The sequence below is a fragment of the Larimichthys crocea genome, chromosome X (assembly GCF_000972845.2).
Source record: "Larimichthys crocea isolate SSNF chromosome X, L_crocea_2.0, whole genome shotgun sequence".
In the NCBI taxonomy this organism is placed as follows: Eukaryota; Metazoa; Chordata; class Actinopteri; family Sciaenidae; genus Larimichthys; species Larimichthys crocea.
Window position 1 is genome coordinate 23,876,129 of NC_040020.1, and position 65,414 is coordinate 23,941,542.

A 65,414-nucleotide genomic window follows, 5' to 3' on the forward strand; every position below is an offset into this window, starting at 1 on the left:
AAGAGGCAAATAGAAATGATGAAATAAATAGCCAATTGTCATAAATAACTTTAAATCCTTATATCTCAGATGTTTTTCCTCAGTGATAAAAAACAAACAAACAATATCTGTTCACTGCTGAACTATTAAACAAAAACACATCCTAAATAACACAACTCTATAACTGTGGAAAAGCTTTCAAAAAAGAACCCCTTTCAATACACTGAGGGGTGATTTCACAAAAGGATTGCGAGTCTGTAATTGTGTGCTGTGTAATTCGCAAAAATTATTTATTTGCATGTGTTTAAATGGGATAATATGCACACAGTTGGCACAAAACTGGCTTGTTACTTTGAAAAAGACTGTCACTGGAAAAAAAAAAGATTCACAAACACCAGCACTAATAGCCACATGCACTTAAAGTGAACACTGAAGCTCATTGAATGGTTTCAGAGATACAATACCTGATATTCACCAATGAAACTATGCCACCAACATAAAACCTACTGCTGTGAGAAATGGAGACAGTGATTACTCACTGTAACAGAGCAGAGTAGGAGACACTCAATGCAGAGTGAGTCATAATATTTCATTATTATATACATAATTAATTCAAACCTTTTATGAAACGAGTGGAAATTATTGTACTTGAAACTTCTTTTTTTTTACTCAAACATAGCTTAACTATGTAATGTGATATGCTACTTCAATAATACTGGGACCACACTAGAAGATTGCAGATGGATGCAAAAGAAGGCCAACGCCATAGTGAGGCTAGTAATGACCACTGGAGCAGATCAAATGTTTTCTATTTTATTGGTGTAATGGGCCAGAAATCCTTTATACTGTGAAGCTTAATATTGTCACTGGTTGGAGGGTAATGATCAATGTTTTATCACACTTTGATCAAATGTAATAGAAACCACATGAAATAGATCACAGTTCTGAAGCCGCTATAATCATAACTTTAATAATAGTATTAAAAATATTACCACTGTCTAAGTGAAATGTGAAATGTAATGTTTGTAGCGCCAAATCCACAGAGAAGTATCACCTGACTCTGTAGTTCTTCTCAGCTCCGTATCTTCTATTTTGCCATCTTTCAGCTTGTTGTTTTGGTTTTATGGACCCTCAATTTCATTCAGTTCACAGTCACAGCAGGCAGCCTTTTTTCTCCAAACAAACACAGATAAACTTGCAGTACAATAGCTGTTCAGTACCAAACAGCAAAGTTTGCTATTAGGTGATAAACATTTAGCAGCTAAAGAACCAGACATTTGTTGGTAGAGTAAAGTGGACGATTTTTTAGCAAGTGATAAAATGTCAGTGTTTTGTTTACAGCTTGTTTGCGCCTAAGTGGTCAAAAATAATCTGCTTTACCAGGTTTAGAAAATGAGAATAGCACTTTATTGATTTACTACAAAGGAGAACAAAACGGCTTGTAAAAAACAAAACAGCATGTGAAGGACAACTACAAAGACACTTGACTCTTGAGTCATTCAGAGTTAAACACTAATTAACATTATTTATTTTTATTTGTAGATTTACCAGGCATCATAAATCATCATAAAACAAAGTGCAAGGGGGCAAACTCTAAAAAACACAACATGCCAAACACAAGAAAAACTGTGCCAGTCATAAGACCTTCACCAACACTGACTAAAAAAATTCTGAAAACCACAAAACACCGCCTCAAACGCCACCACAAAGTAGAAACAACACTGTGTTGAGTTTTGTGCTACCGTACTGTGTTAGAAAGTGTTAGACTCAAACCCACACTGATGATACAATATTGATTGACGTATTACTAAACACTTTATTTTGTACAATAAACGTATTAAGATCTACAATTAATTAGAATATTATCTCCTATGTTTTTATGTGTATCTTTTTTAGCTTCATGCCTATTCTGTCTTCAGGATTTTATCCAGAAATGTTCATATATGACTTGTTTTGAATGACTCTCCAAAGCTAAAGAGTTTTTAATCTGTTTTCAGTGGAAGCTTTGAATTTGCATTTGGCAGATAGCTTTGATCAGCTAGCTGTTTTTCCGTTTTTAATTTACAAAAATCTACTGAGACTTTGGCTAAGATCAGAGGGTTTATGTCTTTTTTAAGCTGATAATGCGTTAACAGAGAAAAAATGCTTTAGGCAACCATTTGCAACGCCACTTGTGGACATACAATGATTCATTTCCTCTACAATTGATCACCATTTTTCAAATTAAAAACAAATTAATCGAATTGAGCAGATGGTGACGAAAAGTTTTTTTTCCTATGAAGATGTGCAGTTGCCATCTGCACAATATTGACAAGTCAATTGCCCCGATACATCTTTATAAACTCAAAATTTTACTGTCATCCTGTCAACGGGCTTTCCCTATTTCTCCTCATTCAGACTCATAAAGTGCATCAGTGATATATTTTTTTAATATTACACGACATGCCTTTTTAGCCATTAAAATATTTAAACTGTGTTTGTATGGATGTATGTGCGCGAGAGCGAGGGAGGAAGAGATTGAGGGCTAAAGAAGTCTATGTAAATGAAATCTTTGTTCATTCAACTTTCAGCTGACTGGAAACATTAACAGCATTTATTTTATTTTTTTTTTGGATGTTATTCTTCCAGAAGAATCTAATCTGCTTTCACAGCTTTAGATCACAGCAATCATGACATGCTCGACAGAGAATCTGATGTGTAAAATGATAACGACTCCACACCCACATGCATATGTGCACATGCTTGTATGCATACATAAATGGTGGTGATCATGTGAACGTCGTTGCTGTGCACTGTACTGAGTTCAGTGATTATCCTTTAAAGCCTCTGGTTTATGTCAAGCACAGATGAGGCTGTGACAGCTCAAGTTCAGAGGCCACTCTGATATTGAATTGCATTTTTCATAAAGACCACCTGCAATATGACAGAGAGCAAGGCAGAGGAAAAGAGAGGCAATAATGCCCAGCACTGAGAGAGCATTCAGCATTCAACCACAGAACCAGTTTCATCTGAGGATTCTTAGCCAGTCCTCAGATTAATGGATTCTAATTTACATCTCCAGGTCCCAGCAAGTATAAGAGCCAGAGCTACCTGACAGATTCCTGATTCTTATTCAAAGGACATGGTGGTCATGATGGCATAAGTTGTTGCCTCACTAGTCACACCTTTTTCAGAATGATGATTATGGTGCTGCATAAAAAAATGTTTATTTTATTTTGTCTACCCTCTGACCCTTAGAATTGATTAGACTCTCCCCAAACACAAAGAATAATCTGGTTAGACTATGCAGAAACATTAGACACATGTTTCTTGCAGAAGCACAGCAAGTTCCTTGAGCTGTCAGACATGTTTTAAATAAATCCCCATGGTTAACATTAATATCTAAACCACATATTTTGGAGGAGAAAACAAAGGTGAACACAACGGAAATGTGAACTATAATCATGTGTTGGAAATCCTGCGTACTTTCTTAGGAGTAAAGAGTTTATTCATATTTGTTATTTGTAATTTGTTTGCATGTGTGACAAAAAGTTTTAATTTTACAATAGTTTCAATTTGGCAGAAACATTTCTAATGTGAAAATAAAACAGTGGCTTAAATTTGTGTTTTATTGTTTGGCAGCACAAAAACAAAGTTTTTCTGTTTGATTGAGTGATTTCATGTTGAAATGATTATTGGTATCCCTGAGCTTCCACTGTGTTGGCCCAGCATCCTATGATAGTAAGGCATACAGCCAGTTTACAGAGTTAAAAGTCATGGGATTGTAGTCAGGGAATAACAAATTGGGTCTCCGGTATCATATCCCTCATGAGTCTCATTGCTTTATTAGCATGTGGGCTCTTGGACACTTTGCTTGCATGCTTCGGCTGTCTCATCAGCCTACAGGCTCATATTTGACTTGATACTAGAGTAATAAGTAGTAAGTAGAGACATTTTTTTAACTGAAAAAAACCCAATTATGTTTATTTGTAGATCTTTAAAACACTAAGAAAGGCAGATAATAAGGCAAATTTTCTGGAAGAGTGTTGTGAGTGTGCAGGGATAATCGTTTCACTCAATTTTTTGTGAGGTTTCTATTTGAAATTAGCAACAATTTGTTTTTAAAAAATGTCCAACAATATACGCCTTGTATAATTTCGTACAAATCAATATTTACTGTACATTAAATACCAAAATAGAGCTGCTTAATAGACATTTTGACTTGTCAAAGCAGGAAAAGTGTAACTATCAGTAAGTTAATAAGCATTCTTACACCGACATGTAAATGTGGAGATGGAGATATTGTCTGATTGCATTTGAAAGAATAAATGAAACGTTTATTGACCCCAGGGGAATTTGTTTGCACAAAAACACAAAAAAACACAGAGTGTGAAGAAGAAAGAAATGTCAACAATGACAGCACATAATGACATAAAAGAAAGTACGAACCTCATAAAGAAAATAAAGAAAAAAACACAATTTGGGAAATTGATAAAGATATCAAGTACATGTTCATTTCAGCCAAGATCATGATGTAAACTGGTCATTTTATTTTCATTATTTTCATTTTATTAGCAAATTTAAAATCTGAAATTAAAATATCTACTTTGATTTTTTTTCCAAGTTTGCGTAGTAAACGATAAACCAATTTAAAGACAAAATGACACTTTACTTTTTTTTTTTATTAATAGCAACTAAGTTGACTTTGATGATTTTAAACACCACACTTTAAAACATTCAATAATTATTCTTTCATTTCAGTTTCAGTAGTTTCACTAGTCAAGCACAAATTAAAGACAAATGAATTTTATATTTGATTGATTAATGAAATTTGAAATGAAACTAAATTTAATTTGCCATCCTGGACTTCTAAACAGCTTACATGTTGCTGACAGCAGCCCACACCTGCCTCAGAGTAACATTTCACTAACCCTTTGCTATTCCTCCCACCTGCTACTCTTTCATCTCCCCCCCTTGCAGACACTAAAGTGTATAATCAATTTATTTTCTTTATAACGCAAAGTGATATCCAGAATAAAAGCCTGCAGTTTCACCTCCTTTAAAATTCCTTTGGACTGTGACGAGACTGCTTCCATGAGTCAGGAAGGAAAAATATTCAATGACTGATTCATATGCAATTATGAGCACGGGCCGAGCATCGAGTTAGATAAAGCTCACAGCACTTAACAATAATCTTATGGGAAGTTTTAAAAAAGGCTTTTCAAAATAAAGGTACAAAAAAGCACGATGAAAAAAAAAAGATAAACATTACCATTAGAGACAACGGGATGTTTGAGTCATGTTTAGGCCACAACTTCCTTAATTCAACACAAATTTTACATACAAAGCTGCAAATTTTTCTACCTTTGCATCCTCCAAGATTCAACACAGAGCGCCAGCTCAGCCAACTACATGGATGGTGTTGCAGGGTTTTTACATTCCTGTGCTCTGGACTAATCTGTTTAGCAGCTGTTGGCTCCGGTCCTAGTTTGTGCTCAGTCTTTCAGATTGTTCTACATCTTGTTACTGATCTCTTCAGTCTGTATTACATGTGCAATAACAATGATGGTGATAATGGCAAAACTATAAAATGACTCACTATAAAATTTCACTCCATAAGTTGTCACTATTTTAATGTTTCAATTCAATGACTGTCGCTTTTATAAAGCATGTGTACACCCAGGCACATTGTGTTCTACAGATGGCCCTCCTCAATGCGTGCTTTATTGCATTACTTTCAGGATAGGTCTCATTTATATTTCACATATTTTACACTAAAGACATGTTCTTGTGCTGTAGAAGGAGGCATATTTGATTCATTACTGCTTTTACAGCTGCATGTTTACAAGATTTCTTACATGACAACATCACCCTGCTGGATTCAAAGTGTAATTAGTTCTATTTACACCATTTTTTGTTCGCTGTATCTGGTTATCATTATTGCAGCTGCCTGATTCCCCTTACAGAAATACGGAAGGTTTTAATTTTGGTTGGATATGTCTGTCATGACACACACACACACACACACACACACACACACACACACACACACACACACACACACACACGAAACACAGTCACCCTTTTGAGTTGTATTTTGAAAGTTTCCACCGGAAGTCACCCTCTATATATTCTGACTAGTTTGACACAAGTCGGGGAGCGCAGAGCACAAACAGCCTGTTTCAGTCGGGAACACTTCAGTCCACTGCAGCAGGAGCGACATATCATTTAGAAAAGTAATTTATGGAAATCTATAGAAAAGCAAAACAAAATAATAATAAAAAAAACCTAAAGTGAGCCTGGACAGAAACCTAACAGGAGCAGGAAGATTTTAAAAACTTACAAGTCCAGCTTTTCTTTCTTTTTTACCTTTCTTTTCCTTCTTTCTTTCGTCTCTCTCTCTCTCTCTCTCTCTGTTTGATTGTGGTCCAGCCTGGGCTCTCTGGACTGTACCTGTGGTGATGGGCCGGGCCGGGTGATGAGGGTGGTGTGGGGGTGCCAGGGGCGCAAGAGGAGGTCTGGACGCTTAGGTAAGAACTCGTTTTGTTGACGTTTGCTCTACACCTGCCTGTGCACCTCTCTAAGATGCAGAAGAGCAGCGTGTCGGCTGCCACAACTTTCTGATAATGCGGAATGGAGTTGATTCTGTTTCCTTGTTTCTAGTTTTGTTGTGACGACTTTTATTTTGAAGGAAAGCGCAGCCTGAACTTTCTGAGGTGTTTCAGGAGCTTTGGGGTTGATGTCACATTTTGTTACACCATTTCAAATCTCTGTCATTTGTGTGTTAAATATTGTGTGTAGCCTGTTTGTGTGTCAGCCATTTATAGCTGGTCTTCACTCACCTGTCCTCTTCATACCGTGGTGATCATTTCTCGTATTGATATCCATTTTATAGCCTTGCTGTTGTTAGTTGATGTGAGATGATGAGATATTATTATTGCACTAGATGACAGAATATAAGTCCATGCATATTTGTATTGGATCTTATAGTTTGTTTGCTCATGATGAATGAGACGGACTTGAAAGTGAATTATTAAAAGTTTGTGGTGTGATAAATATCTCTAGCTTCTCTGGCTTACAACCACCTTTCCGTCTTTCTGTCCCCATTACATACTGTTCCTTTAAAGCTATGAATGTGCAAATGCATTGGTATTCACTTTTGTGGCTCCAAATGAACCAATAAGATGCAGCTTGAGGGATATGAAGTGTTGCAGCTGATTACTTAATAGGTGTAAATATTGCTAATGGATTGTTTTGTGACATTACAGAGGTTTTCCATCTAAAACTGAAACAAGATTTTACAATTTCAGCAAACTTTTTTTTTTTCCTTGAACACTATGCCTTGTTGTCTTGTGATCACTGTGTAAAGATGCATTAAGACTACACTGGGTTATTAGCTTTTGCTGCTTATACTTAACATCTGCAGATAAGAATTACTGTAGCCTCATGCAGCTGCAGCCACAGTCTCTGTAATATGCCTTTAGGGTCTGAGAGCGGTCCTGCAGTCATCAACAGTAAAAGTAGCCTTGAGTGGCCAGCAATGTTGGGTCCTTAAGGGACTAATTGTAAGCAAGATCTAAATCTAAAAACCACAAGATGCAGTTTGAATTATGGAGAGAAAGCAATCACTGTTGTTATGATTATTTCAGATGATTGCGGTATAATGTAATAAGGAAAAATCTTATTACATCAAGAAGATTAAAAAATGATCATTCTGTGATCACATGTTGCAACGCACAGTCAACAATCAATCAGCAGAAAATGAATTGGCAACTTTGTGATACTCAGTTTGTTCGTTACAGTATTCGATTTCTTTTCATAATATATGATAGTCAACTGAGAATGGTATTTTTCACTGTTTTTTGACATTTTTTCAATGAAATAATAAGTTGGAGAAATTGTCAACAGATGAAAGTAAGTGTTGCAACCTTGTGTGGTCACAATATACAAAACAAACAATTCAAACTGTTACACACATGCCCTATACGGCAATATATATATGTAATTTCAGTTGGCATAGTCAGGGTATTTATAGACTCACAATCCAGGTTTTAAAAACCCGTCGGTCCACAGAAACTGTGGATTTTATCCCAGCTTTCGTCCTAAAGCTGTGTGGAAACGCTTAGAGAGTTAAAGAATCCAAATCCAAAGCACTTGGGGCAGCAACTTGGTAGAAGTTGGGTGTAAGTAAACAATATCGTACCACATAAAATGGCTCGGAAGATCCATTTTTCAAAGCTGTGGAAAGCTCTCAATGTATTGGCGGTTCACTATATCTCCAGTTTGTTTCACTAAAGAGGAGACTGGAGGAAGATCACTGTTTCAGGTAAGGTGTGTCTTTGAACTAAGAGGCGGATGTTTGTTTGTTTGTTTTCGCACCTGTTCGAGCATCTACTTTGCATTTACAAAAAACACAGGTGAGTGGTACGCAAGTCACACAGAGGCTCATTTTATGAGTGATGAATTTTATGGTTCTTTTTTTGCATTTGCTATAATTTCCGTGTACTTGTGATCTTTTCATTTGCTTTAAAGCACTTTGTAGAGTTTGTTTTAATATACCCGCCTTTAGATAAGTCACTGATCATCCTTCCAATGTTTAATAATGATGATTCAGATATTACCACAAATATTGTTTACATGTGATGAATTAGTGGTATGGGTGCTACAGCTACAGCTACAGCTATGCAACAGTCAAGCGTAACGACCATAGACAGCATAAAACATGGACGTCGTATCTGTGACGTCACCCATAGATTGTTGAAGAGCCGCTGTGCAGTTCAGAGTGTGGTGGTTCTGGATCAAAGTGGCCATGCTGTTAATTATGAAAAACTGTAAGTCCTACAGTATAAACGGGTTATAAACGGGAATGGGTGAGTTAAGGACAGGATAGTTGTCATGAATATGGAAATTAGCTATAGAGACCAAAACTGTTTTTGTACCAGGCTGTAAACATGTTTATTTCTGCTGTGAAGGCACTTCCACACTGACTTTATTTCAAAGCCACAGAGGTTGCCACTTGATATTGACAATGTTTGCTTTCAAAGAACCTTGTTGAGGTGACTCAATAAGTTGTTGTTGTTGTATCTCTCTTCTTTGCTGTTCTTTTCATTGAATCCAAGATGCAGTAGTGCAAGTGTCAATATTCAGTTGTGCGAGTGTGAATGAAGTGAGCGTGTTACCATCATCCCAATGCATGAGATTTATGAAATAGAATCGGAAGAATGCATGGATTCATAAATCTGATAAAAAGCATCCATATGCACATTTCTGTGTGAATTGACACATGCACATGGTCACTGGATTTGGGGATAAAGAGGCTAATGCGATTGGTCATTACTGAAACCTATCCCAACTGTCCTGATTTCCAGATCGTGCTCCGATGCACCTGATCCACACTTGTGTCTTTGGTCACAAAGTTTCACCCCAAGCTGGTGGTTGTGTTTTTGTGTCAGTTTCTGGAAAGCAGAGCTCTGTGTCCTTTCGTCCTTTTTTGGTGTTTTTGTCTGCTCTCGAAGAAGTAATATCCTAAGTTGTCCTGCCCCAGGGCTTCGTGGTTTCCCCAGACATCAGACCACTCTTTTGTAGTGGTATGATAGCCAGAGATTTGATTTGCCTGGTCAGGATGGGCCGACACACATACAGGGAACATTTACAAAGGACAGATATTGATTCACAGACGCTGGTCTTCAAACATGAAAGCAGACGAAATAAACTAATGTCTTTTTTCCATTAACTACTCTCTCCTGACACGATCACTATTGTCAAAAGCTTGAGGTTTCAATGTCTGGATGGTCTTTTTTTTTTTTTTTTAAATCAATACACAGACAAAGACAGGCGGCTGTTGTGAAACAAGACAGGTCGAGTCTCATTCAGCAGAACTGTGGATGGAGCCTGCAGGGAGCATTGTCGGAAGGAAGTCATCGCTTTGACCTATGCTGCTTTGTCCATTAATATATTAGACCATTTAACTAGAATAATTTGCTTCCCATTGAATAAGACTCAATTAGACACATTTTGAAGGTGAAGCTTGAATCTACACACTAAACAGGACCGACTTACTTACACAAAATTTACTTTTGTGTGCCAGTATGCTGTAATATCACATCCTCTCTCTTCTTATTGTGATTTTATGATGATGATAAGTCGGTATACAGTAGTGATTGATGCGCAGTCAGCTTGTTGGGATAAGCCACGCATCTTTTCCTAAGGTTGACATGTGTCTCTACAGAGAAGCAGCATTTTTTTCACACTCTTCTCCTGGAGTGGCATATCTTGCATATTATCTTGCATATTAGGCTAAGAAACCCTGACTTTAGGTAACACTAACAGCTATTAAAGGTTTTGGGGCATTCAACAATTAACTTAAATAAGACTATAGCCATGCTATACTAACCATGGCAGTGCTATCAGCTAAATGCCAAAAAAGATACTTTGTTACCTATGTTGTTCTCCAGATTTAGGCAGGTTGGAGTCTGGTCCATATAGACCTGACAAACACAACATGAAACGATGCCCATGTCATACTGTATATTGCTATTTTGGTCCGTTCTCCACATGGCTTCAAACCCCACCAATGCGTAATGTAGCGGCGTGTTTTGCACACCAGATTTTGCTCAGATTGCTTAGATTTGGTCATTTTTCTTTGGTTCTACCTTAAGTAAGTAGGCTACGTAGTTAAATAGTTTCACTTTTGTCTGTTTTTATGATCGGAAGTCTGCACAGGGTGTTTTATTTTGAAAATTGACTGGATGCTATATCAGTGTCTGTCTTCTGGCTAGCTCAGCCTGCTCTCTGCTGCTGTTCACTGCATCCATCAAAAATGGAACGGTATATTGTGTATTGTCCGTGGAGAGACGCTGCTGGGACGCTTCTGAAATGTACTGTGGTGCTTTTGGTGGAATTACATACATTGTCTAGAATCAGCTCCGTCAGCCAGAACATGCCATAGCCATGCACGGTGGCTTTTAGGGGTAAGAGTCTATAGTTCTAGTCAGTGGAACGCAAAAAAAGAAAACAGCTTTTGTCACAAACCACAGTGTAATTTAGTCTCAGGGACAGCACTTTTAAAAAATGTGAAATTACTCCTGGCTTCTAGCTGTAAATTTTATTTGGCCACATATTTTCATTCACAGTTGATATCGAGAGCTACACAGAAAGGATGAAGTAAACGCTTTTTTATATACAGCACCGCACAAGACTAATAGAGGCTTGCTATGTGATAGAATTATGATTCTTGACTTAACCAGAACAGTGACTATCTCCAGCATCTTTGATGTGATCCATGCATACACTATGCATTATAGTCAGTCCAAACTTTGCTACCAGAACAGACTCACACTCCTCTCTACAGGAAACACTTGAACACAAAACACTTGAACATAAAAATTCTCCTTACGGAAACAAAAGCAGTATCAGTCATCTACAGGCATAAATTTAACTTAGTACGTTTAATGTTTAACAAGACCACAGAGACAATCACCTCAAGTCAGAAGGAAACACCAGAACAATTTGTCTCACTCTCTGGCCAAGTCCACTGCCCAACACACACACACACACACACGCACACACACACACACCCACACACATATTTCCTCCTTTCCTTTGTCAATGAGAGAGAATTACACATACAAAACAGAGGTCATACATAATGCTGATACCATAGTTTGGAATTCTTCAGGGAACTTCAAAGTTTAAGATGTGCAGAAAGATAAGTAGGTTTATGTAAAAGCTAGTCTTGCATATTTCATGTATATTTTCTTTTGTAGACTCCTCTATTTGATCTCTCAAGTTATTTATTCATTAGCATGAGTGAGCCATTACGCATGGAGGCTCACATTAGTCACTCTCTCCTGCACATTATAAACACATACACATGCACACACACACACACACACACACACACACACAGAAATTGTGCACACATACATTCAGTAGCAGCTGCGAACGTATTTAAAGATTCCCTACATGATTTTGTTATTGCAATCAAAATGCTGGGTCAGTCCCAAGCGGTAACCTCCATGGCTGTTCCTTGAACGGCCACTTGATGCTGGCTTCAGAACAAGTCAATTTCCACAAGCCCCAATAATAAAATGCCCAACTTCACAGCTATTTAGGATTAAATTATACATAAATGTGACTGCTTTGATTGACAGGTAGGTGCCATTACAGATGTCTTGTTTGAACACCCAGGTGTCATTCAGCACACCTCTGGTCCAGCAATCCACATGTTTTCCAATGTCTAGATTGGCCTGAAGGCGGCAGAGGCAGGACTGCCAAGATGGCACTCTGAGCTTCGTAACGGCTCTTCAGAAACCTATGATTAATGTCACAAATACAACGTCCATATTTATAATGTTTATGGTTAGCCGCCAAAATCTTTGCATTTCCGTTTTAACATGAAGTTTCAAAACTTTTACAGTGAGTGCTGTCCTTCCTCGAAAATGATTTTCTGTGTGTGTGTATGGGGACGGGGAGTCGGGTTGTATTGTTCTCCGTTTTTTCCATATTTGTGGTGAAATCAAACTCAGTTGAAGAAGCCACAGTATTTGGTTCATTGTCATTAGTGATAAAATGGTGTGACAGCGTGGGATGTTAACAGGCGTATCGTGTCTGTGTGTGTATGTTTTTTTTATGCATGCCTGTTGAGAAAAGGGCTGCTCTATAAACACAAATGTTTATTTAATCAACATTGACCCAGACTGGTTTGTGACGCATGCTGTGGTTACACACATAACCACATACACATACATATTCAGTGCGCATTAGGAGCAGATGCCTGCTTAAACAGAGAATTTTTTACCTGTCAGCAAAAAAAAATCACATTCATTAATATCCCCCAGCCTGATGCTGATGTCATCAGTGTGAGACACCGCTGTGGCTAATTAATCCTGGAAATGTCCGCAGGGCAGCAGGACATCAGGACATCAGGACATCAGGACATCAGGCTGTGTGCAGTACAGATCTTTTAAATTGCTGAGCTTACTGCACACTACAGACAGGAGAGTTCATCTGCTAAAATGATTATCACTGTGCATTTATTCTAATGTGTGAGCCTAAATCTGTGTTTGGAAAAACTCTCCCGGTGCTACACAACATATAAACATATGCGGTATGCACTACTGAATGTCATTGTTCACTGTTTTTGCAGTTAGTATAAAAGAGATTAATATATTCTTTTTATACAGTGCGAGCAGAAGAAATTGTAACTTCAACTCATACTAATTATAAATAGGTTTGGACTAAATAGTAAAATCACAATGGTAATGTGATGCTATGTTCTCTTGATAGTGCAGTACACTGTTGCATCATGTGCCTCACAGAGAACTGGCTGAATAAACTCACTTTGGACTTGCTGCTAACTCTGGACTCTGGCAACTTGTGAGAGTGACTGTCAGACTATTTAACACCTGCATGACTTACTGACTTTTTTCCATATATTTCTTATTTAAGAGTCATTTCTTACCCACCTTGTGTACACGAGCTGTCATAACAAATGAATTTTTCATTAAAGTCTATCATATCTTAGGCAATATTTTCCAACAATGAAATATACAAAAGGCTGAGCTGACAGCATACCTCCTAGCTGCATCAGGCTCGGGGGTTCTTTATTGCTGATAACAAATAAAGATAAAATTCCAGAAGTGAAGTTTAATTCGCAGTTGCATAATAATGGATAGATTTATGTGCATATTGCATCACTTCTGGCCAGTATTAAACAGGAAAACTACTTTGATTTATTGCAAATGAAGAGCAACAATATTATATTATCAGAATTACTATATTGGATGCAATTTGTACATGGTTTTGTATTGGGAAGAAGCTAACACGCTAATATTTTATGAAATCTCGCTGAAGCTTTCTCCTTAATGTTTTCCAGGTGTCAGCAGCTCCTTTTTCCATTTCCATTGCAGAACATTATGACACAACGGCATCCATCAACACTACACTCAAGTCAAATCAGTTTTATTTATATATCCCAGCATCACAAATCACTATTTGCCTCAAAGCCTTATAATCTGTACAGAAAATGACGGAGGAAGTACCTCTCCCTCAAAATGAAAAAAGGGTGCCTTTCTCCCAGGGTGGAGAGACACTCAGTACATGTTATGTGTAAAGAATAGGAATTGCAAAATCTGTGTGAAGAGTATGGATCCAGAAGGACGTCTGGTGTTGCCTGATAGATAAAACCTGAACCACATGACTTCCTTACACAGATAGGAGAGACAAACATATAGTGGCGGAGGGAGACATGACAGCATGCAAACTAGGGAGAGAGGAGGAGAGGTTGTTAGGAAAAAAGGAAAAAGGCCCTGCAGCCAGCTGACTTCTTTTTTCTCCTTGGACTCATTGCTCTGTATTCTGAGAGCGTAGAGTATGTGACAGAATATAAGGTATAATGAGATCAGACAAGTATGAGGGGGCAAGCCAGTTCAGTTTTCAAAGTTATCAACAGTACCTTTAAGTCTGATCTGACATGGATGCCTTTCTGCATCAGCCATGGACAGGAAAGAGCAACGATATTGCCCGAGTGGAAAAAAGTATTGTGGTGGTTTCTTGAATGTGCTGATCAAAGGAGAGAGTAGGATCAAAAGGTCACATGAAGATTTGTGCCTGAGCAGGGCCAATGACCAGCATTTCGGTTTGATCAGAATTTAGGAGTAGGAAAATATGTGACAGTGAGGATTTCACAGGAAATAAACAGGCCAAAGCACAAAGAGAGAGACAGAAAGAGAGTGAGAGTGCTTCACTCTCGAATGACTGTGCTCACTTGTTGTAGACTAGCTTTCCCTGTAGTATGTCCACACTTTGTTTTAACCACAGTTGGGAGCACATTCGCCTCTGTTTACTAATTTAGCCTGGGTCATAGTTGGTAGCTAATTAGCTATATGCTAATGAAGGATGCTTGCAAGGTGCTGTGGGAACTTTATTAGCTTAATAACTTTATAGGAACTTTATTTCCTCTGCAGCAGCAAACACAATACATAAACTTCTAACACTTATTTGCATTAGCAAATCATCCAAGGATGACCCATCCCTAATACTGAAATCTATCAGTTCTCTTATACAGTGGTCCCTCGTTTATCGCGGGGGATACGTAAGTTATACAATTATTATACATGTTTTAAGGCCGTAAAACCCTTAACCACACACTTTTATACACCTTTTTACACACATTTTGTACAGTACTCCCTTAGTTAATCAGGACGCAGAACACATGTGCGGTTCTCCCTTAACCAATTTAGGACGCAGAACACAATGTGCGTTCATACTGTACAGTACGCTGTAAAAAAAAAACATGCAAAATTACACACAAAAAATCCGCGAAACAGCGAGTCCGCAAAAAGTGAACCACGTAATAGCGAGGGACGACTGTAATTGCAACTTTTCTGGTTTAATTGCACAGTATGCTCAAAACGTACTTCCTCAAATGGCCAGTCGAGGCTAGCTCCATAAGCTGTCATATTAAAATGCTTAAACTTTACAACAAAAATAAACAGGTTTACATCCTGGACAACTGTACTGAGTCTGAATTTCTATACAGCTCACTTGTTCAATTTATATTAACGCCTAAAGTTGTGGAAAATTAAGAGTGAGGCTTCGATTGGCAGTTGGATGCTGTTACAGATGGTTTGTTTGAGCACCCCAGCTTCATTCAGTCCCCCTCAACTCCACCCACGCCTCACATCTTTGTCCATTTTTAGATTAGCGGGGAGTCTGCAATGGCAAGATTACCAAAATGGCAGTGGCCAGAGCACCACACTTTGAGCTTCGCAATGGCTCTTCAGACATCTATGGGTGATGTCAAAGATCATCCATATTTTATACTGTCTTTGGTGTATACTGACATATAATGATTGTTTAAGCTGATGTGAAAAAACAGTTCCCGATTTCATGTTCATGCATCTGAAGTTTATATTTACTCTCTTTTGGCTCCTTTTTGGGTCTCAACTCCTGAAGGAACAACATGGCTCTTTAGCTGCTAAATGTTCCACTATGTTTACCAACTAGCGGCAAACTTTGTTATTTGGCGATGCTGAGCTTCTTTATTGAACAGCTGCCTGCTGCATGTGAAAATGACACAGTAGGAGCGAGAGGAGTTGTGTGCCGGACAACTGAACAATGAGCTAAAACGGTTTATTAAGCTCCAATAGCTGCTTTAAGATTAGATAAAGCCTGTGTTTTTTGCAAACAAACTAAGGTTTTTCAAATTCCTTTTTTGCTGGAGTATGGAAACAAGATGTAGCAAAGTGAACAACACGCCATCTGAACTCTACGGTACAAACACTCTCATTAAGCGTATGGAAACAGCCATTAATACAGCTTAAACAGATGGCAATTGTGATGATTGTGAGGATCTCAGTTATTAACTTTTATAAATTCATACTGTAATGTTCATTCATGTGCATGCGCTGCCGCTGTGTGCACGGTCATTGATGACTATCTAGATGAATCTAATCCAGTTTCTCTGACTGAAATTGAAAACGCTGAATCAGTCCATCATATTCGATACGTACCTGCGTCATCCCTCACTCCACCATGCCCTTTTTCTCTGTAACATTCAGTGCTTCTAGCCTGCATCGTAATCTCTTAATGGGAATAATCCATCCTTTTTACACTCTCTGATAAGGGAGTAAGTTAAACACACTCTCTTTGTTGTTCTGCTGTATATCTTTGTTCCTCCCCTTCTTTTTTATTTTTTATCTCCTCACACTCCTTCTGCAATGCCCACTCTCAAATTGCCCCAGTCCTAATCTCCCTATATTTCTTACTGTCTTTCTTGAAGCATAAAATTGAACCTCTCCCACCTCAGTGCATGTGTGTGCACAAGTGTGTGATCTTATCTATTCTCCCCGAATGTTACCTTTGACTTTAATTTGATCCCATACTTGGAAAATTTCACAGTCCAGTGTTTGGACAAATTAGTATACGGTCTACATTTTTAAAGATAAATGAATAAATATAGGATAATTCTTCCATAGTATAGGTGTGTCACATTTGTGCAAGCAAGGACACTCAAGGAAAAGCCCAAATGCAGATGCAACACAAGGCGCAGTCCAAAAATAATTTAATGATGTAAAACAGACAACCTACAGTGTGGTGGGGGCAGGGACCGGTCGAAACACTCAAAAGAAAAGGCATTGTCAAGATAAGCAAAGATCCCAAACCACATGGACAAAACACAGGCTGAACGGCTGACACATGATAAGACCATGACACCAAAGAGCTTAGATTAAATACACAAGTGAAGACAGGACAACAAGACACAGGTGAAAACTAATTAGGGACAGGTGAAACTTATCAGGGTGGAACAGGCAATAAGAACTGGCGGGAAACACAACAATGGCAGGAAGCAGGAAGTTACAGACACAAGGAGAGGGGAGAAGACTAAACAAGAAACCCAAAGCCAACATGTGCACTAGGGGAGCAAAGTCCATCCATCCATCCATTATCTGTAACTGCTTATCCTCATCAGTCTCCGCTAGGGAGCAAAGTCATGTTTTGCAAATAAAAAAATGTAAAAGAAATCAGGAAACAAGTCAGTGGCATTGTGGATTCCTTCACTTTTGTCTTAACAAAAATGAGCAAGGCAATGACATGATAAGAAATAATATGAAGTGCCTTGAAGAATATAGTTGTTTTATGCTCCGTTAGAAGATCACTTGTGGCAGTACTATGCAGAAATCTACCACAAAAGAAAAAGAAAGAGAAAACCTGCAGGCAGAATGTTGGATTAACAAACCAGCTTGCTTGACACACAGGTCCATATTGTTTGTTTAGATTTGAGAGGATTGTACGTGAGCATCTTTGCCAGCCTCTGCAACCTACGGTCAGCAATGACAGTCTTCACTGCGTAGGTTTTAGTTAAAGACATTAACTTGTAACTGCACAACCAAAACTTGCATTTTATTATTGCTTAGTCTAGGTTTACCTCACTTACAGTCTTACATTTGAACAATAGGATTTCAATTTGAATTCAAAACAATAGACATTCAAGAAATAATATTGGAAAGGGTATTATTCTGCTCTTTAATTTAAGCCTGTATTTAAACATTGTTTCTTAATCTGGTAAACTCGAGTTTAAATTATGAAAATTAACAAAGAAGAAAGCAGTTTCTTGCTGTGACTGTGCTTTTCCCACAGTGTTGCAGTAACCCGATGTAGGTTTCTACTAAGTGCAGCAAATGATCCAAAGACAAGCTGGGAGCAAAGCAAATTGAAGCTGGCGAGCGATCCACTGCTTCTGAGCTGATCCATTATACATGAAGAGCTAATGTATAATTTGATCTACTGTACACAGCTGGGATTAAACGGAAAGAGGATGGGGAAAGAAAGAGGGGAAATGGGGAAGAAAGATCGGGTTTGTCTGTGATATCTGACACTTGGACATTTTGACAGCATCAGCATAGATCTGCTGACATGAATCAATCCCAACTGAAAAACTCCACTGACTCACTAATTTCTGTGCACAAATAGACCTCATGATGAATTATTTAATGAATTCAAACTGTGTGGGCACAAATGTTTTTCGCTATCTCTGAGATTCACGCACACAAATGTCCACAATTTAAGGAATGAAAACATTACTCAGGATGGGTCCAGACTTGTCAGTGCTGAGATCAAACTGGCAAATCCTTCTGAGCTTTCTGACTGAGGTTTTGTCTGGCTCATGCGGACATCCCTACATTTTTTCGGCAGTGCATGTGTGTGTGTGTGCTGTATTGTGGTTCACAGTGCTTGTGTGTGATAGTATTTATAATTAGACAGGTGAACATTTACCCTCTAGGATATCACTTACCCCTCCACGTCTTTCACCAAACTCCCAACTAATGTTTTAGTCATGCTGCCTGCTCGTCTGTCGCCATGACTCCTGTTGTTGGGACAACCATTATCCCAGCTCTCTGTACAGGACAGCTAAAGTTTATCCTCATGTGAGTCCACTCTGGTGCAAAATTCCCATCTATCGCATCAAGCATTAACTAATGTTGGCAGTCGTAAATGGACTTCATCAATAAATTAAAAATGTTTAACATTGTTAACAACTGTCAGTGCACTCAGCTCTTCTAAGTTTAACAGGGAATTCAGGAAAACAAAAAGGGATGTTCAATAATTTAAACCTTTTTATTTAGGTTTTAATTTGATGGCTGAGTAACCAAGTTTCTAGTGAATTATTGGATGGATTGCCATTCAGACATTCCTGTGTGAGGATGAGGATCAAATTACTTTGGTTATACCCTAATTTTGGTTTTACATACTAAAGTCTGTTTACAGACTTTATCATCAAATACTAACGAATTTGTGGAACGAAAATTTGTATAAAGTGGCTCGAGAGAGATATGTGAAATCTGATGCGATATCAGCTGAGGAAGAAGGGAGTGGACTTAGAAACAAGTGAGCTAAAGCAAGCTTGAGCCTATATAACACACCCAAATCTCTGGCTAAATTGTCAGCAGTCCAGTTGCATTTTAGGTAATGTAGGAGCCATTGACAAGGAATAAAAAAAAAAAAGACAATATCTGGTTCTGCTGCATCGATTTTGATTCCCTGCTTCTTCTGAAACTATTTATTATATGTCTGACAATGTTATCGTAATGTGATCAACATTTGCAACAACTAAATGGGTGGAGTACTCTTTAAGAGCTTACGATGGATTGCATTGATCGTTGTTGTCTGTCTTCTTGGGGGATATTTGTACAATCATACAAATCTTGATGGTTTCCAGAATTAGAACAGGGAATTGGAAAAAGGAAGAGACAGTATCATTTAGAGGAAGTGGATTATATTTGGTATCTACTCTATTTGGGGATCAAATATAAATAGGAATGGGGCATGGATCATAGAGTGAAACACTTTGATATATAGTAGTTGAAAATACAGTAACCTTTCTGAATTTAACGCAAGAGGCTTTCACATATTCAATACATGTTTTCTAAGAGTCTCTAGGTGTTTACTGAATACCTAAAATTGAATTTGAATGTTTTAATGAGCAGATTAAACTCTCATTCCTACTGTAACTGCTGCTGTGTGTTACGTTTTGTTTTTCATTGTGTATGATTAAATAAAGGAAAAAGTCACAGGTCTTGGTCCATAGTGAGTACTCAAGGACACACAGAGCAGAAAGGATATTGATTTCTGAATAACAACAAGTCAACCAATTATAAACCTAAATCACATTTGAGGTCTATTGTGATCCACTCATGTTGGTTTTACCCACTCAGTCACATCTCGAAGAGCGATCTCACCCAGATCTGCTGAACAATCAGCCTCAGCAGCACAACTGCTCATCAACATGAACATCAGTGTATAGAGCACGAGCCCAGATCAATATACTGTGGATCTTAAGCATGGAGGATGAAGAGTCTGATTAAGATCTCCTTTGTGTTTAATCTCACAGGCCTCCAAGCCACCGTGTATTTACCATTACTGTCACTATAACACAAACATGGAGACTCCCTGTAAAACGAGTAAAGACATTCATTCCATACAAGTGTATGTGTATGTAAGAAAATGTTAATAAATATATTGTTAAAAAAACCTCCTAGTAAAAAAACAACAACAACAAAACACCTTAATATATCAAAAATATCAACAGCTCATCCACTGCTCTAAAGGTAATCAAAAAAATCTTATTATTTACAAAGGCCATCTATGGAGCCCAGAAGGTGTCATGGAAAAAACAGCAAAAACATATTTGTGCTCTTGATTAATTACCCATGCACACAAATGACTTCATTAGTATTCACTACATTCAATATCATAGAACAAGAAACCCTGAAGCTGAGTTTTAGAACTGAATGATCTGCAGTGTCGTTGAAGTGTCGCTGAAAGAATGAAGAAGTGAAGAATATCCACTCAGTCCAGTCATAATAATACTGTATTACAATAAAGCTTTTTTACCCATGACACCCCTTGGACTCCGTACCCATCTAGGGCATTTACTATTACACCAATAATTATCAGAAGTGTGCAGTATTTGTTATTACTTCAAAATCCAGCTCCAACCAAATGCCTTTGTGGCTCTCACTTTGCAAAAATAGAGCATCAAGCTGTAAAAATAAACAATCATCTAATTCCAAAATAAGTCTGAAAATGTATGTATGTAGGCACATCAAGCTAACCATAATTGGATATTTTAGAAGACTGCTGTAGCTGGTTCCATGTGAGAGGTTCTTGTTGCTTTAGGCTGGTTTGCATACTAGACTCATGAGTTTGAAGGCTTATCAGTCACCTGCATGCTGAAGAAGGAGGACTTTACGACTTTGAAGTGATTTAAAGTGGTTTAAATTCGATATGTTACAAAGTTTTTATGAAAAATGTGAACTTTTGAATGGACAATGCCACGTTTTGCTGGGTGAGGACACTTTGTGTTGCAGAAAAAGTGTGTCGTGTCGTTGTCTGTCTGAACAAAACTTTAAATGGTAACAGAAAGTTGCCTTCTTTATAGCAACGTCCATAGAAGACAGCTGAGGGGTTTTTTTAGAACAAAGGAAAAACATTATGTTAGTCACACAGCCATGAGTGTGACTTTGAGTCATTGGAGTTTGCCTTTTTATAGACAAAATAAACAATGACAATTGGGAACTTAACTGTGCATAAAAAAATGCAGAAAGACCTCCTGCGTTAACCGAGGATCAGCCGCTCTTGACTTTGTCTGTCAGCCCCTCTTCATTTTATTTGTGTGTTCACCTGTGCGTGTATCCCCTCTTCCTTCCTCTCCATTATTGATTTTCTGTCATATCTTCTTGCTTCTTTAATCATGTGACAGAAAGAGCCTGAGGCTTGTTGGATAGATGGCCGTGGCATCATGCTGATATCGTAATGAAACCACTCATCTCAGTGCTTCTTTTCTGATGCTGCAACGTTATGACTGACATCTATTACAGCGTGCCAACTGGGAGCTCTCTGGTTGAGCTATTTTCTTATTCACTTTTCTCCTTCACTTTAAACAATGACAGAACTCTGTCATTCACACCTGCCAGATCTGACTCTATCAGTAACACTTCTCTCTCTTCACACCTGCCAGATCTGACTCTATCAGTAACACTTCTCTCTCTCTCTCTCTTGCATCTCCTTTCTTTTGCTCACACACACCACACACACACACACACACACACACACGCACGCACGCACGCACACAGACGCACACACAGCAGTAAACGTTTGTGATTGTTAGGTGTTGGGGCTGTTTTCGATCCACCCTGATTGGTGTTGTTGACAAAGCAATACTTCTGCTGATTTGTCGTCACGTATCAATGCTCTGCGCTGCATGCACACACACGCGAAGTCCTGCTTTTTTTGGGGGGGCAGCTCTGTATTGGCAGTTTACACAACTTTTTACTTCACAGTGCAAACACTGAGAGAAACTCGTGCAGAGACACACACTAAGCCTGTTGAGTGTAAACATTTGTGTGTAGCAGCAGGTTTGTCATAGCTGCTGACTCTCTGCAGAGCAGGCTTGACTCCATTAATAATGGACAGTGGGATGAAGCTTGGACAGGAGAGAGTGAGCAGCAGACGGGGATTATGGAAGGAACGGTAGGATTGAACATACCAGCTCTGACACTCAGGTTACATGGACTATGACTCTATAGGCGATTAGCAATCACGTGGGTGTACACACACGGATCCTCCTAAACACTGATGTATAGGCACAGAACGAGACCTCTGAACTGACCACTGACCTTTCACTAAGCTCTGCCGTCCATAGTTACTGTTGCTATGCGTGGCAAGCTTTCCATGCCAGCACTGCAAACATCCTGTTTGAAACAGGGTCTTTGACATACACAGAATAAGACAACACAGGTGGTGACCATGGTAACCATCAATTTTGCCTATTCAAATGGCTAACTACCATTAGCCTTGTAAGTTGTTACCCAGATGGAGTACTTTCTTGCTCTCAGTGGCCACCATTATGGCTACTTAGCAGAAAGGACCAAATGTTGCTCTGCTTGCTGTTCCAAGAAGTACAAGAACAAGAAAAAGCAGTAAAATGTAGTGATTTTCATTTTAAGGAAGTTCAAAATTGGCCATATCTAAATTGAGACAACACTACCCTGCTGAAATTAACCAAGAAGTGCATAGTGTACACGGTGTACAAATATAATCTGAATTGAGACAAAGCGACTGTTGCATTGCAACTGGCTCACTACACATGCGTGACATCATGCTTAAACTACAAGCACCAGGTAAAAAGTCTAAATTGCTGAATTGCATTGAGGGTAATGACCAAACCATGCATTTGGCAGGTCTAATGCTAGCTTTCATATTGAAATTGGAGAATACATTTTCCCAAATCCAATAAACAGTGGGACAGAGCTGCTAACGTTAGCCTACACTTGAGTACCATCCAGGTATTCAGGTTTAGGCACAAGTTTCCAATCAGTCAGGAAATATTACACAGTGCATAGTGTTTTTCTTTTTTTTATGAGATAGTGAAAGCTTAAGCGACAGGAAAAGAGAGAGAGAATGGCATGCAGCAAAGGGTCAAGGATTGGAATCTTGGAATCATTATAGTCGATAAGCACATTGTTTAATGTATTCTTTACAGTTTTGCTTTTGTACATTTTTGCAAGCATCAAAAAAGACAAGGCCTTCCAAATTCCTTGTTTGCCGAGTATCACCCTCACTGCAGCACCATGAATCAGTAATCACTATCAGTATGTTTGAAAGCCAAAGCCTGATGGGCCTTCCATGCCAAGTTACGGTCACTAAGCTTTACGATCAATCATGTGTTTGTTCAGATGAAAAAGCACAGTGTGAACACAGGTTTACTTAAGGCCTGAATCACACCACATAACTGACATCATAATTAGTGTAGGCACCTATACAGTAAGTCTCCTGGTGTGCCCTTTGGGTTCTCATTTAATGGAAAGCTGTGCAGCATTGCTCTCCATTAAATGACAGGAAACATATAGTTTCTCCTCCTGCCTTCTCTGGGGTTTTTCTACATACTGTTATACCAACATCTCCCTGTCATCCAGCGCTCCTTCCTCAGTCCCATCCACAATACATCACAACGCTACATAAGTCGGTGCACAGATACTATATGCTTATATAAATAACTTGCAAAAACTATAAGTGGGGTTTTGTATTTGTGTGTGTAATTTATTTATTGTATGCATGGTTACATGTTTATACAGAACATGTCTAGGGGGTCTTGCCAGAAATTATGCAAGGGCACATTTGTGTGACTGTGTGGCGTCGGTCTGCTAGGCTTATGCATTACTAATGTTGATTAGGATGAAGATTAAAGACCATATGAAGAAATATGAACAGTTGGCTACACCAGATGAACCCCCTGACTGTCTTTTGTGACATCCTATCATCAAACACATCACGTTAACAGCTCCGAGAGCCTCCACATACTGTACATTGGCTGATCTGGCCAGTGGGTGGAGAGGCGCTGGTTTAAATTTCTAATTTATTCAAGAATCAAGACTACACAGTACACAGCCTGTGGCGTGAGATAAGAAATAACAGTTGGTAATATAGTGCAGGAGGCGTGTGTGTTTCTGTCAAATGAGGCATAATGTTCCAAATGGAAATGAGATCACTTATGGTAGAAACTGGATCACATGTTGCATTCACATTACAAATGTAAATATGACAGCATATTAGAACCAATACTTGGTCACTCTTTTCCATCAATAGGGATGGACTGCACCAATGGGCACTGTTGGATACACAGTTAAATGGTAAGTGGACTGTACTTATAGAACGCCTTTCTAATCTTCAGACTACTCAAAGCGCTTTTGCACTACATATCTCATTCGCCCATTCACACACATTCATACACTGATGGCATTAGCTGCCATGCAAGGTGTCTCTTTTTTCTTTTTTTTTTAGGAGCCAACCATTCATACAGTATACATTCACACATTAGTGGATGGCCTGCTCTACCTCCTGACCCACAGCCGCCCTAGTTCATACAGCAGCAGCAGTGTGTGACATCTGGACCATAGGTACAGTCCAGTTTCATGCCACATGATGCACAACAAAAGGTCCCATAGAGTTGCATAACCAGGCTCCCATTATGTAATTCTGGAAGGGCTTTTGTACCAGCGTCCACAATTTCTTTGTCCATGACGAGCATATATACAACTTTTTAGTGTAACACATCTCCCTAACCTTGAACCTCTTACTAGCACTTACATAGTTAATAGAAAAATGGTAAATCAATTCAGCGCTATCTGTGGTTTTGAGTTTTATTCAAAGTCTCTATACACACGTGGTTCACACACGGCTGTCCTCGCTTATTTTACTCTTCAAGGTATGGTCACATTAAATGTCCGTACTGTCACACTGTCTTTCTAGAACATTTGAATAGAACACAGCCACCCTTAATATTATCAGCACTCTTTGTGCTCTGATACATCAACACATCTGCGTGACCTCGGCAAACTCCCAGCACAGCTCTGCCCACCTTCAACCTTTAATCAGCCAGAGTAATTGAAAACACTTGTGTGGGTGTGCGAGGCCTTTAATTGTTTTAAGATTCGATTCCTTTCTAGCCTGGGAAGGCCTGTTTCAACACCGTCGCCAGACTGAGCAGAGACACCTGGCTGTTACAAACACTGCTTAGGACGGCTGCAGTTTCTCTGCAAGATGCAAGCCTGCAAATCTGAGAAGGTGGTGTAGATTTTTAGCTTAAAAAGCATATTTAAGTGCACCAGAATTACACAACATACATTTGAAAAACTCAATTACTACTGTGTGAAAATGTTTAATGCTTAAGTGATTAGAAATGACATCATACCCTCATTCTTGGATGGAGTCCACCTAAAGTTTTAGATTGACATTCTACTCATCCAGCTTCCATTAGAATATTGAAAGTAGTAAGTGCAAGTTCACTTCTTTCTTTATGACTGTTGCACATCTTCATCCTTTACCCTACAAAACATTCATGTCAGGGGTGGAGGCATATTTCAATAATTTGGATTCAAATCGTAGACACGTATTTTACAACAAAAATAGTTGGTCCATGTGTGTCTTGTCCTGCAGTAATTTAACATTTAATCAATTTAACACACAAAGATCATTTGTTTGGAGGACACCTGTTTAATCTTTAAATTAGTGACTTGAATTTATCACGACAGACACGTAGTTTGACGTTGTGTTACTCATTTGAACGTCTCTGAAGACAACATAATAAATGTGATTATCTGTAATATGATTTAGAGCCAGCACTGAAAGACTACAACCAAACAAACTAAAATGAGTTCTGAAATAAAGCCTTCGAGATGTAAACGCATGCACACACACTCTCTTTGTGTCTCTTCCCCTCTAACACACACGCAAACACACAGAAAAAGATGAAGCTTTGTGCCTTTCTAGATGCCTCTGGCACATATGGGTCTATTTAGCTTCGGCAGAATTACCTAATTATGTTTCTTTACTAAATCCAAAATGTATCTCATCTGACAGAGAAAATTGGACCCAAACTTCATCTTTGGTCTTTGCTTTATTCACTTTGTTCACAAAAAGAGAATTAATTACAGCAACACTGTCAATGTGTTTCTTCAATTTATTCTAGATGAAGTAGAGTCAAATGGATCAGAAACTGTCTTTTCTTTTCAGTTTTGACTAAAACATTTCATGTACTGTGAATAAAAATCAAATAAAGTCACAGAAAAGTGCAACAAATCAGTTATTTTTGATGAAAGCAACAGAGTACCCTCCATCCTTCACTGCTATATATAGTAGTGGAGGATGGAGGGTACTCTATTATCAAATAGAGCTTTATTAGATAGCTAAATAAACATTTGAATATCTGGATGTCCATCACAAACACAGACAAAGTTTGATGTGATGGACAGAAAAGACTCATTTGGGGCAGATAACTTTTCTTGACTGTCAAGAGTCCTGTGTCCCAGAATCAGTCAAAGTTCAGCACAGATTTCTTACAGTATGAACGATTTAAAGATTCAACCAAACAGTAAGAGACCAATTTGAGCTGTTCTAATTATATCAGTGTGTTGAAGTTTGAGAAGAGTAAAGACTACTGACCACCAACAAAGTGATGGGATCTCTGTCCATCAGATGTGTACTGCTCAGATAAAATATTACGCAGTGTTAAACTAAGACTGTCCAAAACTTACATATGTTGATCTTTACCTTGTTATCTTCAGCGGAAGTGAGGAAGAAAGAGGAAGTGCAATGATGTTATTTTAGAGCCACGTGTTAAAGGTTTCCAAAGAGGCTTTGCCTCCGAGTTCAGGCCTGTTCAGAGTGTTATGGTTGTAAGCAACAGTGGACACTACAAACAGCCCAGTTCCCATTTACTTTTACTAGTCAATGTTAGTGACTGTCATTCCAACCTTAGTAGTTATTACTGTAACCGTGATAATGAAGGTCCTGAAACCATAGTCAAGCAATAATTTTATACCGAAGCATCAACTTTCCATAAAGCTTTTCCTTAAAACGGAATTATTTTTACAACAGTGTTTTGTAACCAACACAGACAAATGAAATAGACAATTTTTTGTGTCAGAGTGAGATAATGCTTCTTGGTGTTGTTCTTGAGCTCATGGATGAATTATGTATTTTGTTATTGTTGTGGAAATTTTCTGCTGCTGGTGAAGAATGAAATAGAGACTTCTGCTGGCCGACAATACAAACAATATATGCAAATACAATTGAATAGCACATTTTAAAAAAAAGTGCTTTTTAAATAATAATAAAAAAGTAAAAGTTTGTTTTGTTCATTTCGGTCATGTCACCTGGGGTTTGAATGCTTTAGCTAAAATCTAACAACAGCCAAGGTTGCTAAGGCAGGGAGGGATGTGAAGCTCTGAAAGACAATGTCAAACTGCTTTTCTGTTGAACACATAGCAGTGACTTTGTAAACAGCATACAGTTTTCATTCAGGAGAGATAATGACTTATTTTATCCAAATTGTGACATTTTCTGCTATTTTCTGCTGTTCGTCGTGGGTTATGGGCCAGTTTACTTTGAGCAGGTTGATTGGATGATGCAGGTGGCGTTTTGTGCTCTATGACTGCTGTGTGCTCTGTTTTTCAACTAGTTTACAACTTGTTAGTTGTTTAAAAAAAAAAAAAATCATCTCTTCACCTCAGTTTTGAAATTGCACAGACTTGAAATGACAATATCACAGTGACTTCCAAATTATAGATTTCTCCAAAACATGTCAGGTATTTATTTCAAAACAGAATAAAGAAAAATGTTCTGTCTGTTGGGAAAAGGACCCTGATAGCTGTGTGTTTTACCCCCACCATCATCTTGTGTGTGTTTTTATGTACTGTGGTCACAATGTGGGTGCCATGATTGCCTTCAACTATTCCTTTAAACAGCACACATGCTTGCATGTCCATATACACATGTGACCTGTTGAAGCTGAACAGCTACATAACAATTTCAAAGGTGCAAGGTTGTTAATATTTAATACTTCCTTCCTTAAATGCAGCAGCATTACCTTCTGTGCATTATCAAGCCCATAAAAAGAGCCATAATGTGTAGCTTTGTGCACCATTCATGTGTGTTTCTGTCCATGAGACAGAAATACACCTCATGTGTCCCTCATGTTTGTGGCTGTCACAGGTGTGATGGTGTGTGTCGGGAATGTTTTTATCAGATGTGCCTCTAGCAAAAGCATGACAGAAAGGTTGGGTGGTTAGTTTGGATATGATACACACTAACACTAACATACTCACTTGTGACATTTCTCCCCACAGTGATCAGGTTGTGGGAGACACTATGGATTGACATCTGTCCTTTTGTACATCCGTGTGCTGATTGTGTATATATCACCTACCAGTATTTATCAAGCACGCATTACTTAGTTGAGCCTGGTTGAGTTGGTGATCAGTTTTATCTCTGTGTGCAGTAGAGAGTTTGATCAGGATGTGTTTAGAGGCTGCAAGTGTGGATTGGTGGCAAAAAAGGAGCATTATGCCCTCCAGTGATACTAACTTAGAATGCCTCCAGCTGTACGCTTTAAATCAGGAGTCAGCTGGATTTAGTTCACTTTAGTTGGAGGATTTGTGAACGCCACAGCATCAGTCGGAAGAGCTGTGTTGGTGATTGTCAGTGAAGTATCTCTGAACTGTGGGCTTGTCTTGTTTCATGTTTTTCCATGCAATAAAAAAAGTTATATTTGGGTGTGGAGGCTTTAGAGTTGTTGGAAAGCACTTTAAACAATGCTTATTTGAGAAAATAATCTAACAAATACATTTTTTTTTTGAGGGATCTCTCTTCTGTGGCTCTTCCTGAGGTTTCTTCCACCTTTTTCCCCTGTTAAAAGGTTTTTTTGTGGGCAAGTTTTTCCTCACTCGAACCGAGGGTCTAAGGACAGAGGGTGTCTCTCTCTGTACAGATTGTAAAGCCCTCTGAGGCAAATGTACTTTTTGACTTTGGGCTATACAACTCAAATTCGATTTGATTTGATTTGATTTGAGAGGTAATGAGTAATTGATAACATTTTTATGTAACTTGTCCTACACTGTCAAGTACAATATCTCAGATACTGCTAAATAGTTTCGGAAAATACCCCAACTCCCTTGGTATGAATGAAATAAGAACATTGATACTACTCCCATGTCCACACTACAAATATGAAGAGGCAAGGAAATAGATAGCTTCCAAAGGTAACAAAATACATCTCACAGCACTTCCTAAACCTCACTAACATTCTCGAGATTATGTGCAGGACTATTTGTCAGCTGGTTGCAGTGATGTTTCAGATTTTCTTTTTCACACTTAGACTTACACTTACTTTGTACATCTAGGCAGATTTTTGTTTCCCTTTGGACAGAGCTAGCCTAGATGTTTCCAACTATTTCTAGTCTGTGTGTTAAGCTAAGCTAATTAGGTGCAGCTATATATTTATTATACAAATATCAGTGTAGTACCGATCTATTATCTAATTACTTCTCATCTAAGAAGATGAATGTCATAATGTCAAACTACGTCATGCTTCATTCTGGCTTTTGAAACTGGCACTGATTGGTCGAAAGGGGGCATTACGTCTATTTGTATTTGTCTGATTGGCTTAGGGGATGGCAGTAGCTCAGTCCATAGGGACTTGGCTTGGGAACCAGAGGGTGACTGGTTGAAGTCCCACATGGACCAAAAATATGGAAGGTGGCCTGGTAGCTGGAGAGGCCAGTTCACCTCCTGGGCACTGCTGAGGTGCTCTTGAGCAAGGCACCGATCCTCCCCAACTGCTCGCTGGGCACTTCTCAGGGGGGCTGCCCATCACTCCACCATCTCTCTCCACATTTGCATTTCTATGCCCCTGTACCTTGTACTGCATGTGTGTGTCTGGGCCATGTCAAAATAAAATAGAGTGAAAAAAGAATTTCCCCATTGAGGGATTAATAAAGTATATCTTTTTCTTCGTCTTCTTATGTTAGCACCTTTTCTTCCCCTGAGCCAGCTGCGTCAACTTAAGAGTACATTTTATGAGGTCTTATATTTTTTACTTATTGGTTGTGTAAGTAGTGTTTGTGTGCATGTGTGTATTGGCTGGGGAATGTGGTATCATATGTTTCCATAGTAGAGAGGGTGTGTACGAAAGCAATGCAAGGCTGAAAGGGGAATATACACAAAGCAGGATATCTGTGGTATAAGTGAAGCATTTTTATGGAGGAGTCCAGGGAGCGCATGGCTGAGGATTTAGGGTCTGGCTTTTGGCATTCTCCACGGGACACTGAGAATGGTATGTACTGGCCAATCCTTCTTCCCATGTGCTCTCCTTCTTTCTATCCCTATCCCTCCTCTTCGTATGCACACTTCTCGTGTTCACACACAAATTTTACGATGTGCATCTAGACACTGCTGGGTTCATCAACACCCACCGCTGGACACTTGCCTTCCGTTGCAACATTGCCATGAGTTCATTTTATTCTGAATGTGGCTATCAGCTCAAAGCCGCTCCGACCATCTGCCAGTGACTCTGCAGTATCCAAACTTGTTTCCAACACAGATGTCTTCTGTGGAAGTGGAAGTGGAAGTGGAGACGATTTGAGTATGATATTTTCATCAGTGCTTGGAGCCAAACTATCTTCACTATGTTAATTAGAACCATGAAGGACAGAGCTGTCACTGCAGGTCACGGAGTTCCTTAGCGTTAGTGCTTATGTGCTTTCAGAGTGTCAGCTACTGTCCAATCTAAGGTGCTGACAGAAAGCATACAACTGAAGCTTGTTTGTCAGATTCTCATTTGCTATCACTGCGTGTTTCCCACTGCACTGACCTCCTATATGAACCAAATCAGACAGGAAACAAGATGGTCAGACAAATCTCCCCTGAGAAAGCAGTAGAAATAATAGCGAAGGAAATGGGATGGGGTTCTCTCAAGGTTTTGGCTGATGGCATTTTTTTCCCACTTCTGACAAGCCAGTATGCTTCTAGTTGGCGAGTTACAAAGAAAAGTGTGGGAAGGACAAGGAGAACTTAAGATGAGAGGACAAGAGACAGAGGATAAGATAAAATATGGCTCTTGCTCGCTTTATGAAGCATAACTATTGCTGAAGGAGCAGTTTGTGGGTCACCTCTGTCACTGTAAACGCACAGTCACACGCCTGCATGCTCTCACACACATACTAGGGATTGTTACTACTACAGAGGGCTTGAAAATGGGCTCACAAAATTTCTGAAAGCAATATTAAAAGAATAAGTCTGCAGCCTTCAAGGACCTCAAGAACTGTGATGTTCCCACTCCTTCACTTGCATCCAAGTGTTTTACTGCTTGGCCAGCAAGCACAAGTTTTAAAGATAGCTAAATGATGACTTGGCCACCTTGCTCTCCTGACTTAAAGCCCATTAAAAACCAATGTGCCCCTCTGATGCGTGAAACCAGCTGTCATGGAAAGCAGTACGGATCTTTTGTGTTTCAGTGAAAACTGCTGACAGTGAAATCAGTGCGTTATCCAGAATAACCATGCAACTCCCTGTTTCTGTAAAGACATGCTGCTGTTAATGTTTTTTGTTGGTTTTATATTGCAGTGACTTGAAGTTCAATTCCAGCTCCCACCTTAGATTTAGCATCCCTAGCTGAATGGTGGTCAAACAGGAGGTTAAATGTTGAATAGTACACAGCACTGTACGGTAACACTGTAACTACATGGCCACACTAAAAATAGCTTTTTTTTAAATTTCTTTAATTAGATTATTAGAAACCTCAGACATGTAATTAATTATGACTGGCCAGAAGCAAATTAACAATTCCTTTTTACTGGTTCTTTCCCAAGTTTGATATGCGCTAACTCTCCACTGGCACAGACATGCAGGGAATAGCCACAGCATATGTTGCCAAACTAACTGCCAGCCAGAAATGGAAGTATCGCAGCTGTGAATAGTGTAACAAGCTTTACTTCTCTACTGTGTGACAAATTGTAACTTGCTTTAGGTGGTGCAGGTGGTGACTCAACTGACAGGGACTGAATTATGTTTTTTTCCCCCTGGGGCCTACAGTAGTTGTACTTTCTCGGCCGCTGATGATACCTGCTCTGTACTAATTGCTTTAAACAGATATCTGCACATGAATACAGAAAATAGGTAAGGGACAAGATTTTAACTGAAGCATTCTGCTTTCTGTTTGTTGTCTGAGACACATCTGGAGGTCTGGTGTTGGTTGCATGCAGGTAAACAGTCCATATGGAGGTCAAAAGTGGCGGAACGCATTGGTTTTTATACAATCCAAAAAAAGATTGGCTATCAGTGATGTAGCTTTTTATTGTTTTTTTACACAAAAAAAAAGATAATGAAACAATATCCATGATCCTGATAGGACCTGCTGGACCCAGGACACTGAGATAGACCCATAGACACACATAGCAGGTGCACAGAAAACATTGGGCACCCACAAAAAAAAATAAATAAATAAATGTTTGTATTAAATTGTGTGTCTGAAGAAGTGTGAACAAAATTTATGTCATCAGATCGGACTGGTATGTAATATCTATGCTGGTGGCAGTGAGGCTACAGGTACAGTACAAATCACACATGAAATGCAGCTTTAACCCATTCAGATAACCCATTTATATACTAAAACTACTGCAATGTACACTTTAATAGCACAGCATTTTCTCCAGACTACTTTAACGTAACCAAGGAATATTACTGCAGTCTTGAGACTTACTGAAGAATATCACCCAATATTGAACAACATTATGAAATAAAATGCTCACTAATGCTGTGCCTGTATAGCTGCATGCTAAACAAACAATACACACCATATCTTTCTTTATTTGCAAGACAGACTTTCAATGTGCTGACACTTCCTACTGTTCCAACGTTACACCTTCAAAAAGTTCAAAGCCTTTTGAAAATATCCATGAAAAAGTAAACATCAGTAACAACAAGTCAATTACACTGGATAAAAGAAGTGGTAAAAATAAAGGGAAAAAAATAATAAAATAATGAAAGAGAAAGGAGAAAAGTCACGCAGAGGAATAATATTGGCGCTTTTGAGAAGCTGGCTCTCGGTGTCCATGTGGGGCAGAGCAGCTCACCGAAGCAGAAACAACATAATTACTCTGTTTAGCTCCATTACAGCCACTGCACTCCTGTCTCTGTTACCACCCACATACTCTTCATACTCATTGCCCGCTCCTCATCACATAGAGAAAGCTTATTAATTTAAACAACATAATTGGGAGGTGCTCGTATAGTAGCACAGATATGTATGTATGTATAACCTTAAAAATAATGGGGAAAGCTCTATTTTTCTGATACGTGTCATTACAGATCTTTAGTTTGTTTGAGGACAATGTCCTTGATGAGCGAGATGTACATTTTCTCAGATTTGCTGTTACACATTCCCACTCTACTCCCTCCTGACTCTCTTCCTGCTCTGTGACACATTGTGCACTTAAATGGAAATGTGTGGGAGGCGAGAGGCATGGCCTTACGTCTAACACACAGATATCGATGGAGGAAGAAAATGAAAGGAGCTACTCACTGAGCTTGTGAGGGGGATGACAAATGAAACAGTGATGTCTTTTATGGATTCTTCAGGGTGTTAATGAGTCAAAAGATAAAGTGTAGTATTGTTGTCAAAAGCGAGAGGCTTCTGTGGCTTCATCTGTTGATCATTTGCATTTTGAGCTAAATATGCAAAGACTGTGATGATCTTTTTCACTTCCACTTCTTTCTTGCCCAGAGACAGAAGGGAAAAAAAACATGTCTACGTGTGTGAATGTGTGCTTTTGTATGCAAGGGAGAATAGGGTAAATGAACAATGCAAATACTGGTTTAATCAAATATCCCATGGGACATGTAGCTGTTACAGTGATCATACACACGCGAGACATATGCATGCAGATTTGCATGAACAGCGCATTATTCGGGAGCATTGCGAAGTAATTGCTGTGACTCATATGAGCTGATTGTGCTCATACAAATCACTTGGCATGGTTCTGTAGATGTTTTCTCGCTTTCCATCCCTCGCTTTGTCTTGCTTCTTTATAACACGCACAACTCTGTATTCATCATATGATTATAAGAGAGTGATGGTTTTTTAGTTCATTGACAGAAAGCCATTTAGCAGAAAGATTTTAACATATTCACCGAAAAACAGCAGGATTTGATTAGTGGCCTAAAAAAATGGCCATGTCAACCCTAAGACTTTTGAAAATATCATGCATGCCACACATACTGTAATTCAATGGCAGTATTCTTGTCTCTTCCCCAAGTTAAAATTGATCCCTTACCTTAACCAAATGATCATTTAACCATGATTATTCTAAACCAAATGTTTCAGTCTAAACAAGTTGTAATCATGCTCCTCGGCACAGATGTCAGATAAATAGAAAATACAGTCAACAGAAACCCACCATTGTCCAAATTCACAGTTACTCCCTACAGTAACAGATCATGCTTTCTTGCAAAGGTAGTCTGCACTAAACACTAGTCTATTCTGATGGTTGTGCAGTCCTGACAACAACTTGCATTTATGTAACATTGTATCTAGCCTGCGTCTACAAAATAAGAACTCCTCAAACTACATTGCAACCAGTATATTTTAAAAACAGAGGCTGGAAAAGGCATTAGGATATTCTCATTCCACAACATACTGGTTTGTGTGTGTGTGTGTGTGAGTATGTAATGTGAAACCTGCTTGGAAGGTCAATAAGGCTCATCAGTTTGAGACTATCCTGTGATAATGCGCTGCCCTCTCCTTGTGTGAAAACAGACACGCAGACGCTAGCTGACCAGTAGTAGCACACATGTGCACACGAACACACACACACACACACACACACACACACACACAGACACACAAATGCTTGCACTCGTATAGCCAGCTATCCATGAAAATCAAGTAAATCTCTATGTGGCTGTGCATATCAGGGGGATTAGGAGATGAAATTACATTAACTGCACATTACAAAGATCATATTGAACCAAAAATACATGTTGGCTGAAAAATGACCCAACGTAAAATTGATTTTATTTATAAGGCTGCATAGTTCATATGTATATGACAGACTGATAATTGACCCTTGAGTCTTTAAATGACTTCTATTCACTTACCAGCAGTTAGATACCAGCAATTAAAAAAAAAATGCTTAGCTGGGCATTGTAGTTTTAGCTGCGGGATAATACACATTTGGTGGTATAGTAAATATTTACTGCAATAGGATGGTATCCAACAGTGTGCCTGGTTGGTTTAAGCAGTTGTTTGATAGAGTTGCCTTAGCCTAGCGCTGCCTCAATAAAGCTCCATCGTATAATTCATAATTCATATGATAAGCTATATCATTCACAAAAAAATCCCTCAGTGTATTACATTATAAATCACCAAACATGTGGATAACATGTAGAAGCCTGTAAACTGTCTCACTGGCTTTGCTGCTCAGTCGATAAGAGCTGCATGTGGTCGCAAAAAGGAAGGTTATTACTGTAACACAGCACAAGATAAAAGGTATATGGCAGGACAACAACACAGCAGCAGCTCACCTTATTGTTACTTGCTCTGTTGTCCTTTTAAAATGAAAATGCTAATCTTTATGCTGTGATGACATGACAGGTTACGGATGTTTGGTCTGGATATCTGTCAGACAAACACACACACACACATACGACGCACACAAACAAACACACACAGCCTCGTCAACAGAAGCACAGAGACTGGAACAGAATGGAATTTGAAACGTTTTAGCCAAAAATGTTTCCATCGTCAAGGTGTTTTTTGCAGAAACGTTTCAGATTTCGTTTTGTTCTCCAACTTCGTGGGTGAAGACGGTCAACTGATGCTGCAGGAAATGCACCTGACATAAAAAAAATCAACACACACTCACAAAATTCAGGCTTTTTACAGTTTTGACAGTTCTAGATGTGAGGGTAAGTGTAGCGTGTCCTCCCTCATCTTTTCCTCTGACACAGCTGCTGTCCAATCCTGTTCTCCATTCATGTGTTGAGACTATCACGAACAATGCATATGTGCAGCAATTTGGGAATTTTGTTTTGAGAAATTTGTATAAAAAGAAAGTTTTGTGTTGCTTAATAGATGGTCTTATATTTACAGCAGAAAATTTGCTAGTCAGTATATCACTGATTGTTGCTTGTTCTTTCTGTTCATTGATTCCCTGTATCTTCATTGTTTCACTCCATTTCCCTTTTGGGTTTCACTTAAAAACAGCCACACACACTCACACCTGCTCTTCCAACTAACAACCTTCTCCATATCTTATCTGCAGGCCACACGGCGAGATAGGGCCGAGACCGCCTCATGTGTCAGGCCTCTTATGTGTTCTGGTCCCCACTGACCCCCATCCTCCCAGCAGCAGTGGGATGTCCCAGGTGTGTCTCCTCTTGGCCTTGCTTACGCTCTGCAGCTGCACAAAGGTACGTTCACAGCCTCTATCTCTTTTTCGCACACCCACACAGAGACGTCGCTTTGATCCACTGCACTCCGTCTCTGACTGACTGTTAATTGCTGAAACTTGATATGAAGCTTTAGGAAGTTCCCTTTTCCTGCAGGTCTCCTCGACTAACTCCCTGGAGCTTGTGAAGGAGCAGTGGAGCAGCTACGAAAACCAATGCCTGGACTACCTTACCGCCACGCCCCCTGCCACAGGTCAGGCCCTCTCCATCCAGCATGAGGTCATGTCTGAATAAAATGCACACTGGAGAATGAAGTAAGCCTGACGTGGTGTGTGTCAAAAGGAGTTAATAGATCACCTTTCTTCTGCAGGGCTGGTGTGTAACAGGACCTTTGACCTGTATGTTTGCTGGCCTGATGGACTTCCAGGAACCACTGTCAATGTCTCCTGTCCATGGTTCCTGCCATGGTACCGGAAAGGTCAGTGTGAGTGTGTGTGCACAGTATATGTGAGGTGTATGATCTACACATCTACACAGTTCCAGCACGGTGTTCACTCTCTGCTTCTGCAGAGGAACCGGGATGAAACACAGACCTCACCTGCTCAGTCAAGGCAATCACTTCCTGTTCCACCAATCCACTCATCAGCCACTCTTTAATTTCTTTTTTCAACATGGCTTTGGTAATAGGGACGTTGAAGTGAACAGCTATTTCTGCTAATTCATCCTTCCTACAGCCATGTATTTGTTCAACTGTAGGATGCACCAAAAACGCTTCCAAACTAAATTTGCCTGCCATGGTGCTCAGCCGCCAACAGCACTCACTAAAGAGGACAGTTCGCAATTAACCAAACAAAAACAAACCTATTGCAGTATCAATTTACGATTATTTCTGATCCTGGACGAGCCCCTATTTATGTTACGACCCGGCTCGGTATGTGAGCCGTAACATTGAATGAGATAAGAAATAAGGAGGAAAAATGACACTTGCTCTAGGCTTGTCCGTTTATTTATCTTAATTTAACAAAAGGACGTGAGGGAAAAGGGAACAGAACGGGCACACGAGTGCTGTTTAAAATAACAAACAAATATAACAAAAAGAGAACTCTAACAGAGCCTATACCTTACTAAACCACAGGAGAAAACCATAAACAAAAACCTCACTATTTAACCTATCGTTATCAATAACAAAAAACATCAAAAACAGCACCCCTTAATCTAGTAAATCTAACAGAAAATCTCTTCATGAGTAATCAGTGGAAATCAAAACTAAATTCTGCCCAATCCCAAAACTTCCGACACCAACCTTTTCTAGACACAAAATACAAGGCAAGCTTTTGAAAAACACACACACACAAAGCCGCCACGGACAATTGGACACAGCGGATTGGCTAGGCCGGGAGAGGATGCAGAGGGCGTCGCACCAATCCCAGTCCTCTGGGTTTCCAGGAACCAATCCGGTAACGGCCCCGGCACACCTCTATTTACCTACTGGGATAGACCTAATGGGGTGAAACGGTGGCGGCCGTAACAGAAGTAAGACAGCATATAATAAAAGCAAGAGAAATGAGTACTGTGACTGTCGATTTGCATAATTATTTAACAAATACAAGCATTTAATTAATAAATAGATTTTTTTATATTAACAATAGAGGCTTCGGACTGACAAACTTACAGAAAAGAAGATGCAGAATTATCAACCAGTGCCTAATTGCCCTCAGCTAAGTGCAGCAAATGTTTGTCAGTGTTTTTCAGCTGGTTGTTTTTGAAGCCACAACTTTAATGAGTTGGTTCTTACATCTCTCATAATTTCCAGTCAGAGCAGACAGCCAAGCACTGATAAACTGCCTCTGCAGAACCTGCTTAGCACCAAAATGCAGAGTGATGACTAGCTAGTGAACAGCCAGATATTTCCACAGGAGTTGGAGGAGACCAAAACAGAGCTAAAATGAGAGAGTATTGGACTTACATTCGCCAGGTGGCCAGAACCGTGACTCTAAATGTATGCTATTGATGCTCTGTGTCTGCTTGATATGTAAATAGGAAACGGAGGTATCAGTGTTGTGTTCAGAGCTTGTTGTGCTGCTTCAAAGTGGCCCAAAAATCTATTAAGGCTGCTTCAAGTGTCAAAATGTCTGTCGTGATCAAAGAACAATGTGTGACAAAATAAACTCAAACTCAACATCATCAGATGATAACATGCAGCTATGTCGAGGCATTCACTTTTTGTCATCGGCACCAACTCAAGGAACTCCTCTCTGATAGCCAAAGTCTCATCAATACCACAAATGCATATGGCTAGTTAAACAACATTACTGACAAATGACTTTACTTTGTGCTTTACTTTGATCTGCCACAGAGTTTCTCATCAGGCTGATGTTGGCAGGAAGCTGGCTTTCACAGCTGCATCGCCGATCTTCTGTCTATCATTAAAACAGACCGACTGTTTCCTAAAACCTGCAACGATTCATTTATCTTCACTGTTCTCTTGTCTTTGCAAGTTCTTGTATTTTTTGTTGATGATTAGTCTGATAGTGACATATATTCTTTGAGCACTGAAAGGTGCTGTGAACACACATTCATTTCCCTCAGTGAATAAATAGGAACTGGTTCATCTTTCTTGGAAACGCCCACAATCTGTGTCCTCTTTTCTTCTTTTTGTCAAGACATTTTCCACCAGCTGTTGCTACTTTTTCTTCTTTTTGTCAAGACATTTTCCACCAGCTGTTGCTACTTGAACGATAGATAGATAGATAGATAGATAGATAGATAGATAGATAGATAGATATGCCACACCTGTCAGGTGGGATGGATTATCTCGGCAAAGGAGAAGTGCTCACTATCACAGATTTACACAGATTTGTAAACGATATTTGAGAGAAATGGTTGTTTTGTGTATATAGAAAATGTTTTATATCTTCATCTCATGAAAAATTTGAGCAAAAACAAAAGTGTTGCATTTATATTTTTGTTCAGTGTACTTTATTGATCCCACAACGGGGAAATTCACTCGCCACAGCAGCAAAACACAGTGAACAGACGTTTGGCGGTAATGTGTCACATCATTGCCTGTATGCAAGCATCTGAGATCCAACAACCTGGTATTTTTCTGTGGACAGAGCTATTCAAGCATAATTTTCAGAAACACTAAAATTATGTTATTAAACTGCCCGATAGTTTTGTCAAACTTGAAGTTGAAGTACTACCGTCTGTTTGTTTGAGAAACACAATGATGGAGCGCCAAACCAGGGACAAGATGTGAGAAAGAGTTCTTCACATTGCTTTCATTCAAAATCCTCCTGTGGAGTGAATGAAAAATGCAAAATAATGGCAACACAGCTCATCGCACGTCCTTGTCATTAATTTGAAATGAAGATAATAAAGAAATCGGCATGCTGTTGTGTACACAGTGTTTTCAAAGAGTGCTTGTGGCAGTGTGAAGGTCAAGTTAGTCAGCTATCACTGTACTGCCAACCTGTTAAGACTTAACACTGTGTCTGTGGGAGCAGCTCACCTGTCCTGTGGAGCTTGGTCTTTCAGGTGGTTTGGAGGCTGTAAATGGTGTGAAAGTGAGCTTGTCTATGTGTGGAATGGCAGTTACACATTGCAGTGCGTGTGAAATAACCCTACACCACCTCTTCCTGCTTTTTGCTGTCTTAAAATGTTTAATGAAAATCTTTGGATTGGATTTTGGACTCAGACAAATGAAACTTGGGATCTAGGAATCTGCTATATATTATATTTTGTTGCTTGGGCATTTAACTTATTTAATTGTTGAGGTACACATGCTATCCTAATATAAAATCTCATATTGTGTGTCTCTGTGTGAACAGTTCAGCAGGGTCTGGTCTACAGAGTCTGCAATGAAGATGGTCAATGGGAGGAAAAAAATACCAGCGAATGTGAGGACGACCCTGGTGAGGTGTGTGTAGCCTATACATTGCAGTGTTTGTTTCTGTGCATGTGTGGGTGTGTGGGTATGCGGGGAGATCAGGTGTGCCTTGTGAAGTAATTGTTAGCATGTTTGATGCTGCTTGCAGTGGCAGATGGTTTGATGATATTGTGACCACGACTGATTTGACACGATCTGATATGACTCGGCTGTGTGAAAATCCTCCCATCTGCTCAAAAAGGACCTAAATTTAATCTACTCTCCCTCTCTTTCTCTGTAGTTGTGTGCGCATGTGTGTGTGTGGTAACCGACTCTGTCTCTCCTATTGGTCCTGCAGCATCAGTATGGTCGCATCCTCAGTCAGTTACGGATCATGTATACAGTGGGCTACTCGCTCTCCCTTGGAGCTCTGCTACTGGCCCTGGGAATCCTCATCACCTTCAGGTACAACATGTATAAGTATACATTTATTATTGTAAAGGAGGTGATGAACAAAGAAGAAGGGGGAAGTGGAAACCAAGAAGAAAGGAAAGAATGGAGAGAAGGGGATGAAGGGAAAAGATGAAGCAATAAATGAAAAAGGGTGAAAATGGATAGAAGAACAAAAATAAAAAGGGGAGGAGTGAACCAACATAGACAGTATAAACATGGATGTCATAACCAGGACATCACCCACAGGTTTCTGAAGAGCCATTTTGAATCTCAGTGGGTGGTGGCTCTGGGCGTTGGCATTCTGGCAGCCATGCCTCTGTCACCTCTTGGCTAATTAAAAAAAAAGGGCAAAGACGGGGATCGTCTGTGGACCAGAAGCAGGCTGAATGAAGCCTGGGTGCTCAAGCAAACTACCCGAACGACACCCACTTATTATTCAAAGCGGCCACTCTGTTAATTTTGCATAACCTTAAGCCTTAATATAATTTGAATGGATGAGTTACTCAGTGCAGTTGTCATTAATGGAAAATTAGCCATGTTGCAATATGGAGACTGATGGAGACTGACACCTTCTGTAGCCAGCCTCAAGTGGCCATTCAGGAAACTGCAGTTATTTGCACTTCCACATTTGCTTCACTTCACAGCCACAGAGGTTGCTGGTTGGGAACCAAGTCAGGAAAAAACAGGGCAGGAGAAAGGAAGTAAAAAAAGAAACAAGGAAGGAAGTGTGGCTGTAATGTAAAGAAAGGAATAAGAAAATGGAGATGAAAACAATATAAAGAAGTGGAAAGTGATAAAGGATGCAAAGAAGAATCAGCAAAATAATTTCATGCATGCGTAGTGAACACAACATGTAAAAGTCTAAAGCTGTCAGTCACTGTTACCTCCACACCAGGAAGCTCCACTGTATGAGGAACAACATCCACATGAACCTGTTTGCCTCGTTCATCCTGAGAGCCGTGTCCATCCTGGTTAAAGACGCCCTGCTGACCCTCACACTGGACACCAGAAGCAGCAGTGACACCCAGACACAAGGCTGGGTTAACATACCGGTCAGAGCCAACACACCACGCCAACATCATCTTCCCCTTTGATCACTGTAGACATTTTTCATTTTATGTTCCATCTAACAGCTATAACCACTTGATTAATGAAATGGAAAGACCTTAAAATAATAAAGAAATATCAAAGTGACTGTGTGTCAAGAGGAGACACAAGCTCATAGTGCCCATACATAGTTATTTGATACTGCAGTATATGAACTTGATCATAGGTTGTAAATACAGAGTGCATTATAAAGATAATAAAGGTTGTGCTACAATCAATTTTTGACATCCCAAAAATTGTTCTTAAGAAGACATCCAAAGTTACTTAAAAACTTTTTGAACTTTAAAGATGAAATTGGATTAGAAATACTCTACTGTCCCCAAAGTACACCAAAGACAATAAATACATACAACGAAAGTAACGGATAATAATAAAAGATGAATAAGAATATTTACTAAATATTGCATGCCTTGTGAGAAAAAAGATACATAGACATTTCAAAAGAGGAATAAGGTCATAAAAACATTATTTATAATATATATATATATTAAATACAAAGGTATGAACTGAGCTGGTTGTATGTTGAAAGGAAAGAAAGTCTGTAGCAGTTGCTTTTACATTTGCTGGCTGTGTAATGTCTGAAGGTGAAGGTGAAGTTCACATTCAGAATATGTGACGAGATCAGTTGGTTTTGCAATGATACAAATGGCATTGCGTCCGTGTTAATCCACATTAAGCATAAGCAAAAAGCAAATTCATTATTTATGTTCATGCTGTAACTTGAATTGCTGTGAAGGAGTGTGAACAAAGAGACAAATCTGTGTAGATGCCAGAATCAAACAGGCAGTGTGCAGGTCAGCAATCCTTGACCTCTAAACTGCTGTTCTTATGATTCAAGATTTGAGGGTTGTATTCTGCCGCAGTCTGACTCAGAGTTAATTCAACTAAGCTGAAGAGAGTATTTGTGAATACGGTTGTACAATCAAAGAAGGGGTCACCTTGACTCATTGTCTGTATCCCCACCACTCTCTGTTGTGCATCAGGCGGTGACGTGGTGCCGTGGTGCCATGGTGATGATGCAGTACAGCGTGATGGCCAACAACTATTGGCTGCTGGTGGAGGGCATCTACCTGCACAGCCTGCTCGTCATCACTGTGTTCAGCGAGAAGAAGTACTTCTACATTTACCTCGCCATTGGCTGGGGTAAGAACTACAATTGTTACACAGCAACTCAGAATGTGCAAAGTTGTATTTCTACTTCTTTTCCAGTAGACTGATATCGGTGAGTTTGGTGAGGAGAGTAAACAGGACCCAAAAGTGTTTGTGTGTTGAGTGTTCAGATAGATCAGTGGTTGCAAACAGGCTCTGCCAAGCAGGCATTAACAGAAAGTAATGGGTAATCGTAAACAAGAGGAAGTCAGTAAGGTGCAGGAATGATTAACAAGTATGTAAACAGACTAAAAAGTAAATACAGAGCAGCTGTGTGCACATGGTGATTATTTAGATTATTCAGTATAATGTTAAAGATCTCTGAGGGTATGTAGTGGACCGGTGTGGTATGACTTGACTGTGGTATGGCTTTGAAATGACAACACAGGGTGAGTACACAAGCAAACACAATGAGACGATTGTGTATAGATGGGTGATCAGAGAAGGGAAGGTGAGAGATGGTGCTGGCCTGCGTCATTGTGGCAAGTTTATTTACACATCAACAAAATAAACTCTTTTTTCAAAATAAATGCAGCAAAACTAGCGATCTTCTTTGTTGTCAAACAATATAGATTTTTGCATTTTTCACTATTCAGTGAACACGATTTAATGTGTAAAATCACTTTAAAGTGAAGACAAACTGATCTATCTACTATCTATGTGTTACTTCCTCATGTTATGTACTATAAACATTCATAAGCCCAGAGAAACTTCTGTTGATCATTTGACTTGTTTTCCAGAGGTTACAACTTAATTACCTTAATAATAAATAATGACTTTGTGATTACGTTTCCAACCTGAAATAACCATTTCATTGTATAGTATATGTTGAATATCATGCTGAATGTAAATCCTCACTGAGCAGAGTTAACAAATCTCACCACAATAGTAACTGCGTTGTGCATTTTATGTTTGGGAATTTGTAGCCTGACAGGACAAATAATGTCTGAAAGAGAGACCAGGTTTATGACCAGATTAGATTTTAGTTTAATCAGACAGGCAGATGTTTTCATACTGTATTTTATTTTCAAGTCTTTACCGGGTAAGAGGAGAGTAGAAATATTTGTATTCAGATAATGAGATTTTAAACTTGTGATCAAAAATAATAATCACAATGTTTCATGTTGTATCATGGGTAATAAAATCATGCACCGAGATAACTGGGTTAAAGAATAAATATAGCGCAAACTATAATTTGTCATACACATCAGTTGTGTGTGCTAAAAATTAATCTTTTGGGTGAATGACCACATGAATCACATCTATGATGTCACACTAATCTGGCAAAATATCGCCAGTCTCAACAGCTTGAAAGTGTGAATCTGTTTGTTAACTCATCAAAAGTCTGTTCACTGTGTCGTTCTCAGGTGCACCACTCATATTCGTGTTGCCTTGGATCACAGTGAAATATCTGTATGAGAACGTGGAGTAAGTCTCTTTTCATAATATCGTCACATCAAATGAAAGGCGCTTTAGATGTAACAGCTTTCATCTGTAAGAATTTATGCTATAGTGTATGGATATATGATGGCTTTTTGGATACAGTGAGAACATCAGAATCATAATGATAAATACAATAAGTCACCATGTAAAATGTGTGTGTGTGTGTAGGTGCTGGGAGAGGAATATTAACATGGGATATTGGTGGATCATCCGTTCTCCTATACTGTTTGCTTATCTGGTAAGATTGTGTGTGTCTGTTTGTCTCTTACCTTCATGTTGTTTGGCTGACAGTATATAATTGAATTGAAGGAAATTCAAGTTGAGAATGTTCAACTTTCTTTCAACGTTTCTTGGCAGATGATGCTGTGAATAGAAATATGCTTGTGTTTGGATTTAGGTGTGCTTCTTTCTTTTTGTAGATCAAACACTTGTTCGAAAGTAAATTCTCTTGTCTTTTGCTTTTATAACAAAGTTCACAGTTTCCCATCATCCTTTCTTGTACATCAATAGCATCAGTATCTCTCGTCACAGAGTACTTGAAGGTTGTTGTTTCAACTGATCTCCTGAGGAAAAGTTGTAACATGACTCTTTCAAAGGCTCTTATTGCACTGTGCGCTAATATAGTAATACATTACTCATTATTTTTACTCCACCACAATATTAATAACATAACCAGCTGTAACTCTAACTGGTCTTGATAAAAGTCACTGATTTCGAATAGAATTTAAAAATGAAACAGAAAAGACGAGTGTGTGGTTCCCAAACTTTTTGACCTGTGACTCCTTCAGTTTGCAACTTGCTTCATTTCCAGTTGCAAATGTTTTCGGACAATTTCTATGAAAAAACGAATATAATGCTAATTAGAGTGTTAACACTGTTAGTGAGAGGAGTTAGTGGCACAAATTCATAAATAAACTCTGTGAACTTACTGTTCACTTTAGTGACCTAACTAAATTAGACAGTTAGCTCGCCAGCTACAGCACGACACCAACCAGCCCTGCGAGTCATCCCTACGCCACCAAACCTCCACCTGTTTCACATGAATGTATGAATATCACTTGTGACCACTGCTTGAATCAGGGTCTTTTAAATGAAGAGACAATATCTGACTGGACCCTCGTATACATTCATTGCTATATGTCCTAATTGAATGGTGATGAATGCCAATTCAGAGGTTGCTTCATCTCAAACAAACAAAAAAAAAACCCTCAAAAAACAAAATTATTGAATTGAACATTGAACTGAATAAAATGGATAAATAAACAAACTGAAATTAATTTCTTTATAGAGGACTTCAGTTTGAAAATCTCTGGTGTACGCACAGTCCCCGTCCATTATAAAATGCTTGACCAGTTCTAAAACCCACAACTCTTAATCCAAAAGTAAATACAAGCCTGCTAATATTATTCATGAATCATAAAATGCTATTCTGTTACCTCCCAATCCTGATAAGTCAACTATTGATTAACCAGAGGTTGGGAAGAAAACCATGAAGCGATCAAAAAGATGTTGTCTGCTGTCTTATTTTGTGAAACATTTATGCCAATTAAGTTTAGTTGTTTCATCTGAGTCAGCAATTGAAATGTTATTTTTAAAAATAAAAATAGTTGCATAGCTAAAACTGGTAACAACCTTGTTATAGTCAGAAAATCAAGTCATAAAGTTCCCAAAGAATACATATAGCATGTAATTGAACATGCATTTTTACTGCAGTGTCTTTGTTGCTCTTGCACATGGATATACACCACCCACCAACACACACACGCACACACACACGCGCACACACACACACACACACACACACACACACACACACACACACACATTGTGATAAAGTGCAGAACCCTCTCCAGTGACAGACAACATTAATTATAACAGCACTCAAGTTATTAGCAGTCCAAGTTTGGTAACATGTATGTTGTCTTGACAGATGTGCTTATGAATGTGTTTGAGTGCACACAAATACAATTTATTTAGGTGTGAATCTGTGTGTGTGTGTGTGTGTGTGAACTACAGGGTTGTGTTTAGGATTGTTGGGTGGCGACAGATGACGTCATGTCTGTTACACAATAAAGAGAATTTTTCCACAGAAAGCACATACTGCAGCACTTACATAGTCCAGGAAATGAATGCATTTATGAATATTTGGCTTGAGTGTGTGTATGCACGTACGCTTTAGCATGAGGTCACAAAGGTTGCTACTGTTACTGTGAATGTGCACTTGTGCTCATAAGTGTGGCCATCCATAATGTTGTTTGTCTCTATGGGAACAAGAAGCAGGAAACACACAAGAGGAATTCCACAACTTATTCCTGAGTGTGTGTGTGTATGTGTGTCCAATTCAAATCCCACAGACCGGCTCAAGACATTTTTGGGAGTTTCTGCTTTTCTTCTTATATACAGGTACTACTCGGAAAATTAGAATATCCTGAAAAAGTGCATGTATTTCTGTAACTCAACTTTAAAAACGTGAAATTTGCATATTATATAGACAAATAGTATGCAAATCAATTTTGATTTTGCTGATTAGGACTTGCAACTTCAGAAAAACTCAAATTCAAAAATTTAGAAAATTAGAATATTGCTTGAAAAAAGGATTTAAAATACAAAAAGGCCTCTGAAAGTAAAATCTTGCATCTGTACTTAGTACTTGGTTGGGGCCCCTTTTGCACGAATGACTTAATGCCTTGATCCGGCGTGGCATGGATGCTACCAGCTTATGGCATATCTCATATCTCGTGTTATGGAAGACCAACATGCATCAATCACGGCCTTGAGCTCTTCTTTATTATTTGGTCTCTTCCCGTTCAGTTTTCTCTTGGCAATGCCCTACAGGTTTTCTTTGGGGTTTGTAGGCCAATCAAGCACAGTAATCCCATGATTGTTGAACCAAGATTTTGTACTTTTGGCAGTGTGGGCAGGTGCCAAGTCCTGCTGGAAGATGAAGTGTGCATCCCCATAAAGCTGGTCTGCTGAAGCAAGCATGAAGTGCTCTAAAATGTCCTGGTAGACGGCTGCGTTTATGCTGGACTTGATAAAGCACAGAGGACCAACACCAGCAGCTGACATGGATCCCCAAGTCATCACAGCCTGGGGAAACTTAACACTGGACTTCATGCATCTTCCATTTTGCGCCTCTCCGGTCTTCCTCCAGACTCTGGGATCTTTGTTGCCAAATGAGATGCAAAACTTGCTCTCATCAGAAAAGAGGACTTTGGACCACTGGGCAACAGTCCAGTCTTTCTTTTCTCTAGCCCAGCTAAGGAGCCTCTGACGTTGCTTGCTCATGAGGAGCAGCTTGACAACAGGAATTTGACATTTGAAGCTCATGTCCAGCATCCGCCTGCGTGTCGTTTCTCTTGAAGCAGCAACTCCAGCCTGAGTCCACTCCTTATAAAGTTCCCCCACACTTTTGAATGGCCCTTTCCTGACCATCTTCTCCAGGCTGCAGTCATCCCTCTGGCTTGTACACCGTTTTCTTCCACACTTCTGCCTTCCACTTAACTGTCCATTAATGTGCTCTGAGACAGCACTCTGAGAACACCCAGCTTCTTTTGCTATCGCTTTTTGTGTCTTACCCACCTTGTGCAGGGAGTCAATGATGGTTTTTTGCACAACTGTCAGATCAGCAGTCTTCCCCATGATTGTAAATTCTTCTAAACCAAACAAGACACAGACTTTTTAAAGGCTCAGGACCCTTTTGCAGGTGTTCTGGATTACTTACCTGATTAGTGTGTGACACTTTGAACCTACAATACTGAAGCTTTTTACAGTATTCTAATTTCCCCTTTTTTTGTTTGAGGTTTTAATAAGCTGTAAATCATAATCAGCAAAATTACAACAAAGAAATGCTTGAGATATCTCACTTTGCATGTAATGAGTCTATAAAAGGTATTTTCACCTTTTATGTTGAATTGCCTGAATTAAACAACCTTTACGTGATATTCTAATTTTCCGAGTAGTACCTGTATTCATCATCTAAAACTCTACAGAACATAACTTGTCTTCTTATTTCAGATTAACTTCTTCATATTCATCCGAATTATCAAAATCCTGATGTCTAAACTCAGAGCTCATCAAATGAGATACACTGACTACAAGTTCAGGTGAGATATTTTCTTGTTCTGAAAGAAAAACAGTAATATATGGGGATATTTGCCACTCCTTCTTTCCCCACTGTAAACCACACCATGTAAAGGATGCTATAGAGTAGCTGAGAGGAATTGCAGAGTTGGGTGATAATTGTCTGTAAGTTCATTATTATGAGTGACCTTTTTCACTTACAAGTAGTGATGTGAAGTAACAGGAAAACACAGAACCACTTATTGTGCTGAAGATCATAATCAAGTGTAATATGTTTCTCTCATGTGTATGCTTGTGTAGCTTATTTTTTGTAATGTCTTAGATACAATATACTGTAATTTCTAAAAAACACTTTAATAACAGAAACTCTGTGGACAATTGAATCTTACCTGATGAGGGACCATTTACGTCATCAATAAATAAAATGAGTAGTGGGTCACCCTCCTAGTTTCTTCTAATCTTTACAACTATTCCTTGTTTCCCTTTTTGTCCTCTGGTCCAGATTAGCAAAATCCACTCTGACTCTCATCCCTTTGCTTGGGATACATGCCATCCTCTTCACCTTTGTCATCGATGAGTCTGTCCCTAAAGGCTCCATGCTGCGGCTCATTCGTCTCTTCTGTGACCTGCTGTTCAACTCTTTCCAGGTCAGAGATCAAGGAGAAGGGTAGCAACACCAGCCAGAGACTGAACCTTGTTTAAACAGTTTTATTGATTGCACAAAGGGAGTGGGGTGGTGGTGGTGGGTTATAGCAAGTGACAGAGTGTCTGGGGTGGTATAGGGCTGGTGGTGACAGGAATCCAGATTGAGTGCAGATATGAGACAGAGTTGGACTTGGCAGGAAACTGGCAGACAGGGGTTTTCCACTAGGGGGACTGAACAATCTGTGTGTAGTCTAGAAGGTTTTATACACCATAGGTTGATTGGATGGCAGGTAAGAGGGAAACTGGACGCCACGCCCAGCGACATACACGCACATACAAAGGGAGAGAGAGGGACAGACAAGACAGACAGAAACACAAGGGGGGTGGAAAACAACAGGAAAACACTAGGAAGGAAGGAGGCGAACAGCCTCCACTTGACAGTGATTTACTGAAAAGTTCCTGTCAGGTGCGTAGGCTGGCTTTCACTACATGAATTCAAAATAAACAGTGAGTGAACACATGAGTGCAGTCTGAGTTCTCATTTCGCTAAATAAGGTCATCTCACTTTCTTTGTATGCTGTTCCACATTAATATCAGTGCAGGCTAGGTAGACCATCGTATAGTGGTGTGCCGTATTTGTAATAATTTAGGTATATCCATTTGTAAAGATGTGCTTAAATACATCTGAGAAACACTGAGATAGCTAGCTAAGACCCCTCTTCTTCAAAAACCTGTACTTGTAGATTAGGCAGTGGCACTCTAACTCTTTCTCCACCTCCTCTAGCCTCTACTGTGTTTTGTTGCCTTCATCCTTTTTCTTTTTCAAAAAGCGTAATCCATACCTTCAAGTCTTGCCTTGACAGTTTTTAAATTCTACATTTTGTGCTACAGCAACGTCCCTCTGCTGGTTGGAACCCGATTATTGTTTTTGAATTTCTCTATTGGCTGATTTTGGAGGCAGGTGAAGTATGATGGCAGCTTTCATCACCAACCAACTCCTCCCTCCCCAGCTGTATTCCCATTACACTGAACTGGTCAGTCTGTCATTAGCTATGAATCCACAGCCCCTTTTAATTTAGGGTGGTTAGTAACACTTTAAATGATTGAACATTTAGAGCTGCATCCTTTAATACACAGTGAACACTGAGTAGTTTCTTTGGTATTACTGAACTGTTAAAACTCCACCGTCTGTTTCAGGGCCTGCTGGTTGCCATCCTGTACTGCTTTGTCAACAAAGAGGTGAGACAGATGTGCTTTCATGTCGAGCACCACCTTAATTTAATCTCTGCTATTGCTCCAGTTCCTTCCTCTTCCTTTATAGAGAATATAAATGAGACATTTCTCATCATCAGTGTTCCGATTGCCAGCCTTTATCGGCCCTTTTATATCTCTAAAAGCTCCATCTTTGTTCTCGTACCACTTGATTCCTTTGTCCACAAAGTGGGACAGACAAAACACCATCCATCTGCTAATCTCTAAACTTTTAAATGTAGCCTCTGGCATAAGACATCAATCTAATGAAGTGCTCTGTGTCTCATTTAATCTTTATCATAAACCATCTCTCCTCTATCTGCTCTCTCTTTGCCATCCCATCATCTCTCAGGTGCAGTCGGAGATGCTGAAAAAGTGGAAAAGGTGGAAGCTGGGTAAGGACATTGATGAGGAGTACCGGCACACCCACAGCCACATGCAGGCAAAGACCGGCAGCATTGCAGGCAATCTATCCTATCTCCATGACAACAATGCCAGCGAACCCAGCGGCGACTCACCTCACCTCAACAAGGCTGACAGAGGGCCCTCCTGCTCCGCCGCACCTGAGGAGAACCGCCGATTGGTTGTCTCCTATAGCAACGGGACAGGCAAAGGCAGACCCACCAAGGGCAGACACACCCTGCATTTCTCTCTCCTGCCACACAGAGGCGTCTCCAGTCATATCAGCACTACCACAGAAGAAACGTGTCTGGATGAGAAGGCGCAGTGCCACACTTACCCTCTGGAAGGAGACGAAACTAATGTCTGAGGACAACTTGCTCTGAGCCCTCGTGATGAAAACTCACTGATTGTGCTTATCGTTGTTTCAATGTTTATCATGCGCCAACACGACAGCCTGAGTGGGAGTAAAATGAGGAAGTGACCCACACAGATCAAGATGTCCATCGCTACATAACGTTGCGGGAAAAACAGTTTTAACCTACCCAGTTGCAAATATTTATTGGGGTTTTTTTTGGATCTTGGAAAAGCACTTATTGACTTCAGACATCAGGAATGATTAAATTAATTAAAACCAAACTCTAGTGATGTTCAGTGTGAGTGGATGTGTATATGTATGTGTGTGTGTGTGTGTCTATGCATATAGAGAATTGCCATTTCAACACCAACCTTGCTCACATTGTTTCATCTGTACTGCCGTTGTCACTATGAGTCATGCTTAGGTTGTGTCTTGTTTGCAGCAATCGGTGCTCATTTGTGGTACTTTCCTTGCTTGCATGCATGGCTCTTAACGTCTTCACTAAGCAATTCACCAGCGACCACATCCTCACAGAGGGTGGATGCTTTGATATTCAGAGAGAGACTGTGCTATAGTGTTTAAGTTATTCTAGGTTTTAAATGACCAAAGCCAAAAAAGAAAATAATAATATACCGTGATGGGTTTGCGATGGGATCGATGTGACAAATCAGGAATCAAACCCATTCTTTCTTGCACATTCCTGTCCTTCTTTTTTACTCCATCCTTTGCCTTTTTAGACAGATTTTTCCTGCCTGAATGTATATGAACAATGGAGACATATTTAAGTGTATATATGTGATTAGAAATACATACTATATCAACAGCACCTGGATTTATCCAGTCAGGAGACGTAAATGTTTTATTTGTCTTCATGCAGACTCCAAAGCAATTTGGCAATTTCTTTTTTCTTTTTTTCTTTTTTTGGTGTTTTACGTGAATTTAAGTACCTCCAGATAATGATCATCATTCCAATCTGCTCCAATCTGCTTTTTCAGCCATACAGTATTTTTAGAGTGCTGGCAAACATAAAACTTTTTGTACACAATATACAGTATGTGCACAAAAACAGGAAAAACTTTTTCAAAGGCCAGAAAGGTTTTTCAGTTCATTGTTGAAAATGGTGTTGCAGTGGTTAGCACTATGGCCTCACAGCAAAACGGTTCCTGGTTTGAAGGGCCTTTCTGTGGGGGCTTTGCATGTTCTCCCTGTGTCTGTGTAGGTTCTCTCCAGCTTCTTCACACAATACAGTACAAAGACATGAAGGTTAATTGGTGACTCTAAATTGCCTGTAGATGTGACTGTGTCAGCCCTGTGATTAACTGGCGACTTGTCCATGGATTGGCCAGCTGGGATTGGCTCCAGCCACCACGTGACCGTTTTATGGATAAGTGGCTACAAAAAAATGGATGGATGGATGTTGAAAAGAGAATCTGATAAAATATGGAGAAACAACCTGATATTTTTATTTATTTAATTTTTTCTGCAGATCAGATCAGGGCTCATATTTAATAATGCAGAAAGCAAAATGTGCCACACAAAAACATTTTTATCATTTTATATTAAAAAAAAGTAACAAATTAAAGTGTTCGGATTAAACATTTAAATTCAGTTAAAAAATCGTTAGTATTTTACAGTGTGATCAATTTCAGTCACACTGGAGCCAACAATTTTCAAAAAGGTGTTCCTTTTGATCGAGGATGGTACACAGTTATTCTGTTTGAAGTGTAAGAGAGAGCACTGTACACTGTAAATATAGATAAAGGTAAATATTATACAGACAAAGCTGGGTGGTTTAGAGGGATGTGTTGTTCTGTGTTTATGCTCGTAGTCCAGGTGACTCAAAAATGAAAAAAAAAATACATGACTAATTATCTTGAGAAAAGACTCTTGTTTCACCGATCATGATTGTACCTGTTGTTTTATTTAAAATGTTGAAACTGTCAGAAGGGTCACGAAGAAAACAATGTCATGAGAGAAAGCAACATTTTTTATATGAAAGCCAAATTGTTGTGTATCATATGTCTCTGTGGATACAATTAAACTGAATTCTGTCAGCAAAAAAGTGTCAAAAGAATATATTGTGTCAATTCAACATATGACAGTGTGAGAGGTAGTTGTCATTCCTCGGCACACACCTTTGACACATTTGTGACATCTAAGTAAAAATATTTGTACTTAACTGACAATTTGTGGTGGCTTTCATGGCAGAAATCTTCCTGAATAGAAAAGCATGTTCAAACACTGTCTGACAAATAAATTGCTCTGTGCGTGCATATCATCGTGCAGTTATTCCACATCATGTTTAACTGCAAAGCCAATAGGCAGACTTAGTTTCAATCATCACACATGTTTCTATTGGCAATGACTGCAGAGGAAATTATAATGACTCGTCTATGTGTTGTTGTGCAGAAGGTAATAAGTTGTCAGCGGGTGAATTACTGTATGTATCAGCCACGTACACAAAAATGCCCTCCACATGCTTTACAGTATTTACATATAACAGAGAACATTAACCATTGGAGGCTGCTCTCTGCATGGCAGGATCAAGCCAGCAGAGATTATTAGTTAAGGGCAGCTCACAATGGCTCTCAGGGGAATCGCCTTATTTTCACTATATGTAAAGACAGGTGTGAAATAAGATAGTGAGGAGTGTGCATTGGTGAAATAAGAATTTAAATGTTTGGAAAGGTGTTTGTCTCCTGTTAGCTTCAGTGTGGCTGTATTGTATTATTTTTTCTGGAAATGTTTGACATGAATAAATGTGATATAGATTTTTGATCAGTTATATTTAGGCCTATATTCAGAACTTTTGAAGATGTTAAATATAACAAATCAGTACAGGACAGTCATCTAACCAATCTATGCAGTGATTGTAAGTTTACCGAAGCATGCTGGCATACTGGTGAAATTACAGACCCATATTGTATCTGAGCCAGTGAGTTGATCCAGAGTAGATGAAATTGAACACTTTGATACAAAAAAAATTGCCTTGGTCATACATTCATATTTTAATAAGTGGAGAACAAAAGGTAAAGGAAGGTATTGTAGGGTAGGTAACAAAGGGCAGGGGGCATTTGCATTAAGACATGAAGGTCAAGTCAAACAAACAAAAGGGCAGCAGGCAGGAAGGACACATATTTGGAATGTCACAAGACCAAGACCTACATAAAAGGGCTGGAAGTTGACGTCTAGGCGTCACTTGATTGCTTGATTAGCGACTCTGCACTGCTGCTGTAGATCAAGGGACAAGACTAGTAAGGGTTAAAGGCTGGCCCTGAACATTATGATGATTAGGAAGTCCATGATGCCAATCGCAACTATTGACTATTCACATATGACAGCCTCATAACCAATATAATAAAAATATTTTCTCTATGTTATAAAGAGCCATGGTCATATATGAGGTGTTATATTGTATTTACATTATATACATCAGTCTAACTTTATTTTCGATCATAACAAAGTGTTTTTTTCCTAGTAAAAATATATAGGTTGGACTGCCTGTGTAACATCTCTTTTGGAGTACTTAAACTGATGGGGATTGAAGGTCTGAGTAATTATATTTCCAGCAACCATCAAAATATTTTTTTTAATATTTGTTGTGTCCAGCTTCTCTGATATCAGCCTGACACCAGTCTCCATTAAGAATCAACTATTAGTGCTGACGTCTAAATACAATTTAGACATTGGCCTGCATCCATTTCATTTAATTTAGATGTGTTGTCATGCACACTGTTTGGCAATTGAAATTCAAAATTCAGTCTAATTTTATTTTCAATTATAATAAAGTGTTTTTTCCTAGTATAAATATATAGGTTGGACTGCCTGTGTAACATCTCTCTGGGCGTACTTGAACCGATGGGGATTGAAGGTCTGAGTAATTATATTTCCAGCAACCATTAAAATAATTTTTTTTTTTAAATATGTGTTGTGTCTAGCTTCTCTGATATCAGCCTGACACCAGGCTGCATTGAGAATCAACTATTAGTGCTGATGTCTAAATACAATTTAGACCTTGGCCTGCATCCATTCGTTTAATTTAGATGTGTTTTCATGCACACTGTTTGGCAATTGAAATTCAAAATTATTTCTGCTTTGCTTTCAGCAGCCCTGAAATATTTAAAGGCAGAGGAGTTGTGTATTGATTTTGAATAGTGAAAACAAGGCTTTAAATGAATGAATACTGTACCAGCTTGCACAGAATGGAAGCTCAGACACCACAAGTTATTCACAAACATGGTTTCACTGGTGGGTGTATCACATCATATGTGTGCAGCTAAAGGCTAATTTATAATGATATGACTTATAATATCATTGCACCATTACCTAAATCGTATTTATTGTTAAGCATTAAAGCAATAACCAGTTCTCTGTTAGAGTAGGCTCAGAGCAGAATCAGTTCTGCTTTTCTCGAAACATCACTTTTATTTTCATAACCTCAAGTTTTTAGCAATTTTTTTTTAAACAAATCTGTTGCTCACTGATTGTTTAATAAGCAACCAGAAGCTAATTTTCCTAACACTTGGACAAAAAAGACTCAAAACTACCAAATCCAAGCCAAGATATGACAAAAACAGATCAAATCATTGATTTTGTGCAGACTCTGCCCATGCAGGAAACATCTATTTTAAGGACTGTCATATTATTCTAACTACTGGGACCAGCTAATTCTCCGGATGGGCATTCATGATGTTACTCTACAGGGAGGATCGTGGAAAATACATTATGTACACAGGTCACTGAAAACATATTGTAATGGTAAAAAAAATCTTCCATACATCCTCTGTAAAGCTCTCCCTTAGGATCACTCTGCTAAAACCATCTGCTGTTCATTCAGCTAATTCAGGGGGAAACAGGGAAACTCACCAAATGGATTGTAGATGTGTGATCTCAAATCCAGGTCTTAATTAAATCTATACCACATGCAATAAGATACAGAAAAAGAAAAGAAAATTAAGGAATGATGGTTGTTACAGTCGCCTTTTCTGAATTCTGGTCTATTCAAGTTATTTGCAGTCCATCCAAGCTCAGTTTCAGTTCTAAGACTTGTCTGACTCGGCCTACGAGTAGATCTTCATAAATCCAGCAAATATTCAGTTTAATAAGGATTTCCAATCTCAGGAATGCAGAGGTGCCATCTTCATAGCAAAGGCCAATATAATTACTGCATGAATGATTAAATATATCGTATTTAATATTGAATGAATACATATTTTCGCTAAATCCAATTTCTAGAATAGCTTCCTACTTTAAGTGATTCGAATTTGATTTGAAAACCGTCATTTATCATCCGTGATTTATCATCACCTCTGCACGTGTGTGTCAGATTCACACACAGATTTTCTCTGTGAATCCCTGCTTTTATCTTTCTGTCGCTGTAGTTCCGGACATCCTTTGAGTTAAAACTGGACAGGAAGTCGTTTACATGCGCTACACTAAGTCAGGGGAAGTTATTTTGGGAACAGGACAAAAACACCTTAGAACAATGACATAGAAATGACAAAGGAGCTGCATGGTGTGGAAATCAATCAGCGGTGACAGGTCTATTGTGAAGTATTTGAGTCCAAGAACAGGCGAAGAACCGGGCGAGGTTTAACAGTCCAACAAAAGTGACAGATGAGGAAAAAACACTGTTCACCACTGTGTGTGTGTGTGTGTGTGTGTTTGTGTGTGTGTGTGTGTGTTTGTGTGTGTGTGTGTGTGTGTGAGTCTGTGTCTGTGTGTGTTGATATTGCATAAAAATGACATCATAAGCATAATACAATTTGATCTGTGATATGAATCAAATGTTCCCACTTCACTTATAGTGGTCCTTCCCTTCATGAGCAATGGCACATACACAGAACAATTTCAGACATGAGATGTTTCCATGTATTTCTTAAAGCACCAGCATCAATCTTCTGTAACAGTAATGAGCTGACAGGTTTAAGTATTCATGTAGCACTTTGTTATAAGCACCAGTGGAAAGAAGCTACAGCCATAGAGGAAATATAGATATAATAAAACAGTGTCACCAAAGCTGAGACATGTATGAAAAGTTGTTTGAACCATTTAAATCTGGTTTCCGTTCTCAACACAGCACTGAAAAAGCCCTCCTGGAAGTCACCAACGACATCCTCCTCTCCACAGACTCCGGCCACCTCACCATCCTCATCCTCCTGGACCTCACCGCAGCTTTCGACACCATAAACCACACTATTCTCCTCTCCCGTCTTGAGTCCTCCCTCGGCATCACTGGCACTGCACTCTCCTGGCTAAAATCACACCTCACAGACCGACAACAATTCATCCACATCAACAACTGCACCTCCTCCACTGTTCCTCTGTCCCAAGGCATCCTCCAGGGTTCGGTGCTCGGTCCTCTCCTTTTCATACTCTGCCTGCTCCCCCTTGGCAACATCATTCACCACCATGGTCTCCATTTCCACTGTTATGCCGATGACATCCAGCTTTATATCTCCACCAACTCCATCACCCCCGCCACTCCACTCTCTCCAACTGCCTCGCTGACATCAAATCCTGGATGCAGAACAACCTCCTCAAACAAAACAGTGACAAACAGACCTGGGGCCTCATGTACAAAGCATGCGTACGCACAAAAAAGTGGCGTACGTCCTTTCCCACGCTCACGTTCAAATGTATCAAACGTGAAACAATCGTAGAAATGTGCGTGCCCCACGCCAATTTCATAGCTGTCGTACGCACGTTTCTACAGCTGTTGTTCCTTTGGCGACACTTAGAGGTGACGCTGGGAAACTGTAAATAATGTGAAAACAAGTAGTCATTAGAGTGATGTGCACATCAGTGACACACTTATGAACAATTAACACACCCATGTGTTTGCAATTATATAGGTGGATATAAAAGCATGCGTAATGTGATGAAGAAAATGGTATTAACAAAGGCAGCGTTAGCGTTGTTAGAGGACCTTGCAAACGTGAGCGATTTAAGGAACGCAAGGATTTACTTGCAAACCATGATAATTGGGTCATAAGCCGATTTCGGTTACCAAGGCCAGTGTTACTGGAGTTGTGCGCAGAGCTGCGGCCGGCCCGAGAGCGCAACGGGGGCCGGCGAGTAGCTCGGGGTTGTGCTGACTACACTGGGGTTCCTGGCAACAGGGGCATTCCAGCGGGAGCTGTTTATCTAAGTAGGAAACATTTTCATTCCATCAATGTTCAAATCATATGTGATGCGCGAATGCAGCTAACTAACATCGTGGCAAGGTGGCCTGGTTCAACGCACGCCTCATTCATTATGACTAACAGCATGGTTGGGAACAGGCTGGAGACTGGCACGGTGCAAGATGGGTGGCTTCTATTCGTTTAATTGTCCCGTATGTAACGCTGGTTTACATACGAAACAATTAAACGAATAAACTCTTTACTTACCCAGAAGACGTGCCAGTGTGCCAATGTGCTAATGCATATTTGGGCATGTGGCATTCAAATATCATGTATTTGATTTTCTTTATTTTCTGCTGGTGAAATTAGAGCTGCAGAGCTTTCTAACAAGCCCCTGATTGTCTCCCTGTGTTCAGTATTCTTGTCAGTAAAAGCGGGCGTAAAATGTCAGCCACAGCGCCACACCTGTCCACACCTGTCCATACCTGTCCACACCTGTCCACACCTGTGTGTGCGCTGCTCGGATCCCACGGCATTTACAGCCTCACACACACGCTCCCACTCACGTCTTTTTTTGGTCAAATTTATCCCTGTTGACAGGGTACCAAACAGAATCTCCACTTCATTGACTCGAATCTCTAGCTTAGACTTTTAGCTTAGAAATTCCTTTTCTTTCCTTTGTTCATCGCGTTATCTGATCGGACAAAGTGGTGAATCTCAGGTCCGGAGCCTATTTAAATAGATTTGCATATGTAAATAGGGGCGTGGACAGGGAGGAGTTGCATGTGCGCTCAATTCCACGTTGATTGGCATGTACAAAAGAAACGTGCTTGGATCCATGCGAACGCACACTTTGATACATCTGAATATTTTTGTGCGTACGACAGTTTCCGGGTTCTGGCGTACGCCAAGTTTTAGTAGGAAATCCACGCAAGTATTCGTACATGAGGCCCCTGATTATTATCGGCCGCAAATCCCCCACCAAAACCGCAGACAGTTTCCGGCTCGACATCGATAACACCTTGTCTCCATCCCCCCACAGTCGCAACCTCTGAGTCATCTTTGACAATAACCTCTCCTTTGAACATCACATAAACCAAATCACTAGAACGGCCTTCTTTCATCTCTAGAACATTGCCCAACTTCGCCCATCACTCTCCTTCTTTGCTGCTGAAATCCTCATTCATGCCTTCATCACTTCCAGAACTGACCACTGCAACAGCATCCCCTATGGCACACCATCCAAAACTTTAAATAAACTACAGTACATCCAAAACTCTGCTGCATGTCTGCTCATCACATCACTCCTGTCCTCCAGAAAGTCCACTGGCTCCCAGTACCACACCATATTCAGTTCAAAATCCTCCTCCTCACACACAAAGCCCGTCATAACCAGGCCCCTTCCTACCTCACTGACTTGCTCCATCACCACAATCCATCCCGCAGCCTCCGTTCATCTGATGCTAACCTCCTTACTCCACCACTCAGGACCAAGGACCAAACCTGGGGCGACAGAGCCTTCTCTGCAGCTGCCCCCTCCCTCTGGAACTCTCTCCCCAAACACATCCGTGACTGTACTGACTTGCCCCAAATCTCTAACAAAAACACACCTTTTTAAAATAGCTTTTAGTGTTTAGCTCAGTCTATTGTGTTTTTAGTGTACTATCTCATATTGTTTTGATGATTTGATGTTCTTTTTATGTTAAGTGTCTTTGAGTACCTTGAAAAGCGCTTTTAAATCAAATGTATTATTATTAAGAGGGGCAAATCTGCTTTTATGAGCCGTCTGAGTGCTAGGTGCAGTAATGTAGTTTAAACTGCATACCCAAAATTGCAGTTGGGCGTCATTTGTCATGCTGTAACTGTGTTTTGGCTGCTTTGGCTGAAATTTTCCCATCGTGCTTTGTTTTCCTGAGGCTGGAGATCCCCGAAGAGCCATCACACAAATCTTCAGTGTACCTCGACAACATTGGCCCTGCAGGCCGAGCTACTGATACAGAATGCAGATGACTGATGGCTCATACAGAGATAGATGCTGATTTCTTCCACACTTGGCTCAGACTTCCATAACCACTAACGACTTGTCAGCTCATCTGCCAGAAAAGTGCCACTGCTGCACCTCTTGCCAGTGAAAGGATTTCTCCTTGACCCTGAAGCGTAACATTCTGTCAAACTAACTATAGTGTCCATGTCTTTTAACATCCTTGTCTTGACTAGATGAGCCACACATTTTTGTGTATATGTACTTGACTACAGTCTGAATTTCATTTAGTAACCACAGCAGATATTAAATATTGATTGATAAGACCACTGATTACCCAGATGATAGCATATGGAGAGGGGAAGAGCGTGCCAAGCAAATTAACAACACAGAATCAAACCACTTTGTGTCAGCTCATATAATATCAGTTTTGTTGTTACAGCTGCAACCTCACTCCAAAACCAGCTCCTAATAGCTCCCTGTCACTTTTTTGAAGAGTGAGCCGGAACACTCAAAACTCTGAATAAATGTCCCCGCTGCCAGTTAGCCAAACAACACTTCACTGGCAACATTAATAATTGACTTGCTTAGAGGAGAGAATGGTGGGGGGATAGTGGGATATTGGTTGGAGGATACAGTTTAGGAAGACCTAAGGAGCAGCATGCCACCTGACAGCTAAGAAAATGGCAATGCAGTGGTCAGAAGTTCCTACCTGTAGATCACAGTCTGCAGAGTGTAATTTATTTCGACTTGTGTCCATAAACTTAGAGGACTAGTCTGTAGGATTTAGTGCCATCTTGTGGTGTAGTTGCTTATTGCAACCCTTTTACCTCACCCTGTCCTTCCAAGTGTGCTGAGAAAATACGGTGGTCGCAAAACAATGGAAAAGCCCAATCTTTACCCAGTGTTTAGTTTGTCTGCTCTGGGCTACTGTAGAACATGGTGATCCAACAGAGAACCTGCAGCATCTGTAGTAAATCTACATTTACTACAGGCTCATTTAATAGTAACAACAACACAACTATTCTCATTTTCAGGTAATTCACCACTAATGAATAGTTATAGTTGTGCACATTCATTATATTCATTAAATTAATGAATATAATGAATGAATATGAATATAATCAATTAATTTCTGCCGTATTCTGTAAAAAGAGACATCTTAAACATTAAACCTTTAATTTAGTCATCTTGTAAAAACCCAAAGTAATCACAATGCAACAAGGAAGGAAAACTGAAACAATGATATATTTCAATATTAACAATTTACGGCATCACAAAAGGTGATCCAAAATTAGTCATAAATCTCAACCCGGTCCATCACCATCTTGATACTTTACGTGGTTTACATGGTCAAAAACACCTATAACTCCATCACCATCCTTATCTACATCTTCATAAACTGCAAAAAACTGTATTACAGTTAGGATTATTGTATTACAATAACCTATTAACTGCATGTCTTTGAACCCTGGAAGGAAGCCTGGGTACCCGGAGGCCATAACATAAACACCATTTTTTACTAAATAAAGATTTGTAACTTATGGCTCTCACAGATAAGATAAGATGAGATAAGATAAGATAAGATAAGATAAGATAAGATAAGATAAGATAAGATGTCACGAATCCCCTGCCGGGATGACTGTTCTTGTTTGTGTGTGGTTGTTTGTTGTTGTCTGGTGTCTTCTCCTAGCAGTGCTTGAGGGGGCGTGCCCGCACCTGAATACTCACACCTGGAGAAGGGGATACAGATGGAAGTGTGGAACACGGCTGAACTTTTTATCCACTTCGTGATGAGGGGGCGCGAACAGAAACAGCTTCAGGCTTGATTCCGCACATCAGCAGTTCCCCTCGGATGCTGAGAATTTTTAGTTAATAGTTATAGAAAAAGAATTTTTTGGTACGGAGAAACAGAGGGGTGAGAAAGTAGAGGTGGTAACATGGTCCTGACCATTTATATAATCATACTGAATAAACATAACATAAACAATATTATTAAACAAAACCTCTTCTTTAAACACAACAAACGTCTGTTTAATCTTACCAAGGGTAAGTGTACAAACACAGGCATTATGAATGTCGATGGTCGGACGTGATAATGAACAGCTAACAGTTTTTTCCCCTCTAACACAGCCAACAGCGCTGTATGAAGCAAAAGGTTAAAGAGCTTTAAAGGCCAATGAAGATTAAGATTATTTTAGAGGCATGCACACTAAATCACATGCAAACTTAACCTAGAGTGTATTACTGTGGCCAATATTAATTAATGTTTACACATGATTATGAGCCTTGTAATCTTTTCCTCCACATACAGATACAGTACATCTTTACCATATAACACACACAGAATATAACATTTCTTCTTCTTCTTAACATTACGAACAGTAATACTTTTTTTAAATCTCGGAACTGTATGAAATCAGTTTTAAAAATCTACAATTTCACACTATTATTAATATTACTATTATTGTCCTATTCATACCTGCTCACTATCTCAGATAGACTAATAGTGCATGAGCAATTTAGTTTAAAGGCTTATATGGTAGACCTCTGTTTGCCATTCGCCTCTCCATTAGTACTGATACATTTAAGTTTGTGCTCTTTAATTGTTTCTTGCAGTGTTAGTTGTCATCATCAGGGAAATGGTCAACATTCGCCCTGCTGACTGGGCTACTTGGTCCCAGGTGAAGTTTTCCAGAGATCAGAAACTGAAGACACAGCCACACAAATCTTCTCTGCCAAGTATCCTTTTAGCCATTGTAGGTAATAAACCAGAGACCTCAGTGTTAATGTCTTTTGTTTCACACCAAAACTTGGTTAAATCATAGAAAACTGGACGGGTTATTTAACCAGAAGAACGGATTACACAAGGTGGCACTGGAGGCTCAGGAAGTGCTTCTACCCTCAGGCCAGTAGGATCCTGAATTAGGACACTGACCCTAAGAAAATATTTCTTACTTTTTTATTTACTTCATGTATACTGTTATATTATTTTACTATTTTATCCTATACAGAGTACTTGCATTCAGATTAGTAATCTTCTTTCATTTTACATGGTTGTCTCCTTTAACAGAGTCCTGATATCTTTCACACGTTTGGTCTCTGCTCTGTTTCTCTGTTGTCCTAATAAAACTGGGTACGGTCCGAAGGCCCAGCGGCCTTGACAGTGGCGATTTGTGGGGTCCTCTGGCGACCCCTGCGCCACCCCAGATCTGATAGGTAGTTGGTCAAGTTCATCAACACAAGAAACAAGAGAAATGCTGTAATCAATGATGACAGCCGATCAACTGGAAACTAGAAAATTTGTACCCTATCCTGAACACATTTACTAAATAACCAGATATACTTGAGGACTGTGATAATGGGAAATGGAATTTTAAAAATGACTTTTAAAAAAAATCAGAATAGACACCTTTATTTAACACTTATAGACAGGAAATTATGGGAGACAGAGAGTAGGTGACATGCAGAAAAGGACTGGGATTTGAACTGTGGTCGGCTGCGTACCTGGCATTAAACTCCACTATCCATGGCCACCCCACACTAGCTTTGTGTCCATCCTGGCCACCCCGGTAAAAATGTCCTGGATACGCCACTGGGGCCTTGATTCCTTTGAAGGGTCCCTGTCAAATCTGAGCTCAGATGTGGAAATTCAAATCACACTTTGCCAAATATGCGTTTGCATTTAAAAGTATGGAATTTCTCTATCCACAAGGGACCCGGTTGGGATGATAAGCTCGAAACACGATGCAAACCAACGCACACATCAGAAAGGAAAAGAGTACTAACCTTGTGAAATAGGTGGGTGACCGTAAAGTGACCAAACTGTTTGTCATTAATGAAACCTTGAACAACACAGCAGAGTCTCTGCAGACAAATTTTTCCCCCAAAATGTGCTACTGTTTATACAGACCACAGCATGAGAGAGGAGATAACAGTTGTAATTTAACAAGCCGAGGCTTCAAGGGGCCCAAAGACCGCCAATACGGTACATTTAGTTTCATTTATATGTAACACTGGATCCTTCATTTTATATAAGCAAACAGTTAGACCTTCCCTACACACCCAAAACAAAGCCTTCTACACTCTGTAACAGGTAGGCTCTAAACCAAGCCATGGTGATATTGTCCGTCTTGATAAAGATTCTCCAGGGAACACTATAAACCTGTTTTCACAGGCTGACTCCCCATGTCTAGTAAACTGATTTTGATGTGGATAAATTAGTTTTCTAGCATGTTGGACAGCCTTATATGGCACGTCATCACGTGGTCTCCAAGGGCACCCTAGAGGGCACTTCAATGCGTTTTCTTGCACATTTGGCTGCTGTAGAGTGCACTTTGCATGTTTTATCTACCATAGGACCTTCTCAATAAACAGGTTAAGAAGGCTAGCTCGGTCCTGGACTGCCCTTTAGACTCCAGAGAAGCAATGAGGGGAGGCTGACATCATTCATGAGCAACATGACGAACTGCCTCATGAAACTGTGACAGCCTTAAGCTTCTCCTTCAGCTTAAAAGGTGTACATAGTGTATATAACTCTTTGTATTCTATCTATTAAATCTTATCTTATCGTCACGGTTCTGAGGGGAACCCAGAAGCGATTGGAACAAGAGGGTTGAATGTCAAGAAAATGGCAAGAGGTTGGCAGAAAACAGGCATTTACTGGTACAAGGTAGGTTTTCAGGCTAGAAGGCTGTAGCATACACAATACTTCACAACGATCCAGCAGAGACTGGATGTGTGGCTGCTCTTAAATACTGCAACAGTTGAAGAGGAGCAGGTGAGGTGAAGAGGTGATGACATCACCAG

General features: G+C 39.5%; 1 protein-coding gene across 1 annotated transcript; it reads left to right on the plus strand.

Moving 5' to 3' along the window:
- Nucleotides 1-6,125: 6,125 nt before the first annotated feature.
- On the plus strand, nt 6,126-52,531 carry gcgrb (glucagon receptor b). Its single transcript, XM_027282363.1, has 15 exons — nt 6,126-6,194; nt 6,391-6,488; nt 36,618-36,765; nt 36,901-36,997; nt 37,115-37,222; nt 40,575-40,663; nt 40,971-41,077; nt 41,961-42,117; nt 43,156-43,315; nt 44,689-44,749; nt 44,933-45,002; nt 48,782-48,870; nt 49,350-49,494; nt 50,690-50,731; nt 51,096-52,531. The coding sequence occupies exons 3-15, from the start codon at nt 36,712-36,714 to the stop codon at nt 51,510-51,512; spliced, it is 1,596 nt and encodes a 531-aa protein (XP_027138164.1). The 5' UTR covers nt 6,126-6,194; nt 6,391-6,488; nt 36,618-36,711; the 3' UTR covers nt 51,513-52,531.
- Nucleotides 52,532-65,414: the final 12,883 nt, after the last annotated feature.

Bases quoted from the DNA above. Each gene is read 5' to 3' on its own strand.
- gcgrb (XM_027282363.1), top strand. From the start codon at position 36,712: ATGTCCCAGGTGTGTCTCCTCTTGGCCTTGCTTACGCTCTGCAGCTGC. The intron at 36,766-36,900 runs GTACGTTCACAG...CTTTTCCTGCAG, and splicing joins CGCTCTGCAGCTGCACAAAG to GTCTCCTCGACTAACTCCCT. The intron at 41,078-41,960 runs GTACAACATGTA...CCTCCACACCAG, and splicing joins GGAATCCTCATCACCTTCAG to GAAGCTCCACTGTATGAGGA.